General features: G+C 35.4%; 3 protein-coding genes and 1 pseudogene across 3 annotated transcripts; 3 read left to right on the top strand and 1 right to left on the bottom strand.

The window, feature by feature from the left end:
- The first annotated feature begins 35,179 nt into the window (after positions 1-35,179).
- LOC111022386 (C2 calcium/lipid-binding plant phosphoribosyltransferase family protein) lies at positions 35,180-38,635 on the top strand. Its single transcript, XM_022299552.2, has one exon. The coding sequence runs from the start codon at positions 35,470-35,472 to the stop codon at positions 38,488-38,490; it is 3,021 nt and encodes a 1,006-aa protein (XP_022155244.2). The 5' UTR covers positions 35,180-35,469; the 3' UTR covers positions 38,491-38,635.
- Positions 38,636-40,624: 1,989 nt separating this feature from the next.
- LOC111022375 (Methylthiotransferase) lies at positions 40,625-52,478 on the bottom strand. The gene is made up of 11 exons (XM_022299542.2): positions 52,186-52,478; positions 52,039-52,077; positions 50,606-50,697; positions 49,918-50,167; positions 49,674-49,793; positions 49,485-49,560; positions 48,288-48,496; positions 48,065-48,173; positions 47,423-47,515; positions 46,252-46,412; positions 40,625-41,250 (listed from the first exon to the last, which is right to left on the bottom strand). The coding sequence occupies exons 1-11, from the start codon at positions 52,390-52,392 to the stop codon at positions 40,705-40,707; spliced, it is 1,902 nt and encodes a 633-aa protein (XP_022155234.1). The 5' UTR covers positions 52,393-52,478; the 3' UTR covers positions 40,625-40,704.
- On the top strand, positions 42,218-46,245 carry LOC148208337 (uncharacterized; annotated as a pseudogene).
- Positions 52,479-65,729: 13,251 nt separating the features above from the next.
- On the top strand, positions 65,730-70,778 carry LOC111022384 (Disease resistance protein (TIR-NBS-LRR class) family). The gene is made up of 5 exons (XM_022299551.2): positions 65,730-66,385; positions 66,687-67,788; positions 67,871-68,146; positions 68,244-69,161; positions 69,574-70,778. The coding sequence occupies exons 1-5, from the start codon at positions 65,895-65,897 to the stop codon at positions 70,195-70,197; spliced, it is 3,411 nt and encodes a 1,136-aa protein (XP_022155243.1). The 5' UTR covers positions 65,730-65,894; the 3' UTR covers positions 70,198-70,778.
- The last annotated feature ends 1,311 nt before the right edge of the window (positions 70,779-72,089 follow it).

Genomic DNA, 72,089 nt, shown 5'->3' with positions numbered 1-72,089 from the left:
CACAACCAAATACTATTTAAAAAAAAACTTCCTTTAATTACAATCTGGTCCATCTTGTATACCAATGTGGGACCAAAGCGGCTTTTGTCACATATATGAGCGCAACTCAACCTTCAATGATCACCACACCAAATATACTTGATGACATAGATCAAGTGTGGAAGAGCAGCATGAGAATTACATTCATAGTGATCTGTTCATGTCTATTCTCAACTGGTCCCTATCGTACTTTATAAAGATCAACGCAATAAACACACACATATATATAAATACATATTCATTGTGAGTCCAAATAAACCATCATCTTTATTCTGCAGAAAAGTATAAAACAACATAGCTGTAATTAAAATTACTCTCACTCAATCAAGGCATTATCTACTGAAATGACACCCATACAGGCTACATGATCATGAAAGACCTTAGGTACTAAGCCTTTGGTAAGAGGATCTGCTAGCATGTTATGTGTTCCTATGTGTCCTATAGCTATCAAATTATTTTGAACTCTCTCCTTAACAACAAGATACTTTATGTCAATACGTTTTGACTTTGTCGAGCTCCTGTTGTGATTGGAATATAACACTGCTGAATTATTGTCACAGTAAATTTTTAATGGTCTTTCAATACTGTCAATTATCTTAAGTGCTGTGACAAAATTCCTAAGCCATATTCCATGATTCGACGTCTCATAGCACGCCACAAACTCTGCTGCCATTGTTGAAGGAGCTACAAGTGATTGCTTGACACTTTTCCATGAAATGGCTCCTCCTGCCATCATGTAGATATACCCAGATGTTGACCGCTTGCTATCTTGACATCCAGCAAAATCAGAGTCAGAGAAGCCAAAGATCTCTATATTATCTGATCTCCGATATGTGAGCATGTGATCTTTCGTTCTTTGCAAATATCTCATAACTCTCTTGACTGCTTTCCAGTGTTGCATACCTGGATTGCTCATATATCTGCCTAGCATTCCCACTATAAAAGCTATATCAGGCCGGGTGCAAACTTGAGCGTACATAAGACTCCCTACGACTGATGAGTACGAAATCTTTTGCATCTCACTCCTTTCATGATCACTTTTAGGGTTTTGATTCAAACTGAATTTGTCTCATTTAGCTACGGGTGTATCTCCTAGCTGACATCCATTCATGCCATACCTACTCAATACTTTATCAATGTAACTCTTTTGTGATAACCCTAAGATACCTTGAGAACGATCTCGCAGTATCTGTATACCCAAAACAAAAGAGGCATTGCCAAGATCTTTCATCTCAAAACGTTTTGTCAGAAGCTCTTGGTTTCTTGTAGCAGGTTTAAATCGCTGCAAGCCAATAAGATGTCATCTACATATAATACTAGGAAGATATATTTACTCCCACTGTTCTTGCGGTACACACATTCATCAACTACATTAGCTTCAAAACCAAAAGAAGTAATGACATTATGAAATTTGTGGTACCATTGACGGGAAGCTTGCTTGAGTCCATAGATGGATTTTTTTAGTCTACAAACCATTGACTCTGGATTTCCTGATTCAAAGTTCTCTGGTTGCTCCATGTAAATGGTTTCAACAATGTCTCCATTGAGAAAAGGTGCCTTAACATCCATCTGATGTAACTCTAAGTCAAAATGTGCTACCAGTGCCACAATAATTCTAAAAGAGTCTTTCGAGGAAACTGGAGAGAAAGTCTCTTTATAATCTATGCCTTCCTTTTGAGTGAAACCTTTTGCAACAAGACGTGCTTTATATCTTTCAATGTTTCCTTTTGAATCCCTTTTGGTTTTAAATATCCATTTACAACCAATAGGTTTCTTTCCTGCAGGCAACTCTACTAGATCCCAAACGCCATTGTCACTCATAGATTTCATCTCATCTTGCATAGCCTCAATCCACTTATCTACCTTAGAACTTTTCATTGCCTGTTGAAAATTGATAGGATCATTTTCTGTAAGGCCAATGCTATCCTCATGTTCTTGAAGAAATACAATATAATCATCTAGTATTGCACTTCTCCTTTCTCTAGTGGATCTTCTTAATGACACTTCTTGAGTATGTTGAGGTTGATCTATAGGGAAGGGTGATGTGTCATCAGTGTTGTCTTGAGAGGTAATGACATCGAGCGTTGGAACTTTATCTTGAGTGTCATTATCTAAAACTACTTTACTAACAATGGTAGGTAAAGTAACCACATCATTCATGATAGTAGCATTTTCTTCTTCAAAAACAACATCTTTACTTTTATTTCTCCCCTCAAACTCAATATTCTCAAGAAATCGAGCATTTCCCGTCTCGAAAAAAGTTCTTGAAGTGGGATTATAGAACTTAAAGCCCCGAGAGCGCTCAGCATACCCAACAAAGTAGCAACTTATGGTTCTTGAGTCCAGTTTCTTTTCATTTGGCTTATAAGGCCTTGCTTCCGCTGGACATCCCCAAATATGTAAATGCCTTAGGCTGGGTCTTTTTCCTGTCCACAGCTCATATGGGGTTTTGTTTACTGCTTTGCTAGGCACTCTGTTAAGTATGTATACTGCAGTTTTTAATGCTTCTCCCCAAAGAGACACTGGCAAAGAAGAATAAGCAATCATACTTCTTACCATATCTTTAAGAGTCCTATTTCGCCTCTCAGCAACTCCATTCATGCTAGGTTTCCCAGGCATCGTGTACTGAGGAACTATGCCACATTGTTCAAGGAAAAGCGCAAAGGGTCATCGACGTTGTTCACCTGATCCATCATATCGACCATAATATTCTCCTTCACGGTCAAATCTGAGAGTTTTAATCTTCCTGTTAAGTTGAAGTTCAACTTCTACTTTAAAAGATTTGAACATGTCCATAGCTTGAGATTTCTCATGAATTAAATATAGGTAGCAGTATCTTGAATAATCATCGATGAACGTGATAAAATACTGTTGTCCATTCCATGAAGCCGTAGGGAATGGTCTGCATATGTCAGTATGTACCAGTTCTAGGACTTCTTTAGCTCTTTCAGCACCTATATTCCTCTTGTTTGTTTCTTTTCCTTTGATACAATTAACACAAACCTGAAGATCTGTTAGGTCAAGTGAATCAAGAATTCCTTCATCCACGAGTCTCTTAATTCTAGTGTTAGAAATATATCCTAATCGCTTGTGCCATAATGTACCAGAATTTTCATTTAATTTTTGCTTTGTACCACGTGATGAAACATGCAAGCTTTCATTATCAAAAGGAACATTATCAAGCATATATAAATTATCAATCAGTGAACCAGTACCAATAATATTTGAATTATGCAAAAGACTTAGTTTGTTATTTCCAAATGAACAAGAATAACCAAATTTGTCCAATGAAGAAACAGAAATTAAATTCCGTCTAAATGACGGAACAACAAAAGTCTCAAACAAATCCAAATGAAAACCAGTTCCTAAAGATAATCTAAATGTTCCTATTGCTTCTACTTTTGCCCTATTGCCGTCAGCCACATAGATGAAAGCCTCAGCATCACTTGGCGGTCGGCTCCAAATGCAACCCTGCATGGATACACTTATGTGAGTAGTAGCACCTGAGTCTACCCACCACGTATGCATAGGTACAAAAGCTAGATTAATCTCAGAACAAACAAGGGAGAGAAACATACCCTTCTTTAATAGCCATGCAACATATTTGGCACATTGTTTTTTCATGTGCCCAGTCTTTTTACAGAAAAAACAAGCAGGTCCCGAATCCTGTTTCTTTTCCTTTTTCTGCTTAGAAGATTCCGCAGCATTATTCACTCTCTTTCTCTTTACACTCTTTGAGGTAGAAGCCATGTGAACACTTTCTGTCTTCTCTCGCTGCATCCTCTCTTCCTCTTGAACACAGTGAGAGATTAGCTCATTCAGGTACCATTTATCCTTCTGAGTGTTGTAACTCACCCTGAAGTGGCTATACTCTGCTGGAAGAGAGTTCAAAACTAAATGCACTAAAAAGTCTTCAGAAACTTCCAACTTCAGTGCCTTAAGTTTTGTTGCAACATTTGACATTTGCATTATGTATTCCCTTATGTTTCCTTTACCAACGTATCTTGAAGAGGTGAGTTTTGCCATAAGGGTACTCGCTTCTGCCTTATCGTTTTTGGTAAAGTACTGCTCCATTTCCTTTAGAAAGCCTTTGGCATTCGTTCCCTCAACAATAGAGCCTCTAAATGTTTCTGGAATTGAGCGCTTCATGATCATTAGACACATGCGATTAGACCTATCCCACTTCTTAATTTCAACCTTATTAGGATTTTCCTCAGTTGAAGTAGGACGGTCTACCCTTAATGCAAGGTCTAAATCCATACACCCAAGTACTATCTGGATGTCTTCTTTCCAGTCCTTAAAATTAGCCCCATTTAGTCTAGGAATGTTGTTGACTTGAGTGAACATATTATCAGAATTAGCAACCTTAACTGTATAAAGAACACAAACTCAATATAATAAGTAATGTCACACAGATATATATAAATATTCATGACATTCTAAGTAAACTTTACGAGGACAAGTGAGATGCCTAATGCAACATTCACATTCAGTCTTTGGACAAAAAAATGTTAATTTGCTAGTGATACTCTCAGTACAATAATAAAACATTAATAACTCATTCCTTTTAGATGATAGCCTTCCTTTGGGCCGACTAACAACTTCAAGGACACAACCTTATGTTATCCATATTTATTATTGCATGTGTATTTGTTGTCTGCCCAAATTGCAACCTTCCTTTAGGCCGATCACAATCCGCATAAGCAAGAAATACACTACATCTAAGAACTTTAAATGTTCCAATTTATAAAATAGAGACTACTTTGGTAGCATATTTCACGCATCAAAACATTTAAAGAAATTAGACAAATTGTGCTACCAATAAATTAAATATAAATTTATTCACCGTAATAGTTAACATTTAATTAGCACAATAAAAAAGTAATAAAAAACTGTCCTCCATACTTTTATGCCCAAAAATTTATTACAGATTATAAATATAAAGAATATTTATAAAAATAAATCAGGGGAAAGAAAAAGAAAAGGAGGGAAAATAATAATAATGATGATGATGATGATAATAATAATCACACTTTGTGCTAGGGTTTCACCCTAGCACAAGCAACCTCATGGTGGCATGGTGGCACTCCTCCAGTGGAGTGCCGCCGCATTCGTTTTTTTTTTTTTCTTCCCTTCTCTTTTTCTTTCTCTCTCTAATTGAATCAACCCAGGTGCCATTCTAAAAAAAATTTCTTTCTTTATTAAATTGAATCTTCACGCCCATCTCTGAATTTTTTTTTTATATAAACAGTAACTGAATTGATTATAATAGGATCGATTTGAAAAATATTGGGGAGAATGAATATATCAAACTTCATCAAATCAATAAATTCAGACGACTTTCAAATTAAATTATTCAAAATTGTCCAATAACTAATCAATCCAAATAGTTCTAATAATTCATGTTGTTTAATAATAAATTTGACTAAAGTTGGTTGTCCAATTCAAAAGGAAATTTTTTTAGAAAAATAAATAAATAAATAAGAACTCAGTATTTTTGGGTATAAAATTGAAGTTGAAATTAACTAAAGAATAAGCCATGACAAGTCTATTTTTCTAAAAATATCCAAATATTAAAATATTAACTAAGCTTTTAAAAGTAAAGAAAAATGGCTTAAAATTCGAAAGTATCTTTAGAAAGTTAGAAAAGCAATCTTATTTTTCTAAAAATATCCAATTATTACACCAAATTTGATAAACAGAATTAATTTATTTTGCAAAGGGAAACCGAATTAAATTTTACAAGTGTTATTAAATTAGACTTTAAACCTAATTAAGTGTAGGAATGTACATTAAAACTTCAATAGATATAAAAAAAAAAAGCTTAAATTTCGAAAGTATTTTTTAGAAAGTTAGAAAACCAATCTTTTTTTTCTTTTTAGAAATATCTAATTATTATCGTAAATTTGATAGGCCGAATTAATTTTTGCACTATAATTTTAGTGTTATTAAATTAGACTCTAAACTTAATTAATATCCAAATTTGTAGTACTAAAAAGTGTTTGAATGTGTTAACCTTCCATTAAACTTCAATAGATGTAAATTTTAGTAGCTGTAAAAAAAAAAAATTGTATGAAAGACTTGGAAAGTTCAAAATTGAAACTACCATTACTTATCTTTCATTATTTTATTTTCATTGGAAATAACCCCCAAAAAATAAATCTCTATTTCTTTTATTTAATTTAAGGTTGCATTATTGTTTTCCTCCTCTGTAGGGTTCTATTGTAATCAGATTACAAACTGTAGAAACAAAAGTTAAAGAAACCACAATTTTTAACCTTTATGCTATAAACCAACATAGCTTTAAATTTTTATTTTTTTTATACATATGTAAATTTTTATTGTTATTTTCATTTTATTATTGTCAAAATATGTATAGGTAAAATTTAAAATGGAAGTGATCTTAAAAGTTGTATTGAAAAATGTGGTTTATATTCTTTTGATGTGAGGTTATACAAAAGTTGATAAGTTTGGCTGAAATGTCTATATCATGATACAACTTTTATCTCCTATATTTCACACAATATCTGATTTTAACGTTATATTACAAATAAAATCCTTAAAGATTTAAATTAGGTTCTAGGTTTTGAAAATTTTAAAATATTCTTTTGTGGTTTTTTAAATTTTCAAAATCTCTATTTTCATCCTTAAACTTTCACACTTCTTGGGTCCTAAACTTTAAAACAAATAATTGTTTTGGTTTTTCTTTTCATACTTGTTCTAACATCAATTTGTTAAACAATTGATGACTTTAGTTTTGATTATGTGTATTAACGTACATGCTAGCTTGAATATATATTAGAGCTAATGATGTTGACTTGATATATATTAGAGCTACTGAGATTGAGGGCGGGTTTGGGAGGAGTTTTGGCATTAACATGGTAAAAATGATCATGATCACTCTTGCTTTGTCAAAATCACTCTCATTTCTATTGATCATGTTTGTCAAATTAAAAAATCACTTTAAATTGATTGTAAGGTTTGACTTAGATGGTGATTTTGGAAAATCAATTATAATCAAACATATCTGAACACGCAGACATATACTAGAGAACAAAATATTAATAATGATAAAAATAATTGCTTTTACCAAAAATAGAAAGTTTAAAGCATTTTAAAGTGAGAGACAAAAATTGGGAGCATTTGTTGCATGCATGGGAATGGGGAATATTAAAAGAGTTGTTGGATTCCAAAGTTGTTTAGACTTTAGAGAAGAAAAACAAACAAAACAAAAAGCAAAGCTTCATTGAAGTATCTGTTGTGTGCTGCCAAAGAGAGAAGAATATTGTAAAGTAAGCAAAAGAAAAGGAAGGGCATGCAATTGCATTGCTGCTTGAAACTTCATGATAAAAATCAGATGGCTAAGATAAGGGACCTGATCAGTGTTAATCCTTTCATAGTCAATTGGTTTTGAGATGAAGGGACGTCGAGTTGATAAAAGTAAATTAAAAAGAAAAAATTTCTTTTAATGAAATAAAATTAGATTAGTTTAAATTTGTGGCAAGGTAAGTCCATGAAATAAAAACAAAAGCAGTTGCAAAGGTAAAGGGATATGCATAAAAATAAAAATAGTTATTGAATGAAATTATATGGAAAGGGAGAATCTGTAAAAATATAAAAAGTAATAATAAAAGTAATTAACATTGTTGAAGTCAAAGAATGAACCTCTGCTTTGCATATTCTCCGATAACTGTTTTGGACCATCCTGACGAAATTACCAAATCACCCTTCGTCACGCGGGGTGGGGCCCACGGATTTGGTTGCCGCCTGGAGTGCGACAGACGAAAACTGGAACACTCAAAATTGTCTGCCTTCGATCTTCTGTACTACGGTCGGCTTCATCGTACCATATTTTCTTTGTTTGCATTATATCGGTAAATATGGGATTCACAATGCTTTCTGATTTAGAAATTTTCACAACGTTGGACGGGTAAAAATCAGTATAAACAGAGAAGGAATCATCAATTAATTCAAAAACTTAAACGGATAGGTTAGATAAATTTAATTTATTAGGGACTTTTTTTTAATAAATAATAAATTTAAGAGATGATCGTACCACTTCAACATTTGGTCGTCTTTCACGTGGTACAAGCACCACGTCTAAATTTTTTTTAAAAAAATCAAAATATGGTTATATCCGAAGTATTTAACAAAAATATGAATTATATTATATATATTAAATAATAGCGTAATATTAACGAAATTATCTTTTGAAGAAGTGGATTTAACCCCTGATCACTATCTTCGTGTCCCGCGCGCTTTTGTTTGAGACGTATGTTGAACATTTTTTTAAAGTGTAAAAGACGTAGAAAGTTGACTAAACAAAAGAGAAAAAAAATGCGTATAAGACACCTTGTACATAGCCGAGGAGGAAGAATGTTGGACACCAAGTCCATTGTGCTATTGTTTAATATATAATGTAATTAATGACCCCCAACTGGCCCAACCAATTTTTAACACATTGATATGAACCAAGATGTCGTCTTGCCGTCAGGACCAATCACTCGTTCAAGGGCCAAACAGTTACAGCTAGTATTTGATTCTCACATTCAAACAGTAGTGAGCTCCACTCATGGACATCAAGAGGATAAAGATGGAAAAAAACTTTATTCATTGCACCAAATGAAGATACTAGAAGAAGATGAAGAAACTTTGTATTAACAAAGTTAATTATTTTTAAATTGTTATTTATCTTATTTTAGGCCTTTATATTTTTAGCCAATGATGTGGCATTGAATTTATTAATTTGTCACTTTAATTGGGGTAGTATAGTCTTTTAGCCTCCTTTGAGATTAGAGATTTAATTTTGTGAACAGAACAATCAGGTTAACACACAAGCCTTGAATGAATGACAAGCTCGGATAATAGATAAGGAATTCGCAGAAACTAATGAACAGGTAGTTGCAACCATCATGTTGTGTTTATCGATGAACGTGGCAAGTCTCGTTGCGAGTGAGACAACGACGATAGGTCTGATGGAGGCACTGACGAACATATATGAAAAACCTTATGTCAAATTGTCGCAACGTCATTGCGACGCGGAGCGGCCGACGTCATCCCTTGAAGGGTCTCTTTCGAGTTAAGAGTTTGGAGTCGCCACCAATCATCTACGAGGTGTGATTGGTCACCTAAAAATAAAGACAAGGTCTGCGGAAACAGATTGTTGGTTCGGGAGTCGACTGAACGTAGGAAGGTGTTAGCACCCTACGACACCCGTTCGAAAACGGTACCACATTTTGTCAAAAATTATCCTATTATTTTATTTGGTCCAAAAAAAATGTTTTTATTTTATTTTAAATATCTCATATTATATTAATTCACATTTTGTAATAAGATATGAATTAATAGGTATGAGTGGCACAAAGGCCATTAGAAAAGTTTATCACCTTCAGAATATTGGAAGGTTCCAATTTTCGTCATTGGAGTTTTCGAAATAATTATTTAGTAAAAAAAACAATGATAAATTAAAAAAAATGAAATAATGGCACACATAAATACTCGAACTTTTATTGTGATTATCAATATCCTAAGCTCTTGCCACTACACCGAGACCTTAGGATACAATTTAATTGCTTTTTAAAAGGTGTGATTGGTCACCTAAAAATAAAGACAAGGTCTGCGGAAACAGATTGTTGGTTCGGGAGTCGACTGAGCGTAGGGAAGGTGTTAGCACCCTACGACACCCGTTCGAAAACGGTACCACATTTTGTCAAAAATTATCCTATTATTTTATTTGGTCCAAAAAGGCCATTAGAAAAATTTATCACCTTGAGAATATTGGAAGGTTCCAAATTTCGTCATTGGAGTTTTCGAAATAATTATTTAGTGAAAAAAAAAACAATGATAAATTAAAAAAATGAAATAATGGCACACATAAATACTCGAACTTTTATTGTGATTATCAATACCCTAAGCTCTTGCCACTAGACCAAGACTTTAGGATACAATTTAATTGCTTTTTAAAATACAAACGTTTTATTTTTGAATTTTGTTAAAAAAATGAGAAAAAAAATTCATTTAAAAAGGAAAAAAAACCTTTTATGTAAAATAATTTTTTAGTAAAAACAATGTTTAAAAAAACAAACATTTTTTGAAACATTCAAGGATTCGAACTTGGATCTTATATATTAAGAACCAAACATCTTACCACTATACCAACATCATAAGATGTGAATATAATATTCTTTTAAACAATAAAGTTTTTAATTTATTTTTAAAAACTAAAAAAACGAATTTTATTAAATTAAAACAAAAAAAATAAAAACAAAAATTTTATTTAATTCGAAATTAAAGAGATTTTTGAAAGAAAACTTTATTTCTTAATTCAACAAAATGTTTTATTTAAAGTAGATTTTTATTTGTTGAGATTTCCCACAGAATAATTAACAAATTTAAAAAGATTTCAATCATGTATTTTTAAAAACTAAAAGATTATCTTGAATTCTTTTTACTTCCTCCTCTTAAATCTCTGCAGAAGATAATTCTTTTTTAAAGAAATTTTAATAAATAAATAAAATCTTTATTAAAAAGAAGTACCATGGATTTCACTATACCATTGGGTTTGGCCACCATAAGCAAGCCTATGGTCTTTACTCGCGCTGATCAAGCACACTGCCGTCTTTAGGAAAGAGAAGAATGATCGAGATCGATCGACCGACCAAACACGGAGACGTTACGTAGCTATCCCGCATATAGAATCGCCAATTCCGACGACGATGATGAAATTGAGGCGTGGAGGAGGAGTAGGCTAGAACACAATAATTGGTAAATTTGAGCGCGTCAAACTTTTGTGGTCCAGAATGGTAAAGAAAATGGATTGAGAAGTATAGGGGAGTAGTGTATGAAGGAATTATGAAGAAGATGAGAGAAGGAGAAAGGTAGGGGAGGGATGAAAGCCTCAAATTTCCTCTTGCTTTCTGTGTGGCTCTATGTGTCCCTTAAATACACAAATAAAATAACAGTAACATGCGTGAGTTAAGTAAAACTAGAGAGAAAAAAAAGAAGGGAAAATGTAAAGCATGACACCTGTAAAACCTTGACCAAGAAAAAATCAAAGGGAGGGAAAAAAAACTGTTAATATCAAAAATAAAATCTTTATTTTTTAATTTGTAATTTTATTAATAAAATCAAAATTTTTAAAAGAAAACTTTTTTTAAAAAAATTTAAATTAAAACTTTAGCTTATAAACAATAATAAAGTAATCTTTTTTAATGAAGATATTTAAAAAATAATAATAAATAAAAAAAATTAGCCGGACCAATAACGGTGTCTACATAAATAACAAGGTATATTTTGTCACGAGATATTTCAACATTCAAATGGATGAGAAGGAGTCAGTCAACTGCCATATAAATGAGATCACTAATCTAATCTCAATTGGCGTCTGTGGAGATTACGTTTAGTGATGAGGTAAATGCTATAGCACTGTTGACTTATTTGTCAGATAGATGGGAAACGATGAAGACGATTATGTCAAATTCTTTAAGGGACAAAAACTTGAAATTTTATGAGATCTGTGACACTACGCTTGCTGAGGAGATTCATAAGAAAGGAAGTGGAAAGAATTCCACATCTAATTTAGGTATAGAGAATTTTATGGAATCAACATTGGCAGTTTAGAGTAGAGGCAAAGGAAATATGGAATATGGAATATGGAAGTAGACAGTAGAAACGTATCCAGAAAAGTGGGAGTGACATTGTTGAATGTTTTTATTGTCATAAGAAGAGTCACTTCAAGAAACACTGTAGGAAGCTTAAGGATGATCAAGAAAAGGAAGTCACTACAAACTTCATGTTAGAGGAGGTGTTGCTAGCTTGTGTTGAGAGTAACACAACATTTGTAGACCAGTCATCAGAGTGGGTAGTGGAGTGCAGCCTCACTACACGCATCTTTAGACAATAGTTGGTTCACGTCCCTCACTGAAGGAAACATGGCATGTTAAGGATGAGAAATGGTAAACTTTCCATGACCAGAGGAATTAGGGATGTTCATCTGAGGTCTGACAGTGGAACCGAGCTAGTTCTGTGTGATGTCAGATATATACCCAATTTCAGGATGAATTTGATATCACCAGGGAAACTGAATAACGAAGGTTACATAAGTGAGTTTGCAAAGAACATGTGGAAACTCATAAGAGGATTCGAGGTAGTGGTTGTTGACCACAGAAAAGCTTTAGTGTATGTGTCAAGATTTGACGTTGTGAAAGGATCAGAAAGATGGATTATGCACAAAGTTGTCGATGATTTAGGGGGAGACATGATAAAACCAACAACAATAACGGTCAGGACAAACGAGAAGAATCTGCCATTAGTTCAAGTCCAACAGTTGGGAGGTCGAGAAAAGAAAAAAAAAAGAATAGTTCAATGAGCTGGTTAGTAGACTGTCAGTTTATAGCCTCAGATGTCAGACGGTTTGGCAAGCTGATGAAACCGCATAAGCAAAAGAGTGCATCGAGGAGAATGACTATACTTGGTGCTGAAGTTGAGGGTGAAGTCTCTAGCTTGGCAACATACTTGGGTGGGTTGGCCAAGTCATCAATAAATAAGTCTTTCTTTAGGAGTCATTGGGCACAATCGAAGAAGGAAGCGTCGGGGACCATTTAGTTCGTGTGGAAGCACATGACTGTGTCTCTTACATCTTGTAGACGACACCATGTAGGATTTTCCAGTCCTATCGCAATCATAGATGGAACATTGGTTGTCGCCAAAAAGATGTTAGAAGTTGTTGTTGCAGTGGGAATAGAACCTTGGAGGATTGACAAGAAGATCGACACTATTGTTGTAGTTGGGGGCCAGATAGGTGTTTCATCTCCAAGTGGGATATTGTTAGGATCGTGGAGCCAAAACAATGGAAGAAGAAGAGAAGATGAATGAAAAATGTTGTAGGAGCCATCTGACTAAGGGAACAACATTGAGACGCTATGAAGAGTGTCTCGATACTATCACAAAGATGAGAAAAAACGGAGAGGTGCGCAGGTAGGCGATTGATGCTACAATGTCATAGCGTTGAGACGTCGTGGATAGTGTCTCAATGATGCTACAATATTCTTTAAATACTTGATTTCTTTTTAGGTTTTTGTGTGTGGCACAAAATTTGAGATAAAGGTGGCATTGTGTTGGTAGCACAAAATTTAAATACTTCGGTGAACCAGTATAAATCTCTTGTGTCAGTTTTCTACTTTCTCATATTTCTTTAATTGTACATCCATTAAACTGTGATTTTGCTGATCATAACTGTGGAATGAGAAAAGGAATTCTAATTAGACTTTTCATTAAGATGCTCGTGTTGAGAACTAGGCCAGTTAGCTATTTTTTGTGCACATAGCAACGGTTTTTTTCTATGAAAGGATGATTATTTTGAAAATAGATTTTAAATAAAACATTATTTTAAAAAATCCAATAAAAAAGAGTATTCATGTTGTGGTATAAAAAAATATTTGAGCTATACGTGTACCTTTCAACTCATTTTTTTCCAATGGTGGGCCCTAAGGCAGGGCCGAACCAGATCAAATCTACTGTTTTATTTATTTATTTTTTTTAGCCAATGATGTGGCATTGAATTTATTAATTTTAGGTTTTTTTTTAAATTCAATGTCACTTTAATTGGGGGTAGTATAGTCTTTTAGCCTCCTTTGAGATTAAAAATTTAATTTTGTGAACAGAACAATCAGGTTATAAAATGAATTTGAGTGTTTTAGCGTGATGACTAAAGGTTCATCAATTTTGCAATTCTTGATCTAGGTTGCAAACTCGGAACATTCAAGCTAGGTTTTATCAACATTCTTGTGAAGTGTTCAACATTGAGTAGGGAACCAGTTCTCCTTATCTCAAGTAATCATTCATCTAATATTTCCTTGGGATTGTGCTTTTTGATTTGGGGTTTTAGGAATTGACAGTTAGGGGTCCTCCTTAAGTGGAAGAGTTTTTATCTACGATTTTCTAGGGTTTCATATCACGTATTATTTATTGAATAAGTTTGAGAGGAACGTATTATTTTTTTAATATGTTAGAAATGTTAGGATTGTGGAGCCAAAACAATGGAAGAAGAAGAGAAGATGAAAGAAAAAAGTTGTAGGAGCCATCTGATCTGAGGGGACAACATTTAGACGATGTCGCAAAGAGGAGAAAAGGTGGAAAAGCGCGAGGCAGGTGTTTGACACTACAGTGTCGTAGCATTGAGACTTCGTGGATAGCGTTTCAATGCTGCGACAATACTTTTTTTCAAACTCGTTTTTTTTTGTTTTAGGTCTTTGTGTGTGGTACAAAATTTGAGATAGAGGCGACATTGTGTTGGTAGTAGTGAGGAGATCAAGATCCCGAGTTGTAGTGCGTCATTGCCAACCTGTTCTCGAGTCTATTGGTGAGGTTTTTCATTATTGTATTCCTAGTTTCGTATTGTTGTAGTGGCTAGAAGCTGCTAGGTAACATTTGTTGAGGCATCTAGGGAGAGTTGTTAGATATTGTATGCCTATTGTAAGTTCACAATCATAGTAGAACCCGTATATCGTGGAAGACTGGACGTAGCCTGTGCTTGGTTGAACCAGTATAAATCCTTGTGTCAGTTTTCTGCTTTCTCGTATATTTTTCTTTTTTATTGTGCATTGATTAAACTGTGACTTGTTGATCATCACTGTGGAATGGGAAAATGGATTCTAGTTTGGCTCTTGATTTAGGTGCTTGTATTGAGAACTAGGACTGTTAACTATTTTATTGTGCATTATAGCAATTTTTTTCTCATTAAGTGGTATTAAAACTGTGAGGTTAAGAGTAATGGGATTCGGTGAGAAGTCCAGTTTCGAAGGGATTATGAGATTCGACAGACATAACTTTTGGTTTTGGATGATACGGATGAAAGACTACTTCGCCTGCAAGAAGATACACACAAGCCTTGAATGAACGAAAGTTGGGATAATAGATAAGGAATTCGTAGAAACTAATGAATAGGCAGTTGCAACTATCATTTTGTATTTGTCGATGAACGTGGCAAGTCTCGTTGCGAGTGAGACAACGACGATAGGTCTGATGGAGGCCGTGATGAACATATATGAAAAACTTTATGCCAATAACAAGGTATATCTTGTTAGGATATATTTCAACAGTCAAATGGATGAGGAGGATTTAGTCAAGTGCCATATAAATGAGATCACTAATCTAATCTATACTTGATTTTTTATACGTTTTTGTGTGTGGCACAAAATTTGAGATAAAGGCGGCATTGTGTTGGCAGTAGTGACGAGATCGAGATCTCGAGTTGTAGTGCATCGTTAGCAACCTATTCTCGAGTCTATTGGTGAAGTTTTTCATTCTTGTATTCCTAAGTTCGTATTGTTATACTGCCTAGAAGCTAAGTGACATTTGTTGAGACATCTAACTAGAAAGAGTTGTGAGATATTGTATGCTCATTGTAAGTTCACAATCATAGTAGAAACAACATATTGAGGAAGACCAGACGTAGCACGTACTTGGGTGAACCAGTATAAATCTCTCGTGTCAGTTTTCTGCTTTCTCATATTCCTTTTATTGCACGTTGATTAAAACTGTGACTTACCGATCATAACTGTGGAATGGAAAAAGAGATTCTAGTTAGACTTTTGATTGAGATTCTCGTATTGAGAACTAGGACTATTAGCTATTTTTGTACGCATAGCAACAATATTTTTTCCCATTATGAAAGTATGATTATTTTGAAAATAAAATTTAAATAAAACATTATTTAAAAAAAATCCAATAAAAAAGAGCATTCATGTTGTAGTATAAAAATTTTTCAATCGGTACGTGTACCTCTCAACTCATTTTTTTGCACTTGTGGACCCTAAGGCAGGGCCGAACCAGACCAAATCTACTATTTTATTTATTTATTTAATATTGATTTGGTTTGAGAGGTAGCTGAAGTGGGACCTGTTGAATCATGATCATTTCTTAATATTTAGTCTTTGCATTCTCTTTTATTCTAACACCAACGCTACTCATATTTTCTCTCTCTATCCTAACATCACTTCCCATGTTCCAAAATTTACTCATACTCCTTCTCACCCACGTGTTATTATTTTAAAATAATATAGAGGAGTTTTTTCATATTAAATAATTATTTATAAAATTAATAAAGTATAAACAAAGAGAACAAGTAGCACTACAAAATTTCTCGACAAGAAATGAGAAATCATTCTCGACTCTTGGTCCGAGTATGTCTAAGAGGATAACATGTTAATTAATTCAATCCTTCGTCCTACATTTGTTTTCCTCAATAATAAAAGAAATCATAAAAAGATGATATCTATCCATTAATATGAGATATTTTAGTTAAGTTAATAATATTTAATTAATCAAAGATATTCTAGAATATCATATAAAGTTTAAAATTTTACAAAAATATAGTATAATTCAAATCAAATTTAAATTTAATGTGAGTTTAAACATAAAAAAAAACATCAAACTTATGATATATTTGAAAAAATTTAATAGTTATGACATTTTTAAAAATATGTATTAAAAGAGTAAAATTTATCTAGATTGGATTACCAATTTGGCCTCTAAGATTTTATTTTTAGAGCATATGATTTTAAAAGTTTCTATGAAGGTTTGTTTCAAAAGTTTTAATTTGGTTGGTATGATAGGGTCAAAGTTTTCACAATTCATCATTGTCATTACAAAGTAATTAATAAGTGACCTATTTTCTATTTATATAAAATAATTATTTAACTAACCATTTGAGTGGTTTGAGATGAGTAAGAAAATAGGGTTTGTAGGTCGAGGAAAAATAGTTTGAGGGAGCTTTATGTCATAAATTTGAACTAAATTTTATAGAAATTGACTAAATTGAAACTTTTTTTGAAACCTATAAAAATCAAATTAGAATTAAGCTCTAGATATAGAGACCAAATTATTAATTTAATATATTTACTTTCAACCGATTTTATACCATTTATATTCTTTTATACGTCTATTTTGGTAGAATTATAAAATTTGTCGGGATATTATAAAAGATGGTAAGTTCCCTTTTCTTTTCTATGATCCTTAACAGGTTTAATTTTGGATTATATATATTCTTCCATCTAATCTTATTTTACTAACACTATTAACGAAATAGTAACGTAGTCTACTCTAACATTTTCCAAACTTTGACCAAAATTACTCTAATCAATGATATGCCACCTTAGTGATCTATTAATGATATTAACGACAATTCATTATATATTTGCATACAGTTTATGATTATACTCCTTTAATTTGTCTTATATTAAAGAAATGTATATTATAATTTAAATTAGGACAAATGGTAAAAACCACTCATGAAGTATGGTGGTCGTTACAATTACACCCTTGAACTTTCAACTGTAAAAATTAAATCCTCGAACTTTTATAAATGAAAAAATTAAACCTTCAAACCTTTAATAGTAAAAATTAAATTCCTAAACTTTCACATATGATAAAATTGCACCCTCTAATTCAAAAATTGTAAAATCTACACCCTAAAATTTTGAAAATTTGTATCTATTTGACAATGGTAAAATTAAAATTTTTTTTCTGTTCGTGGATATTCGATTTTGCAGACAAACAGTAGTTCACAAATGGGAATATGTTCCATCATTCATTAAATTGTGAGGGATTTAACAGAACAGAGGACATTATTTTCCATTTCAATTTTCAATATCACATCTTGAAAAGTATCAGATTTATTAATTACCTATGCGTACAAATCTATGCCCCAAAACTTGGCGAGGTGTTTGATATTTCCTGTCAATTCCACCTGATAGAATTATTATTCATATATTCTTTTGTAAGCTTAAACTTAAAAACTTAGAGCAATCTCTCGGATTTCGATGTCCCTAAGAGCAATTTGAGCAACACTTTTCCCATATTTATTGGCAAGTCTCGAGGAAAAGGCTTTATAAAAATTGTCTACAAAATCGGATATTGAAGAGCAAAAAAAACTTCATTGAATTCAAAATTAATGAATATGAGAACATTTTCGGTACATAATATGGACGGAATTGTAAAAAAATACCATTTTAAAAAAATTTAGGGTTTAATTTTAATTTTGAGGGCACAATTTTATAATATGTGAAGTTTAGGGATTTAATTTTCACTGTTGAAAGTTTGAGAGTTTAATTTTTTCATTTATAGAAGTTGGTTTAATTTTTACAATTGAAAGTTTAAGGGTGTAATTTTAACAACCACCATATGGTTTTTACAATTTGTCCTTTAAATTAAAATTTTTATCTCAAAAGTTTTTTTTAATAGTTTATTGTTAGAAAAATAGAACCGATACAGGCATGGAGAGGAGCTGCAGCAGCCATGGGCCAGAGGCACAGTGCCGTAGCTACTTCAACGGCCATCCAGAACCGTCATTAATTAAATATAATTGTCATTATATATATATATATATATATATATATATATATAATTGTCATTAATTAAGGTATTAAGAAAAAGGAGAAGATTACCGTTTTTGAAAATTTGTATTTACAACTACAGTTATAATTTATCACACATAGATGTTCCATCACAATTAAAAGATATCACAAAAACTCATTTGTTGACACGTTAAAATAATCAAAGATTTTATTCTTCTGTCAACAAAAACTTAACAACAACAGTTTATAATTGTTATGAAATATTTTTTAACAACCGTTCATAATTGACACAAAATATTTTTTAACGACGGTTTATAAACATTAAGAAAAACGTAATAATGACTATTTATAACTATCACGAGAATGATAGTTTTAACGGTTAATATTGGCAATTTTAATTGTCATGAAAATCTTTATATTGACAATTTTTATCGTTATAAATACCTTTATATTTACAATTTTAAATATCACAAAAATCTTGTATATGACATTTTTTTGTTACAATTTGTTTTTATTAAAGGTTTGCAATGTCAAAAAAAAGTTTATATATGACAATTTCATGACAGTCGCGAAATAGATTTAATAACATTGTACACCTTTCGAAGAAATTTTTTATACTTGTAAAATTCTAAAATGTAGTAAGTTGTATATAATAAGATCAATTTTTTTATCCATATACAAAATAAGTATGATCAAATTTGTACGTTACGATATTTTAACCGAATACTATACTATAACTACAATGAGAGAATGAAATATATGTTTCACACACTAACCCAACAAAAAAACTTAATAATCAATTTGTTGCAATCGTAGTTCTTGTATTCAAGTTCGTGCATGACCTAATCGAGAAACACTGTTTAGTTAGCTAAATGAAGAAAATAAATTGACCAAATAAACTACAAATAGAGGTAGCGTTCCAGCGTGACGACTAGATTCTATAAAAGATCGTCTTAAGTTTTTTGCATAATCATAAAATAGATGGATTGAAGAGGATGTAGAGTTTTGTCGGCCCCTCGTTCTCGGAGGATATTTACATATAAATCCGAAGTAACCATTATCGCGGTACTTAGAAATTAAACTAGGTAGCCATTGTCATATGGTACCTTGAGAGAATTGCAGTGTTAGAGACTATTTATTATACTCCTCATATCATAATAGAATTAGTTGTTGCAAAGACCGGATGGTCTTGAATTTGGGACAAAAACCAGTATAAACTATGGTGTTGGGCTTTTTTTTTTATCCTTAATTTTTGGGTAGCAAATTTTTTTTTTATTTAAAAATATGTTACCTGTTTTTAAAATTTTCAAATATAAAATAAAATTCACTTAAATAAGTAGTATATCAAATACTCATATCAATAGTATATTAAATGTATATCACACACATATTGCACAGACACTCATATCAATATTATATAAGATGTATATCACATACATATATCGGTGGTCAGATATATTATAGATATATTACAGATATATCACATGTATATGATTTGAGTAAAGTTGTCATTTAAAAATTAAACCTTCATTTAAAAAAAAAATAGTGCTATATTTGAAAAAATTAAATGCGATTAGTATTTTGCTAACTTTATTAAATGCTTTTGTCCCTTCTTTCTACCATTAATAATTATCTGTGATTTGTTTAGTCATGTGGAAGGGGAATTAGGTCGTATTTAGATAATTCAATTTCGGAAGATTAATTTTCTAACCTTTACTACTTTACACTTTTAGATTAAAAAATATACACAGAGAGTTAGAATTTAGAATACTCACATAAATTGACAAATAATAATATATGCAAATACATTTGGAAATAGTCGAATTCTATGACAAAGTTACTCTATTTAAATCAAGAGTAGCAAAATTATTGAGTCGGTTGAGACGTATATATCGTACTCTAAGAAATGAAGAACCAATAATGATGTAGCCTATAACCTTTATATCAATAGCATGTCATTTTCTTGGAAGAGAAATAGTTTTTCTTTTTTTTTTTCCTTTTAATAAAAATAGTTTTTTTTTTTTTTTTTTTTTTGTTGCCCTTAGATGTTGGTGTAGATTTTAGGTTATTGGGTAGTTGTTGAAATTTAATTTTGGGATGACTTGTATGTAAAGTTTTTTGTGTGGTTCATAAATTATCTTGTTCTTTTTATATCTATTTTTCTTTATTATTTTGTTTTGATTTTCAATATTCGGAATTGTGACAATGCATTCTATAGAGGAAATTAATGTGTCGTCGCCAACTGTCTTGGGTATTTGAACACAAGTCAAAATCAGTAATCCATGTGATCATCACTTTGGTTTAAAAAAGAAAGAGGAAAATAAAAATCCAACCGACACAAATAAAAAAGTTTTAGAAATTAAATTTGTATAGAAGAAGGAAAAAAAAAAAGATGGGACGGTGGGGGACTGAACTCACATCCTCTGGAGTTTGAGATATATGTTAATTACCATTCAACTATACTCGCTTTGGGTCCAAAGAAAAAAGTTTAATTATAGTATTTGATTTTAAACAAATAAAATTATTATTGTAACGTTTAAGGAAATTTTTTTTTTCAATACACGTGGGAACGAGAGTTCGAGCTCATAAATTTTTGTTTGAACTACGTCCCTTAATAATTGGCTAATGGCTTAAGGAAATTGCTTTTGAAATATTGATCAAAGTTAAATTTTAAAATAATTATATATTTGTGAACAATAATAATAATAAGGCAAAATAAATAATTTAGTACCTAATATTCTAGTATTTTTCCAATTTGGTCTACATTCTTTTAAAAGTTTCAACTTCATTTTATTGAATTTTCTAAAATTAATTCTTTAAATCATTAAATATTAAAAAATGATACCTACATTTGTTTTTAAAGATAAAATGATACCTACATTTAAAAATAGTAATTTTCGTTAAGTTATAAATTGTTAGTGTACCAATATTTTCATAGGTCAATTTTTTATAACAACAAATAAGTTTGGTTCACTAATTTATTATGTGCTTGGTGGTATGAAATGAGTATTTTATGAATGGAATGGTAAGTCTAGTTAATTAAATTAAAACAAAGAGTATTTTCAACTCAATTAATAAAAGTGCATTTTAATTCTACATGATTCGTTTCATTTTTTATAATACAACGGCATGTGGGAGTAAGAATTCGAACTGATCATGATCTTTGGATCAAAGATAAGTGTCAGAACTAGTTGAGTTGAGCTCATATTGTTCTTATACTTTTAAAATGTTAATTTCGATCCATGAACTTTTAACTTTTGTTTTAAAGTCTATATATTTTTAAAACATCCATTTTTGTCATTGTACTTTAAAAGTTGATTATTTTAGTCCATATTTGTAAAATTATAATATAAACTCTATACGTAACGAAAATCCTTTAATACAAATTTATGATTATATTTCAAGAAATTTATTGAACAAAGTGCTATACTAAAACTATGATAGAAAAAAATGAGATAAAAAAAAGAAAATAAATTGACCAAATAGTCACATTTTCAAAGCACATTAATAAAAATAGTATTTAAAATATATATATATATATATATCATTACTAAGATGTAAACTTATAAATGGAAGGAATATGTGGCCCTCGTACTAGAAATGGGATAGGAGTAGAGTTTAGGAGAAAATTTATAGCATTACGAGAGTATGATATTCTTTTCATTCATTATTTTGCTTTTTCATTCATTATTTTGTACAGCAATGACGTATTAGAAAAATAACGTGGAATCTATCAACATTAAAAAATTATCTACAAATATAAAATTATAGTGTAAATAAGAAAAATATGATATTCGGTATTCTAGAGTTTAGTTACCACGTCAGCAAATCTATCCTACAAAGTGACAACGAGGGGTAACTTTTGGAAGAGTGTTGGGAGAAACTTCCCATTCCAACACCTCATCAAAAGCTGGCTTTAGATTAATGCAAGTAATGATGAGAGAGAGTCTGAAACTTGGCCACAAGGATTGAAAAATAGTGATAATAATAAAATAATTTTTTTTTTTTTTATCGGAAGAAAAAGGAAAATTCTTTTGGATATATTAATATAGTAAGAAATGTGATCTTCTTTTTAGTTGCATCCTTTAAGCCTTCACCAATAGGTGTGGACGTACAGTAGTACTTTACAGGATTTGATGTATAAAACCATTTTTTAATAAGTTTATTTTAGTTTTTTAATAAATTTTTATTTATGTTTGTTGATTTTAAATTGTGATTGATTCTATGTATTTTTTATCCTTTGTATAAAAAATTAAATGATGACCTGGCATGTTTTTTTTATAAACTATAGTTGATTTAGCCCGATGCGATAAGAAATGATTGGAAGAAATGAATAATTAGGCAAGTGTCCATTTATGAAAAATCATTTTTATAGATTATGTCATTCTATTTTGTCTAAATGTCCATTTATTTTTGTTACATCGTATTAATTTAGTCAATGTTTGTCTAAAAAAATATGTCGCGTTATCATTTAATTGATAGTGTGAATAATAAAAAACTACGTATGAATTACATTTTGAAGCTCGGAGTGTCATTAATTAAAAGTTTTTTAAAATTTGAAGACAAACTTTAATTTAGCATTTTAAATTTTAACCTTTGTTGTTTTTTATGAAAAATTAAACTGAGTTGAGATTGTGTATATAATTTTATATCTTATTATTATTTAAGACAATAATAATAATAATTATAGTGTGAATCGAATTGAAAATGTATAATGAGCGCTGGGGGTGGTTTTATTCCTCTTGCACGGCATATCTTGATTGGAAGAGAAGATTACAGAGAAGGCAAGACCCAGTTCTTCGGTATTTCGATGAAATACCGAGCTGACGCCTAACATGACCGAGCCAAATCTATCCTCTTTGAGTCTTGTTCCCATTTGTTGGTCGAACCGACCTAGATACACTAAGCTCAATCTGCCATCCGACAACTAAAGAGTCGTTGAAGTCCTGTCTGGAAAGATGTCGAGAACCTCGCTTATAAATAGAAGTCATTTGCCTTCCTTTCAGGTATGCGAACACTGTATTATTCTCTGAATACACCTCGGATTCTTCCTAACTTGAGCGTCGAAGTATTTTCTGTCTTCCAGGTCTCCTGTCTAGCACGTACCAGCTCGTCCGCCAAGTCAGTCTTGTTGGGGTTTATGTCCTAAACTCGTGGTTTGTAAATGTAGTTACAAATTTATTTACTTCAATTGATGTTTATTTTAGACTTGTATTAATCAAAATCCAATAAACTATCATCCGATGTTATTTCATGTAGCCGGGACAGTATATATACCAGGTATATAATTGATATACTCTCAATATACAAGTGGATAATGTCCCGGTAAAAACCTAAAGGGTCTATAGTATATGAGTACCTTATCCTGGTAACACTATGGATACGACTCACTTTGTAATAGTTACAAATGACTTGATCTAGGTCATTTGTGTGGAGACATGCGAGTTGAGGTATCCTATATAATGAGTTTGTTTAAGACTGGAGCGCAAAATAATTAATCTTTAGTTGTAACACCGTTAGCTGATAGATTAATATTTCAGTATGATAACTAGGTAACTTGATCTTAATTCTGAATGAGTTATAAACTTCTACCTGTAAGGACTCGTCCTTTGATTTGTATGGGTGAGAGTGGCTCGAGTTGCCACTCAACATTCCTACCATTTTCGGGACGAGATCTAGTGGAGAGCTGGAAACATAACTTCACAAGATGAAATTCACTCTTCCCCGACTTTAGGGGAGTAGATGAGTGTTCCCTTTAATGCTGACTCCGTGACTTGAACAAAGGGCTCCACCCTTTCACTGACCCGAAAGGGATTTTCGGTTATTGGTCGGACCATAACTGGGTTGTTCATTAAAGGATCAGCAGTACTTAAGGTACAAGATATAACATAAGGGTAAAACGATAATTTGATTCAATTGTGGTTACGAACGCTCGTGAAGGATTGACTTGCCATTAATGGTCGATATCCGTTGACATAGAAATATTCTATAATGAGAATAATGCAGCTGCGAGTTTTTAGTGAAGTAACCCACAGTATGTTAATTAAGATGGTTAATGAGTTTAACTAATTAATATCGCAACGTTGGAGCTTCTGATCTATAGATCCATTGGGTCCCTCTGCTAGCTCACAACAGGTAAAACAAGGATCAAGATTTTTTGAAAGAATTTGAGTTTGTTCAATTTAAATGAGGGATTACATGTTGATTGCATAAGATACAATTAATATAATGTACATAGATAAATTATAATATAAAGTTAATTATGAATGACATTCATAATTAACCATGATAGTTATATTTGAATAAGATTAAAATAATAATTAATATGAATTGGATTCATATTAAAACTATAGGTTAAAATTAATGTGAATGAGATTCACATTAAAACTATAGGTTATGAGAAAGATATACATTTGATTCAAATAAAGCTTTAACTAATTATATGATATTTCTCTAAAAAAAACTAAATATATGATAATTAATTATAATTAATAACTAATTAATTGATTAATTAAATTGAAATTAAGTTAATTAACAACCCTGAAGGGATGTGAATCCCGCAGCGGAAGCGGACCGTTGTTCGTGATATTTGGGAAACAAAATCAAAACGGTTAAGAAGAAAATACAAGGGAAAGTCTTTACCTTTGAAGAACGTTTCTTCAACGGTTTCCACCGAACACCACCACCGTGTCTTCCTCGCTATCCTCTTGGGTCTCGAGACCGTGCTTGTGGGAGCACCTCGTTTGGAATGAGAGTGAGTGTTGAGAGAGGGCTTGAGAGAGATTGGCAGTTCAGCTTTTTTTTTTTGTATTGTTCTCCTGTATTTTGCAGAACTGCAAAAGGAAGAATAAAAAGCAGTGACATGGGGAGTTACCCCACGTCACTTAACTGCCCACCCCCTGCAATTTTCAGGGGAGTTAATTATTAATTTATATATTAATATTATTAATTAATAATAATAATTAATATATATATATAACTTATTAATTAATAAATATAATTAATTATTAATCTAATTAATAATTAATTAATATATATATATATATATAAATCAAATAAATAATTAACACTTAATTATTTATTATAAAATTAGAATCATATTCTAAAACATTTCTCTCGCATAACCTATAGTTGTAATGTACATCTTATGCACATTATTTTTAACCTATAGTTTTAATATGAATCATATTCATATTAATTTATTTGAATCTCATTCAAATAATCTCATAATATATAGTTTTAATTTATAATTAACTATATATTATAATGTATCAATATACATATAATCCCTTAAGTAATTTAAACAATTCAAATTCTTCCAAAAACTTGATCCTCGTTTTACCCGTTATGAGCTAGCAAGGGGACCTAATGGACCTACAGATCAGAAACTCCAACGATGCAAGATTAATCGGTCAAACTCATTGACCGAGTTGATCAAGATTCGTTAACTACGGGTCATTCTACTAAAGACCCGCAGTTGCACTCTTCTCATTACATAATGTTTTCGTGTCCATGGATATACGACCATTAATGACGAGTCAATCCTTCACGAGGGCTCGTAACTCAAGTTGGGTCAAATTACCGTTTTACCCCTGAGTTACATCTTACTCCTTAAATACCACTGCTCCTCTAATGAACAACCCAGTTATGGTCCGACCAATAATCGGAAGCCCCTTTCGGGGCAATGAGAGGGTGCGCCCCTTGTTCAAGTCCCGGAGTCAGCATTTAAGGGAACACTCATCTACTCCCCTAAAGTCGGAGAGGAGTGAATTCCATCTTGTGAAGTTATGTTCCTAGCTCCTCACTCGATCTCGTCCCCAAAATGGTAGGAATGTTGAGTCGGCAACTTGGGCCACTCTCACCCATACAGATCAAAGGACAAGCCCTCACGGGCAGGAGTCCATAACTCACTCAGGATTGAGAATGAGTTGCCTGGTTATCCTAAGAAACAGCAATCTATTAGTTAACGGTGTTACATCTAAAGATTGGCTATTTCGTGGTCCGGTCTTATACAAACTCATTGTATAGGATACCCCCACTCGCATGTCTCCACACGAACGACCTGGATCGAGTCGTCTGTAACCTTTACAGAGTGAACCGTATCCATAGTGTTGCCAGGATAAGGTACCTAGCCTTATCCATATACTATAGACCCTTTAAGTTATTCACGGGACATTATCCACTTGTATATCAGGGTATATCAAATATATACCTCGTATATCAGGGGTATATCAAATATATACCCAGTATATATACAGTCCCGGTTACACTAAAATAACCTCGGATGTTTAGTTTATTGGATTTTGGACAACGCAATGCGATGAATTCAACAACAAATTTATTGAATATACATTTGTTTTTACACAAAATACAAACTACGAGTTTAAGGCAACACCCAACAAACTCCCAGTTGAACTAAACTCGAGTGGGGTTTACATTATCATAAAGCAAAGGGAAAATACAATAAACTAAGGCATACACTATACCCATTACATTTCTCCCACTTGCCCTAGACTAACTGTACAATGCTCGTAGACCTAGACTTTCTAGATGGCCCTCGAACACTTTAGCCATGAGAGCCTTCGTAAAAGGATCAGCAATGTTGTGCTCCGAAGCTATCTTTGTGACGATCACATCTCCTTGTTGCACTATCTCCCGTATGAGCTGGTACTTCCTTTCGATGTGTTTGCCTTTCTTGTGGCTTCGAGGTTCTTTAGAATTTGCCACAACACCACTGTTATCACAATAAAGTGTGATGGGCAAGTTCATGTTTGGAACGACTTCCAAATCTGTCAGGAACTTTCTAAGCCAAACCGCCTCTTTTGCTGCTTCACAAGCTGCAACATACTCAGTCTCCATGGTGGAGTCTGCGATGCATCCTTGTTTGATGCTTTGCCAAACTACCGTTCCTCCGTTAAGAGTGAATACTGACCCCGACGTGGATTTCTTTGAATCTTTGTCTGTTTGGAAGTCAGAGTCAGTGTATCCTGTAAGGATCAAATCCTTAGCGCTAAACACAAGTTTGTAGTCCCTCGTTCTCCTAAGATACTTGAGGATTTCCTTAACAACAGTCCAGTGATCATATCCTGGGTTGGATTGGTACCTACTGACCATCCTTACTGCATAGCAAATGTCAGGCCTAGTGCACAGCATAGCGTACATCAGGCTGCCCACTGCTAAAGCATAGGGTATACGTCTCATATCCTCAACTTCTTGAGGTGTCTTAGGACATTGTTCCTTAGACAGATGAATTCCATGTCTGAAGGGTAACAAACCTTTCTTGGAATTCTGAATCGAATATCGAATAAGCATCTTGTCGATATAAGTTGTTTGAGACAGGGCTAACGTTCTGTTCTTGCGATCCCTTAGAATTTGGATGCCAATGACATACTGAGCTTCTCCCAAATCCTTCATTTGGAACTCAGTTGCTAGCCACTTCTTTATGTCAGTGAGGTATCCTACATCATTCCCAATGAGTAGGATATCATCCACGTACAACACTAAGAATGCTACAGTGTTGTTGACGACCTTCTTGTATACACAAAGCTCATCAACGTTTTGATCAAAACCATAAGATTTGATCGCAGTATCAAATCTTATGTTCCAAGATCGAGATGCTTGTTTCAGTCCATATATGGACTGTTTAAGCTTGCAAACTTTTTGCTCTTGACCTTGAGCTATGAACCCTTCGGGTTGAGACATATAAATACTTTCTTCAAGATTTTCATTCAGAAAATCAGTCTTGACGTCCATTTCCATATCTCATAGTCATAATATGTGGCAATAGACAAAAGTATTCTAATGGATTTGAGCATAGCTACAGGGGAGAAGGTTTCTTCATAGTCCACCCCTTCCCTTTGTGTGTAGCCTTTTGCCACAAGTCTCACCTTATAGGTATGTACCTTTCCTTCGGCGTCTCGTTTTCGCTTATAGATCCATTTGCACCCTATGGGTTTTACCCCGTCAGGTTAATCTACAAGTTCCCAAACGGAATTGAAGTACATCGACTCCATTTCCAGGTCCATTGCTTTGACCCATTTGTCCTTGTATCTTCCATTGCCTTTTTGTAGGTCAATGGATCTTCGACGTCGTCATCAGGTATGACAACTTGGATTTCAGTTAAACTCACGTAGCGGTCAGGTTGTGACACAACCCTCCCACTACTTCGAGGCACCCTCAACACTTGAGGTGGATGTGACTAACGTGATGTACTGGCTTCATCAACAACTCTTGTTGTAGTGCCAGTTTGATCAACAACCCTTGTTGACGTGTTTGTAGCCTCTTCGGAAATCTCGTTAATCACTACCTTACTTCGTGGTTTATGATCTCGAAAATGGTCTTCTTCCAAGTTAGTAGCATTTATCGATACAAACACTCTGTTTTCTTGAGGATCGAAGAATAGACCACCTCTCGTCTCTTTAGGGTAACCTACGAATAGACATACTTTTGAATGAGGTTTCAACTTCTTTGGGTTAGTCATGAGCACATGTGTCGGGCATCCCCAAATACGGAAGTGACGTAAACTAGCTTTACGACCCTTCCATAGCTCAAAGGGTGTTTCAGAAACACTTTTTGATGGAAGTACATTCAAAATATAAACCGCCGTCTCCACTGCGTAACCCCAAAACGAGTTAGGCAACTGAGCATAGCTCATCATTGATCGAACCATGTCCAACAAGGTTCTGTTTCTCCTTTGTGATACACCGTTTTGTTGAGGTGTACTAGGGGCTGAGAGTTGGAATGTGATTCCATGTTCTATCATATAGTCCTGGAATCTCAAGTCCATATACTCTCCACCCCGATCATATCGAAGTGTTTTAATGGTTTTACCTAATTGATTTTCAACTTCAGTCTTGTACTCCTTGAACTTTTCAAGGGCTTCAGACTTATGTTGCATTAGATATAAATAATCATACCTTGAATAATCATCTATAAAAGAGTTGAAGTATTCATATCCTCCTCGAGCTTTAACATTCATCGGACCACAAAGGTCTGAATCTATAAGTTCTAAGGGCTCTTTGGCTCTATAACCTTTTCCAGTAAAAGATCTTTTAGTCATCTTGCCTTCAAGACAAGACTCACATGGTGGTAAAGAATCGTCTTCTAACTCACTTAGAATGCCATTCTTAACCAACCTCCCAATCCTATTGAGATTAATGTGACCTAATCTTAAGTGCCAAAGATAGATATTTTCTTTTTGAGAAACTTTTTGCCTTTTATTTTGAGTTCTAGCATTTTTAAACAACTCGGTATTTAAAACTGCTTTAGTTATGGTTGGTCTTAGCACATACAAGTTGTTTTCAAGCAAAGTAGAACAAATATTAACATCATTTCTCCAAATGAATACTTCATTCAAATTAAATGAAATGGAATACAAATGTTCTAACAAACAAGAAACTAAATTAAGTTCATTTTAATTTTAGGAACCACGTACACATTATCTAATAATATATACATATTATTGTTTGTAAACAACTTGGGCTCCCCTACCGCCACAGTTGAGACGACCTCTCCCGTTCCGACCTTGAGAGTCATCTCTCTGGCGTCAAGCTGCCTCCAGGAACTAATTCCCTGAAATGAAGAACAAATGTGATTAGTGGCTCCTAAATCCATGATCCAGGCAGAGTCATCGTTCTCCACTAAACATGTTTCCAAAAAAGGTAAATCATATTTACCTTCGTTGGCTTTCTTCTTTTCGGCCAAGTACTTTGGGCAGTTGCGCTTCCAATGCCCGTCCATATTGCAGTGGAAACATTTTCCTTTCTTTGCAACCTTGGCCTTGCCTTTCTTGGCAGCGGCAGCAGCGGAGTTAGGTTTAGACCCCTTACCAGCAGCTTTCTTCTTCTTAAAAGTCTTACTTCCAGAAGAAAAGGGCGCAGACTTGGTTCCAAAAGACGAACCTCGGTTGAACCTTTTTGAGGTGCAACGTTTGCCTCCCCTTCTTGTCCCTTACTTTTCATAAGAGACTGGTAGGTCTGCAACTCGTTTAAGAGCGTGGTAAGAGTGTACTCCAGCTTATTCATAACCGCATTGCTGCGGAATGGCAGGAAACTCTTCCGAAGAGATTCCAGAATAAAGCTGACCTGACTCTGCTGGTCTATGACGGCCCCGTTCGACTCAGCCACGTTGAAGTGGACCATCAGGTTGAGAACGTGTTCTCGCACTGAGGAACTCTCCTTCATGCGGGAGTTGTAAACGAACTTAAGGGCTTCATGTCGAGCCTGTGAGGACGGTTGTCCAAACATGCTCTGCAGCGAGTCCATGATCTCTTTAGCGGTGACCGTGTTCTCGTGCTTCTTGGCAAGCACATCAGATATGCTTGCCAAGATGTAGACTTTGGCCTTGTCATTGGCGTTGATCCACCTGTCATAGGCGTTGCGCACCGCCACAGTGGCGTTAGGCGCAGGAGCTTGAGGACAATCCTCTTGCAAGACGAACCTAAGATCATCTATCACGAGAATAGTGTTTAGATTCGATTTCCATTGTTTGTAATTCTCGCCGTTAAGTTTTTGAGCGGCTAGGAGTGTAATAATGGAAGTAGACATGCTGAAAGTAAAAACAACCTATATCAATTTCATGCATTAGCCTTTAAATCCAATCAAATTTTAACAAAAGTAATTAAGCACCCTAAACAAATTGTTTTGCAACGACGCTTCAGTGATTTAGAGCAACAGCTACCGTAGGGTAGACAAGTACTCCTTCACTGAATTGAGACGTTCTCAACTAAATTTTACACCAGAATAACTCTTATTCCTATAAACTTTAGTCATCGTTTATTTGGTCAGGAAATTGTTAACTAACTTAACAACTCCCCGTAAGTGTGACCTGTCATTTTCGGACCTCAGAGATCCACCCCAATAATCCCGCCGTAGGGAAGGAAAATATTGGAGCAAAACCGAAGAGACCCTTATCCATCTCTAGAGTTTGCCTTGGTTTTGATTCCATACAATGAACCCTTCGTAGGGATGGTCGCTCCAGGACGACACGCAGGTCATGTATGAAACCTCACGGTGCAAACCAATGGCGGAGACCGCAGGATGTGTTGTTACACGTCCTTCTCGCACTTACTATGAATACTATCTCCATTCACCTCGATATTGAACCATGCAAACACCTTCCGTAGGGAGGCCGCGCCCAGGGCGACAAGAGGCCGAGTATGTAACTCACAGTGTGAATATAAAGGAGAACGATTAATCAGTCAAACTCATTGACCAAGTTGATCAAGATTCGTTAACTACGGGTCATTCCACTAAAGACCCGCAATTGTACTCTTCTCACTGCAGAATGTTTTCATGTCCATGGATATACGACCATTAATGGCGAGTCAATCCTTCATGAGTGCTCGTAACTCAAGTTTGGTCAAATTACTGTTTTACCCCTGAGTTACATCTTACTCCTTAAATACCACTGCTCCTCTAATGAACAATCCGGTTATGGTCCGAACAATAACCGGAAGTCCCTCTCGGGCCAATGAGAGGGTGGGGCCCCTTGTTCAAGTCCCAGAGTCAGCATTTAAGGGAATACTCATCTACTCCCCTAAAGTCGGAGAGGAGTGAATTCCATCTTGTGAAGTTATGTTCCCAGCTCCCCACTCGGTCTCGTCCCCAAAATGGTAGGAATGTTAAGTCGACAACTTGGGCCACTCTCACCCATACTGATCAAAGGACGAGCCCTCACGGGCAGGAGTCCATAACTCACTCAGGATTGAGAATGAGTTGCTTGGTCATCCTAAGAAACAGCAATCTATTAGTTAACACTGTTACATCTAAGGATTGGCTATTTCGTGGTCCGGTCTTATACAAACTCATTGTATAGGATACCTCCACTCGCATGTCTCCACACGAACGACTTGGATCGAGTCGTCTGTAACCTTTACAGAGTGGGCCGTATCCATAGTGTTGCTAGGATAAGGTACTCTGCCTTATCCATATACTATAGACCCTTTAGGTTATTCACGGGACATTATCCACTTGTATATCAGGGTATATCGAATATATACCCAGTACATATACTGTCTCGGTTACACTAAAATAACCTCAGATGTTTAGTTTATTGGATTTTGGACAACGCAATGCTATGAATTCAACAACAAATTTATTGAATAAAAGTTTATTGAATATACATTTGTTTTTACACAAAATACAAACTACGAGTTTAGGGCAACACATCCAACAAACCCACCCCTTGCATTTTGGAACAAATTGAAAATTAAAATCAGAAACAAGAAACTTGTTTTTATTATTATCAAAATTTCTATACCATTTTGAGAACTATTTATGTTTCTTATTTCTCATTTTTTTATAAATAATCTCAAAATGGTATAGAAATCTTTGTAAATAATGATAACAAGTTTCTTATTTCTTGTTTTAATTTTCTATTTGTTCCAAAATATATATGCTTTTATCATTCTTGAATCCATTAGCATTGAGGCTATGAAAGGAAACAAAAATAAAAAATGAGAATGTTACAAAACAGACCTTTGGTCAGTATTGTCCAAAACATAAATAAAAGCATCACTTTATTGCATAATAAGTACTTAAAAATTACATATAACATAAAATTTGAATATTTAATTAAAACAATGGATTCTCACATAAAATTTTTTATTTACTTTTATAATTTTAAATTTTAAATAACAATAAATGAAAAAAAAATTACTAAATATATTTTGTTTTTCAATTAAAAATTTAACAAGAACCGAGATAAACAGTTACTAAACAAAAGGAAAATAAGATATATTATTTAAAAAACAGTTGCACTGATTTTTTCTCCCCTTCTAGAAACGGCTCCCAAACAGTTGTAAAAGATTATATGACATGTTTTCTAAAACAATTATTTGGGTAAAAAAGTAATTTCCTAACCATGTACTGTTTGGTTGATTTTGGATTTTATTAAGTTAAAACTTTAAACTCGAATAATCGATGAGTTAAATTTCTATTAGAAAAAGAGGATTTGAAGCTAACTATGAACATTTTTTTAAAGTTTAGATGTTTTTTAGCTAAGACTTGAGCCTTTTAATTTGTTACTAATTTTGAGTACATATTATTATTATTATTTTTTATATATAAAATACTTTTATCAGTACAGGCTTAATTTAGTAATAGACGTGTATACATTCGATGAAAGTGAAAATTCAGAGTTAAAATTGAATCATTGGCAAAGTTAATAAGGAGGTAAAAATGAGTTTTTCCAATATTTTTTCAAGGATAAGTCCTTTTTTTTCTTTTTAAATGATAACTGTTTATTCTGTTTACAAAAAGTTAGGACATTATTTTGAAGTGCAATATAACATTAAATTTTATACTATTGATTGGAATAGTTTTAAAAACAAAAATAAAAAAAACAATAAACTAATCTCAAGGGAGTCTTCTAACAACATCATAACATATTGAGAAATCAAATGAGAAAATAATTAAACTTTAATACCTTCTTGTTGCTTCTCTCTACTTTATAAAAGGAAAGACCATCTGGAAAAGGATTTTTTTTTTTTTTTTTTTGAAAATTATGGAAAAGGAATTTGATGCAAAGCAAACCAAAAAAGAAAACTTAGGATATTCTTTTTTTTTTTTCTCATTTGTCTTTTGGCTAAAAGGATGAATCTTTAATGAATATTTTCTAAAGGCCTATTTTCTTTTAATTTTCCCTTTCCTGCTGGGCAAAAGCATAATTATAATAGTGCTGACCTTTATGGGAAATAAATTAATGATCTCACTACTTAAATTAATATTTATTTACTTATCAGCCTAATTCTTTGAATTAATTAAAATGAAATACCTTTTTTTTCCAAAGGAAAAAATGCAGAAAAAGAAAGCAAAAAAGAGAAGAAAAAGATGACGGGATATACCCATATTCTATATATAAAGTTATGTTCTTATTTTAAAGCATCTTCCTTCTCTTAGATTTTGTGTGAATTTATTGTTAATAATTTAAAAATAAAAATATATGATCACTAATAAAAATATTTATTATTATTTTTTTAATATGAATGACACTAAAATCATTCCTTGAATATCCTTATTTCTAGTTAAACAATATTTGGGCGAAGATTTCAACTCTTATTTTGTCAAATGAATTATTTTAACACTATTTATTAAAAAAAAATAATAATGTTTTAAAATATAATTATTTAACTTCTTTTTTAACCTATTATTTTAGACTACTTTTTTTTAGTTATATATATATATATATATATATTTTTGCCTTCAGTTAAAAAAAAGTAACTTTTAGTTTAAATTACAAATTCAGTTATTAACCTATGAGATTTATATTTAACAGTTCTCTAATAGATTACTCTAACGTTCAATTTTGTATTTGATAGATATCTTACTAATCAATATTTTTAGGATTCACAGAGTTATTAGATATAAAATTGAAAGTTTAGGGTCTTGTAATATAAGATAAAAAAAAATTAATTTGATATCTAATACATTCATTAATTTCAAATATGTCGGATATGTAACAACATGTTAGATACACAAGTTCAAGTATCTATTAGACATAAAATTGGATACTTTTAAAGTTTAAAAATATATCAGACATAAATCTCAAAGTTCAGGGACTCAATTTAATTTTTAACCTATCATGAAAATAATCATTTTTTGAAAAAAAAAGATTAGATTAATTGTTTAATTTTAATGATTTTACTTAAATTTTGTATCTAGTAGGCTTGTTGTCGTGCAACACTCACATTAACGTTGTAATAGACTAATTTTAGAGCGATCAAACACAAAAAAATTTAAAAGTAGGTATAGAAAGTTCCGGAACAAAACTAAAAAGATAAAAGAGAATTTGTGTAAAATAATAATGGGGTTCCACCTGTAGCAAGATCATTATTTAACCCAACCCTAACCCACTAGCGCTAATCAAATAACCATTTGTTCGTGTGACAAAGAGGAAATGTGCCCACAACAATCTCTCTCAATCTGACTTAAAGAAAGAGCAAAGAGTGGCCACAAACAAACAAACAAACGAACGAAACACAACTCTCTCCTCTCTCTCTAAAATCAAATTATATCTTCATCTTCTCATTCTCATCATCACCACCGCCTCTTCTTCTTCCCTTTAGTCTGTCTCCGCCATGGCCAAGCTCGTCGCTGAAATCGTCGACGCCAGCGATCTCATGCCCAAAGATGCCGACTCTGCAAACCCCTTTGTGGAGGTCGATTTTGACGACCAGAAACAGAGGACTCAGACCAAGTACAGAGACCTCAATCCTTACTGGAACCAGAAGCTCGTCTTCAACATCACAAACCCCAAAGATTTTCCCAACAAGACCATCGACCTCGTGGTTTACAACGACAGGAAATCCGGCCATCGACGCGATTTCCTCGGCCGGGTCAGAATCTCCGGCATGTCTGTCCCCTTCTCTGAGCCCGAAGCCAATATCCAGAGATACCCACTTGACAAGCGTGGCCTTTTCTCTCATATAAAAGGCGATATTGGGTTCCGAATGTATGTGATTCACGACCACGATTCCTCTTCTTTCTCTTCTCCGCCGCCGCCGCAGGCTGCCGACTTCGACACCCCCCTGCGAGAAATCAACCCCAACAGATTTGATCACGAGGGATTTCAACTCCCCAAAAAGGTGAAGAAGAAGAAGAACAGGGACGTGAGGACCTTCCACTCCATAGGAACAGCGGGAGGAGCTCCGGCTGCGGCTGCGGCTGCGGCCGCGGCGGCTCCTCCACCGGCAGAATTCAAGCGGCCACCGCCAGAGACCCGGATGGACTTCGCCCAAGCAGGTCCAGCCATGGCCACGTTAATGCAGTTGCCAATGCCAAAGCAGAATCCGGAGTACGCATTGGTGGAGACCAACCCCCCATTGGCGGCCAGATTGCGCTACGGCTACAGAGGAAAAGACAAGATCACCAGCACCTACGACATGGTGGAGCAGATGTATTTTCTCTATGTAAACGTGGTTAAAGCCAGAGATCTCCCTGTCATGGATGTGTCGGGGAGTCTAGACCCTTATGTGGAAGTGAAGGTGGGGAACTACAAAGGGGTCACAAAGCACTTGGAGAAGAACCAGAACCCAGTCTGGAAACAGATTTTTGCCTTCCCAAAAGAGAGATTGCAATCCAGCCAACTGGAAGTGACTGTGAAGGACAAGGATTTCGGGAAGGATGATTTTGTGGGGAGGGCTTTCTTTGACATCCCTGAGGTTCCATTGAGAGTCCCTCCAGACAGTCCATTGGCTCCTCAATGGTACAAATTGGTGGACAAGAAAGGGGACAAAACCAAAGGGGAAGTGATGCTTGCTGTTTGGATGGGGACTCAGGCTGATGAGTGTTTCCCTGAGGCTTGGCATTCTGATGCTCACAGCATCAGCCATGGCAACCTTGCAAACACAAGATCAAAGGTCTATTTCTCTCCTAAACTCTATTATCTAAGAGCCCAAGTGATCGAAGCTCAAGACCTGGTCCCTTCAGACAAATCCAAACCTCCAGACACATTCGTCAGAGTTCTGTTTGCCAATCAGGGGAAAGTAACCAAACCTTCACAGATGCGTGTGATCAACCCGGTTTGGAACGAGGAGCTGATGTTCGTAGCACCCGAGCCTTTTGAAGATTTCATCGTCATCTCTGTTGAGGACAGAGGAACAGGGGAGATTCTAGGGAGAGTGATCATCCCATCGAGAGAAGTCCCGCAGCGAATCGAGTCCACAAAACTCCCAGACGCCCGCTGGTTCAATCTCCACCGCCCCTTCATCGCTCAGCTAGAAGAAACGGAGAAGAAGAAGGAGAAATTCTCCAGCAAGATCCATGTCCGTCTCTGGATCGACTCAGGGTACCATGTTCTTGATGAATCCGCCCACTTCAGCAGCGATCTCCAACCATCCTCCAAAGTTCTCAGAAAAGACAGCATCGGAGTTCTCGAACTTGGGATTCTGAGTGCTCGGAATTTGGTTCCGATGAAGATCAAAGAGGGAAGAACCACAGACGCTTACTGCGTGGCCAAATACGGCAATAAATGGGTTCGAACAAGAACACTTTTAGATACACTGGCTCCTCGATGGAACGAACAGTATACTTGGCAAGTCTACGATCCTTGCACTGTAATTACAATTGGGGTTTTCGACAATGCTCATACAAATGGAAGCAAAGAAGACGCAAAAGACCAAAGAATCGGAAAAGTGAGGATTCGATTATCGACATTAGAGACAGACAAAGTATATACCCATTACTATCCCTTATTGGTTCTTCAGCCCTCTGGTCTGAAAAAGTACGGGGAGCTCCAATTGGCTCTGCGATTCACCTGCACGGCCTGGGCCAATATGCTGACACAGTACGGGAAGCCGCTGCTGCCCAAAATGCACTATCTCCAGCCGATTCCTGTACGGCACATCGATTTGCTCCGATTCCACGCGATGAACATTGTGGCGGCGAGGCTTGCCAGGGCGGAGCCCCCGCTCCGGCGCGAGGCGGTGGAGTACATGCTCGATGTGGACATCCATATGTTCAGTCTCAGAAGAAGCAAGGCGAATTTCAACCGAATAATGTCACTTCTCTCGGGAATCACCGCGATTTTCCGATGGTTCAACGATGTGTGCGTTTGGAAAAACCCTATAACGACCTGCCTCGTCCACGTCCTGTTCTTGATTCTCGTCTGCTACCCGGAATTGATCCTCCCGACGATCTTCCTCTACCTATTCGTGATCGGAATCTGGAATTACCGGTTCCGGCCGAGGGACCCGCCGCACATGGACACGAGATTGTCGCAGGCGGAGCACGCGCACCCGGACGAGCTGGACGAGGAGTTCGACAACTTTCCGACGACGAAGCACATCGACACGGTGAGGATGAGGTACGACCGGCTGAGGAGCGTGGCCGGAAAAGTGCAGACGGTGGTCGGAGATCTGGCGACGCAGGGGGAGAGGGCTCAGGCGATTCTGGGGTGGAGGGATCCGAGGGCGACGGCGCTGTTCATAATCTTCTCGTTGATTTGGGCGGTGTTCATCTACGTGACGCCGTTCCAGGTGGTGGCGATTCTGATCGGACTGTATATGCTCCGGCACCCGCGGCTGAGGAGGAAGCTGCCGTCGGTTCCCGTGAATTTCTTCAAGCGGCTGCCATCAAAAGCAGATATGATGTTGCTATGACTTATGAGAGAGAGAAGCTCAGTTAACAGAATTCTGAGTTTTGTTTATTTTCTATTTGTTTAATTTTTATGAACCAAATATGTTCCAATAAGTTTGAAAGACCACCAAAATCATATACATACCGAAACATATAATATTATGTCCATACCTACACATGCTCTAATTTTGACCATCAATTATTCCACCTTTACCATATAAACCTGAACCTAGTGTAACTAGTTAAAACACTTATGTTCGACTATATGTGAGTTTGAATTCTCATCTTCACATGTGTATTAACAAGAAAAAAATACATAATTTCTAATATATTTGACGTTTGGTTATCTTAGTTGAAGAGATCTTCCAAGTGAGTTGAAGTTAGGATCCTTCAAAATATTGTTGTCATGATTAAAAGAAATATGTATAGAGGAATGATTAAAAGAAATATGCATAGGGGAATAATTAACGTATTAAATGTTTGTCAACATTTTTCTACATACATAGGTTCGACGCCGACATATGAGATGAATTGACATTTATATAGTATTATTATTATTATTATCATATATACACATACCTATATCACTAACATGATGCATATATTATTGCTAACATAGATATAATATTAATAATATGAATAAGTTTTTTCATATTTGGAAATGGTGAAATGTTTATTTGTTAATTTAAATATTTGTTATGAATTTTTCTTTTTTGTTTTATTATTTTCGATATTTTTATAAAATTGAGATCTCTACATTTTCATTAACATCAATTTTTAAAACCCGAGGGCGGAAGTATTACCAACATGATTAATAACTTGAGTCGTAGAGAACTAACAGACAATGGCATACCAGAAGAAGATGAACTAGAAATCTGAGGATGCTAAGGTAAATTAGGAGAAAAGAAAAAAAGAAAGGATTCCCCCAAGATATCAGGAATAAATGAAGAAGGAAATTAACTAAATAATCATTTAACTCGAATCATGTTTGGGATGTTTGGAATAAGACTTTAAATTGCTTGAGATGATAAACATTTATGAAGGTGAAAGTGGCTACACTAATAGGATTTGATTAAGCTTTAAATACTATTTTCGTATTTATATTTTTTGGTTTTGGTTGGTTTTAGTTCTTATAGTACTTTTTAAGCTTTCATTTTGGTTCTTGTACTTTCAATTTTTTTTCCATTTTAGTCCAGTACTTTTGAAAAGCGGTTATTTTGGTTCATTCTCATTTCTTTCTATCATAATTTAGTATGTGCTTCACTCACTAAATATATTGAAATATAGCCATAAATTTGTATGGAATGGTCTTCTTTGTATATAAAATTTGTATTAAAATTTTTCAAATAGAAATCAAATTAGTCACTTAATGATAAAAGCAAAAGTTTTGAAAATATAGAGACCAAATTAAATCTTTTGAAAATACAATGACTAAAATGAATCAAACTCAAAAATACAAGCACCAAAATAGTATTATGTTCTTGATTAACTACTATCACCTCATATATTAGTAAAGGACGTACAAAAAAATTATAAATATGTATATTCGTTCTATTCTTAACTACCATTGCCCATTGAGTATGAGCCATGGTAAAAGAGTCTTAATATGTTTAAATTACTTTTTCATAAATACACTTTATGTTTGAATATAATTTAGAAACATTTCAAAATCAAAGGTTACGAGTAAATCAAAGGTTCCAATTGAGCCATGTGGACAAGGTCAATAAGAATCGAGCGAACCGGGACAAGGTTGAACGCACCAAACCTAATTCCGATCACATCGATTCAAGGACTCTGATACCCTGTGCCCAAATCGCTCAAGACGTTGTCGCACCTCCTCCTACAGTTCACAGAATGGAGGAGAATGTCGATGGTCCCCATAATCCCCAAACACGACATTCTACCCTATGTGACTACCTCTCACTATTTGAGCATCCTTCCCTTTAACATATAAAAGGTGGGTTTTCGAGTCTCAAAACACACCAAAAACAAAACTTTCTTGATTGGTGGTGAATGTGATCAGATTGATCAAAGTCATAGCACTAGAGAGAACTGTTGGAAAAGAAAATCACTAATCTCAAATTAAATTACACTCGCAATTTCGACTACCCAAAAATTCTACTTGTACAAAAGAAAGCTGAAAAAGGAATTGGGAAAGGAGCGAGGAAATAGAAACTCTTGTTACAAACTTTCTTCAAAATGGTCCCATACAAATTGGCATCGTATAATATCATCAATTAGAGTAGGAGAAGAGTGGTGGATCCAAGATGAAACAGTACACCAACAATTGCAAAGATACTGATTAGTATTCCACCAACAAGAATCCTATCAACAAAGCCCCACTCACCCGATGCCTGCTTTCTCTCAGATGCTATGCCACTACTTTCTCTCTCCTCTCTCTTGGCCACATGCCTCTTCCGTCTCCTCGGTAGCCATTCTATCACATTTTTCCGTTTTGGCTCTTCAGCCAATGAAATATTACTTGAAGAATCATCTTTATTATCCAGAGTTACTGGTGCTTTGCAGCTTTCTGGCCCACAAGCACAGGGTTCGGGTTCTGTGGAACTTGAACACTTCTCGTGGGTGTTACAGCAAGGAACTTTGTCTTGGATCGGCATCTCTTCGAGAGTAGTTGTTTTATGATGTCTGGTGCTGATGGTTTCGATCACGTCCCCAAAAACGGACCACCTTCCAACGGATGTTACCTTTACCATGGCTGAAGTTCCCAGCATGGTTTCTGGGGCAATTACGAGCACCTGTATGTATCCCTTGGTGTGGCCAACCTGGGGAAGCAAATAAACCGGGTTAATTGAAAGATAGAGCAGTTCTTTGAAACATTAGAATCACAGAGTACAGAAACAGCAGTTTTATGAGATATGGATCACAGAATGAAGCTCCCTCTTCCATTCCCGTTGCAACTAAAATGCATGTGGGAATTGATTAAGAAAAAGTTTAATAACAATGGTTCCATTTTTCAAAGAGGAACGAAAAACAGAAAGGAGAGGATATAGGGGGATTATTGCAAAAAGAATTTCATAAGATAGGCCCATGACACCTATTTTGTAATTTTCAGCCCTGTTCAGTCCTTCAAAAGCTAATGTGCACATAAGAACCTTCACCTTTCGGTCCCTTTCCTTTCCAAATTGCTTCAACTAGATTCTGTTTCAAAGTTTCCTTCATAGCAGCCAACTTACACAATAATAGACGGAAAACTTATAGAAGAATGGAGAAGCCAAACTTCTGAGCCTGCATTCCTAGTCACCAATAGGACAAGGAAAACAAACAAATCCTAGGCCTAAATGGAAGAATAGTTGGATAGTTCTCTAACAGTCTGAGAATAGTTATACTATCATGCTGTTTAGCAAATTGGAGAAGTTGTCTAAGAGTGTAGAGCATACTCACTACTCAGGACAGGCACCTCATAGCCAAGACCTAAGGTTATGTATGGTCCAATCTAATATAACTAGTATAATTTATATAAATATATGAAAGAATGAATAAAATTTAACTCACTCACAAACAAGCCAATTATAAGCAATATCTTATAAGTAGACATGTTTGAAGAAAATGCCTTGTGTTGTAGAACCCTTAGAATTAATTAAGAGTCTAAGACCATACAGCCTAGTTCTTATATGTTATATAAACAGCCATGCAAGAAGTCCTCTAGTGTCTTGAAATCCTAATTTTGGTTAGGTTATCTAATTATAATTCACTTCAAGGCCAAAAGATGGTTACAGTTGAGCTGGGGCTTTTTCCTCCGTCCAAACACAATTCCTGTAACTTAAGTGGAACCAGTGTTTTCGAGGCGCACTCGGGCGCTCGCCTCAGGCAAGAGGCGAGGCGTTTTCGCCCAGGTGCGCCTCGCAAGGTGCCCAATTGGGCGCTCGCCTTTGGGCGACTTGGTGCGCCAGTCGTCTGAGGCAAGGCGATCGCCTCCTTCAAGGAGGCAATGCGTCTTTTTTTCTTTTTTTAATTTTTAAAGTTTTTTCTTTTTAAAAACCCTTCCCTGCGTGCGACAACGATGAACCTTTTCTGCCTCCCCTCCCTCTCGACATTCATCTTCAGCCTTCACCACCGTCGTCTCCGCCGGTCGTCGCCCGCTTCCCCGTCTCCGACCATCACCATCGTCGTCTGCTACCGTCGCAGCCGCCCCCACTGCCTCCGTTGCCGCTCACTCCGATAGTCCGACTTTCGTAGGGTTTTTTTTTTTTTTTTTTATTTCTTATATCTCATTTACTCCTTTTCGTTTCCTCTCTTTTATTCCACACAAAAGTTTTCTAAATCTTTGGCTTTCTTCACACTTCACAGTGGCTCTTTAGTCTTCCCTTTACATTTTTTTTTAATCTTCCAAATTTGAATTATATTAGGATGGAAGAAGGTGGAAACAAACGCAAACATCCTTGTTGGCAATACATCATATTGGATGATCCAAAAGATACAAACACTTGCAAATGCATGTTTTGTGGAAAAATTACCAAAGGTGGAGTTTGCCGAGCAACAAACCATTTGGTTGGGGGAAATAGAAATGTAGAGGCATGTTTGAAATGCCCAACTAATGTGAGAGAAGAATTGAAGGAGTATCAAACAAGAACAAAAGCAAGAAGGGAAGAGAGTAATGCCCTCCCAACGTATGAAGATTTAACTTTGATTGAAGAAGATGAGATGGAAGTAGTTGGTGGTAGTGGTAGTGGATCTGGATCAACATCAACCCCAATGAACAAGCGAACAAGAATAAACACAGGTGATAATGTGAGTAGTATGGGTGGGAGAGGGAGAGGAAGTGGAAGTGGAAGTAGTGACTCTTGTAGTCCATCAGTGTTAAAACCACCACGACCAAAGGGGCCAATAGATAAATTTGTTTATTAACATCTTGGAAAAGTTGATGATAGAAATCGATTGAAGAGGTTGAAGCAATCAACTATTACTGAAAAATATGATAAAGAGGGGAGAGATGCTACAGTGCAATTCATCATGCGTTGGATATATCAAGCAGGTATTCCTCTAAATACTATTCGCTTGAGAAGTTTTGAAGTGATGCTAGAAGCTGTGGGGCAATTTGGCCCTGGTTTGATACCTCCTCCTTATCATGAAGCTCGAGTAACGTACTTGAAAAAAGAAGTACAGTACACAAAAAATCTTATGGGCGATCCTGAGGTAGAATGGAAGAGAAATGGCTGTTCGCTGATGTCAGATGGGTGGACTGATAGGAGGGATAGGACACTAATCAACTTTTTAGTTCATTGATCTTTTGGAACGTTGTTTATGGAATCCATCGATGCATCTTCATGCATCAAAACTGGAGAAAAGATTTTTCAACTCTTAGATGGAATGGTGGAGAAGATTGGAGAAGAAAACGTTGTCCAAGTTGTGACGGATAATGCCTCAAACTATGTCCTAGCTGGAAAACTTTTAGAAGCCAAGCGACCTCATCTATATTGGACACCATGCGCTGCTCATTGTCTGGAATTAATTTTGGAGGATATTGGAAAGATTGAGCAGGTGAAAAGGTGTCTTAGGAAGGCTGTGGCACTTAGTGGTTTTATTTACAACCACTTGTACGTGCTAATGATGAGAGAATTTACTAACCAACATGAATTGGTAAGACCAGTAGTGCCTCGCTTCGCAACTTCATTTTTAACCCTAGCCAGTATTCGCAGAAATAAAGCCAATTTGAGGAAGATGTTTATTTCTGAGAAATGGACCACCTCTAAATGGGCGAAGGACCCAAAGGGGAAGAGAGCAGCTGAAACCGTTATGATGCCATCTTTTTGGAATTCAGTTGTGTATACTTTGAAAGCATCGGGCCCTTTAGTTCGTATGTTGAGGCTAGTAGATGGTGATAAACCGACTATGGGTTATATTTACGAAGCTATGGATAGGGCAAAGGAGGCTATTAAGAGTGGTTTTAATGGAAATGAGGCGAAGTATAGACCGATTTGGGAGATTGTTGATAAAAGGTGGGATTGTCAACTTCATCGGCCTTTACATGCAGCCGGATATTATTTGAATCCATCTCTTTTCTATGACAACAAAGAGAGAATAATGCAAGATCCTGAGGTCATGGATGGTCTGATCAAAGTTATAGAACGATTAATACTATCTATCGATGATCAAGTTCAATGTTCAATCGAATTAGAATTGTACAATGAAGCAAAAGGCATGTTTTCGAGTAATGTAGCAATAAGGACGAGGGGTGTTAAAACACCAGGTAATGACATTATTTATTACTTTTAGTTTTAAATTTTTAATAGACATATTTAAGTTTGAACTACTAAAATTCTAAATCATTTGTTTAATATGTGCACGGCTGCATGGTGGTCTCTTTATGGTGTTAATGCTCCGATTTTACGAAAGTTAACCATGAGAGTCCTTAGTCTAACGTGCAACGCTTCTGGCTGTGAGCGCAATTGGAGTGTTTTTGAACACGTAAGTGAGAATAATTTGGTCTTTCCCTTATTAGTTGAAGATTGAAAAATCCACTTTTGACTCTACATCGTTAATAATTCTATAGATTCATTCCATGAAGAAGAACAGGTTAGAGCAAAAGCGTCTTAATGACTTGGTTTATATAAAATATAACCAAGCACTTAAAGAGCGCTACACTCTACAAGACCAACTTGATCCAATTACTTTGGATCATAATGATGAAAGTAATGAATGGTTGATCGGAACACTCGAAGAAGAAGATGGTCAAGAAGAAAATGAGTTGGTCTTTGATGATGACGACCTCACATGGGGAGATGTAGCCGAGACCAGTGGTGTTAGAGAGCCCATAAGGCAAACTAGAACATATGCAAGATCTAAAGGAAAGTCGCTTGCTACTCCCGCTCTTACAACTTCAAGACTTCGAAAATCAGTGCAAGTTGTGGTTAGTGATGATGATGATGACACCGAAGAAGAAGAAGAAGAATTGGAAAAGGAAGATTGTGAGGACATCCAAGATAAAGAGAATTTAGATTTAGATGAGGATGATGAGCTTTGATTACTTATATTTACTTTTTGTTCTATTTCAGACTCTAGAATTTCTTAATGTTGCTTGTCTTTATTTGGAACTAAATTTATAGAATTTGGTTGTTTTATGCATCTTGTTGACATTTACTATTTTGGTATTGATTTTTTTAAGGTAATTTATGCACTATATATATAATTTTTACTTATTCATTAAGGTGCGCCTCGCTTCAATCGGGTGTCGAGGCGATACAAAGGACTCGTCGCCTTGCAGTCCGCCTTGCGCCTCGAAAACACTGAGTTGAACACATTGAATTATAATGTTTAAATTTTAATTACCCATCTAGTAGATTTTTTCTAACGATAATTTGTTAAAGCAAGCTGCCCACCTACCTAAGATTTAATATCCTACGAGGTACCTTGGCAACCAAATATCGTAGGGTCAAACAGTCGTCTCGTGAGATTAGTCGAAGTTCACGCAAGTTGGCCCAAACACTCACGCATATTAACAAAAAAAAATATTGTTAAAGCACGCAGACAACAGACTCAAGTCCAAAATTATATATCGATTCCCAAACTGTGGCAATGGGTTGTCTATTCTATTTCCTATGTTCTTGTTTCACTGTAGACACACTTTCAATTCACTAGCTAAAAGACCTATTTAAACAACCTCCTAGATGTCTCAAATTTTGTCCCAAAGCTGATCGAAACAAATTTTTTACCATTGTCCAATAATTCGTGTAATAGCAGTCACCTGAAACCAACCCCTAAACTGCAGCAAATTACAACATGATAGAATTAGGAAAAATAGACATTAGACAGCGAAGCTCTCTTACCAAGTGAATGCCATCTGCTGCAATTTCTGTTATCCAAATTCTTTCCACTCTGCCCTCCATTCCATTATACGGTGTAAAAGCTTCGAAAACAGAAGTCAACTCACGGCTTCGTTTCTTGACAATAGCACTTGGAACTTTCTTCATCCTAGCAGCAGGTGTCCCTGAAGGACAATAGAAGGATAATGTATTTTCATTTTAAATGTTTGGCTGTTGGAAATATAAAACATATGATCACATTCACCTTACTTAAGGTCAAAATGAGAAGTTCCAAACACAAATCAAGCATAGTCTAGACAGATATATCCTAGACAATCAATTTAATGAAGATACAGCTACAGACAGGGTTTCTTCAGAGGTAACATAGGCAAACTCTTTAGCTGCTGGATTGTGTACATGCATGAATAATTAATCTTGCTACAATTCATTCATTGTTGTGGCTATTATTACACTTCTTTATCTGAATTAAGTAAAAAATATGTTGTTTGCATAATAGAGAAATCCATAATTAGCAAATGCTCTTTAAAATTGAAAAAAGAAATGTGGAATTTATACCATCCTAACAGGAAACCTTTTAAATTAAATGAAACTTGATTCCTGGTACAATGTCTCTCTTTGGGCATCCGTAACTAGATTTCTGTAATGAAACTTTAGGCATTATTATTTTTAATTGGACCCCTTTTATGTTTTGTTAGATCTTGTTTTTGTCAGGCCATCTTTCTAGGCTGTTGTTTTTGTGGGCACTTTTGCATACTTCTATTTTTCTCAATGAAGCTTAGGTTTTCCATTGAAAAGATAATTATACGAAGGAAAAAAAAGGGGAAAAAACAAATCAATAAAGGAATGTACCTTTTTCCTCACTTCATTAAATAAGTTGCAAGCAATAAATATGAAAACTAAATGGGAAGAGATGTATAAACTGTTTGAATAAACAAAAAAATTTATGCTTCCTAAGCAATTGTATAACAATATCCTGGGAAAATAAACCTCTCCATCTTAAGACCGTGATGTCTCCTGAATAATACACACGGAATAGCTCAAGGTTCCTTCTCCTTTGTGACAAACGATTCTTAAGCATGCAATAGCATTGAAGTCAAATTGTTCCCTTATTTTAAAGTCTATGTAGGATTATCCAATGAAATAAGGAGGCTTGAACATGATGTCATTTGCATACCTGGTCGAGGATAGAACTGTGAGATATGAACTTGAGGTAATTTGTACTCCTTAATAAGGTTGATAGTTTGACAAAAATCTTCATCCGTTTCCCCTGAAAAGCCCCATAATTGACAATAAATTTGGCAATCATTTACATAAAATAAAATTGTTAGTCATGAAGGTTAGGACTACCAAATATTATACGCTTCCCAAAATGTGAATCTACACTATATGCATCGTTGAAGGAGAAACAAAGACTCAAGAGGGTGCAAAGCAACAAAAGGGGAAAAAAGGTCCTGACAAACCTTAAAGAAATGATCTTCACACTGCTGTACAGAGGCTAAAACAAATCATTCATGCTTGAACTTTTTGCAACCAAGGGCTACAACGAATTTTTCAATTGGTTTCATAATAATCAATAAAGTTTCACAATTAAGACATATCTATATTTTAAAATATTTGTAAGTTCATTGCTCAAATATTGCACCTTTGAAGATGAAACAATAATTTATAGTTGCAACATAAAATCGATTAATGTTAAGTGTTATTTCGTATTTCCAATCCAATACGGCATGCAAGCAATAAGAAACCATGCACACCCACAGAGAGACAACAATAGAAGTATAGGAATCAATACGTGGCCTTAAGCCCATTTACTAACCAGGAAATCCACATATTATATCAGTTGCAATCTGCATCCCAGGAACAAGCTCAGTTAAGGTATCTACTACAGTCCTGAATTCATCGACTGTATATTCTCGATTCATTGCCTGAGAGAAATAGCAACCATTAGGATTATAAGCATTTTCATTCCCCAAAACAGCACAGGGATCAAGAAATTACAAAAGAAATTCTAAGAAAATTTAGGTACAGTCAACACTTACACTCAAGATTGCGTCACTTCCAGATTGAACTGGCACATGCAAAAAGGAGTATACGCATGGATGACACAAGACATTAGCTATCTCTTTCAAGTGCTCAAGAATAAAAGGAGGATTTGTCATCCCAATCCGAAGCATTGTGCTTGCATCCGGTGGAAGCTCAGCAACAATTGCATTTAATAAACTTGGAAGATTGACCCCAATGTCACGGCCTGAAATTTCATCATATGACATTAGCAAGGAAAAATATTATACAATCCTGATATTCCTAGGATAATATGCATTATTTCAACGCTCAATTTTGATATAATCAGAAAAAAATTATCATCTAACATCTAAAAAATTACCGAAGAAGTTATGATACAAACCAATCATTGGTTTATTTTTAACCTACACAGGCTACCTTGTCCATTTCTTTGCTAATCTTATAAGCGACCACCTAACCAACCGACAAGATAAAGACCTGAGATGGATGGTTGACGGTTGGATATGACTTTAATTGTATCTAGATTTATAGCTTTCCTTCAAAGAGGTGTGGGAAATTGTTAGGTTAATATCTCTTTATGGGCTCTGGTTACTAAGTTGTTTTGTAATTATCAATTATATTTTATTCTTTCGGAATGGAGTACATTTGTTAGTTTGGATTCCTTTTGTAAGGCTGGTTTTTTGTAAGCGTATTTTCTTTCTTGTTTCTTCATGAAAGCTCGGTTTCCCATAATAAAAATAAAGAAAGAAAGAAAGAAAAAGAAAAACATAATAACGCAAGAAGAGTCCCAAACACTCCTCTACAAGACTAGTAAAACTTCTCACGCTTTTGGAAGGAATCTTATCATACTTGATAGAAGAATCAAATTTCTCAAGCTCTGCAATTTTGATGCTAGTAATTTTTGAAAATTTTTAAACTATTTTTTAAATACGTAACCTATTAGAAAAATTGATAATTGGAAGAACTTAGATGTTCACATGATGAAGAATATAATCTTCATTCCAAATTTCAATAGTTTAGACCATAATTGTCATAATAGCAACATTTTCCATCAACATTTTTAGAAATTCCAACTCTGTATATTTCTGTGGATACAATACACCATCTTCTGATAAAATAACTCAATCAGCACTATATAAAGTATAAGAAACTACCAGCTTGTCATATACTACAAAATTGAAAAAAAATCTCAGATGGAAGTAATGTAAATATACCATACGCTCCAGTATCTTCACTGCTCAACCATACTTCCTTGACTCCTTCGTTGATGACAGTTCTTACACGCTTCACCTGCAATACAGTTTTAGCAAATCTTTTTAATAAAAAACAACATAAAGTTTTCTAACTAAAAAAATGGAGGATATACGTTTAACAAAAATCATACATGAGTATAAAGTCCTTACAAGGCTATCTACAGTGTAACTTCCCAAGTGACCACGAGCATGTTTTGTCTTACAATAAGTGCAAGCACCTAAACAACCAACATTGATTGGAAGAATTTCAATGAACTTGTTCTTCCTTACCTGTTCAAAATTAAATTAAAATTTTTTAAAAGTTAGCAAAAGGGTAAAAAATAAAAACAAGCTAAAGAATTAAATCAAACTCAAATAGAACACTCAAAAAGCTAGAATGGGAATCAATTCGCACTTTTGGGAGGTCAAGCGCTGGCAGTGTCTTGCGATTTAACAGCCTTACTTCATGACCTTTCAGTGTCTCTTCCACAACTTCTACCACACGGTCAATCTGCTGGACTCCTACTATACTGACCCCCTCTAGCTCCTTTAAATCTCTACTACCTTGTGGTACACACCCAGCTACCACAAGAGGCTTTTTCGCATTCTTGCATTTTGTTATTAGAGTGTCCATAGCAGACTGGCTAGGGGATTTAACTGTGCAACTGCATAAATATTTATCAGGCTATTAGTAAAAAATTCCAAATTTGAATGTTCTATACATGGACAGAAAAAATCCATGATAGTATGAGCAAAAATATAGATCTGTGCTTTCTAAGCCAAAGCACATATACGCAGGGCTAACACTATGCAGAGGAAGTTGAAGGTTCATGTCCTCAAGAAGACGTAATGTAATTACCAACCTGGAAGAGACAACTATGTACTAAATGAACGATGCGAATAGTATGCTAAGGCCCACAACCAAGTAATAATGCATGTAACAGGCACATAAAATTCTTTGATTACTGAACAGTTTGAAGCATTTGAAAGCATTCACAGGCAACTTATGCTTTTGTGCAACTAAGAAAGAAATTTTCATTGAACATTTCCTATAAAATTCAGACTAAATAAGGAAGAGTAAAATTTGAAGGAACAGATCATACGTATTTATAAGCCACAAGTCTGCCTCTTCAGGATTGTCACTTAACAAATAACCAAATGCTGAAAGCTGACCAGCCATGTATTCACTGTCGCTCTGTCAATGAGGAAGACAATGAAGAAAATTGTATCCAATTTTTTAGCAATAATGGCACAACTAACACAGTTAATACAAAGAACCTCACATATTAGAGTATTGTTAAGATTACTCATAGAAAACAAATTGGCATATTAACACCAAACATTTACAACTCAAGAAATGATATTAGAGAATAAATATATAGCCACTTAAGCAGATTTTTTAAAAAGCAATGTCCAGTGTTTCGCATTGTTCACATTTGAGAAAGTTGCTATATCTAAGAAGAAACTTGATAGTTTCTCCAAAAGAGATTTAGGATAAAGAAAAAAACAGATAATGAATGACAGTTCACAGGTTAGGGAATCATTATTTTGTAAGTTTCTTCTCCAATCCGAAATACTAATCTCCTAATTTCATAATTTGACTTGGTTTATGGAATTCACACTAAGATCCATGTATTTAATTGAATTATTTAAAATTAATCACCAATAATGCTAGAGAAGACCTCATTATTACGTTTACCTCCCTGATGACTGATGCATTCTACGTAAAAGTGATAACATGACATGAATCATCTACTAAATGTGTGTGTTTTTGCAAATAAATGGGGTATAGTCTTCTATGGAATAAAAATTTTCTTGGGTTCGTCCAAAACAGGTGAAACATATCTCACATTAAGATTTTTTTTGCAGACCATGATGAAAGAAGAGAAAGTTGGTTCAGGAAGAGTGCAATTTGGACACTGCTGTTTCTTTGATGCTTTGAATGCTGTCAAAGAGCTTTCTATGAAGAACATCTAGTCAGTGTGCGTGGAGTGTCTTACTTACGCAAAAAAATAATATAACATGGTGATTCCAACTTTTTTACATTCAGCTTGTGGCACTCCTTGTTATTTGGACTTGTCCTCTTGAAATTTTGAATCACAGTTTGATTAATGATAGTTTTTAAGTTCTTTATTAGGAAAAGAGAAAAAAATAATAGATTTAATATATGATATGTCTGTGTTACGCACTCTGTCTGCTCGAAAAAAGTTGTAGTTTTACATTTACCACATTGCACTGAAAGCTTTAATTCCAAATGAATCTACATCAATTGGAAGCCTTAGGTAAAACCCATAAAAGATAAAAAGATTGATGGAACGTAAATGAAAATAGTAAAATCCAGATTCAGAACTCCACAAATTGCCAGCATAAAAACTAAAAATCATTTTTATCGACCTATATTTGGATTAAGTGTTCCTCAGACCAATTATCTGAATAAAGAAACTCGAACAGAATTAAAGCCTTAGCCCTGCAATCAAGTCAGGGTAATAATACGACGATATGTGATCAATTTAATAAGTAGAGGTGAAGGACTTGCCTGGTTGTGAGAACATCCAAAAGTTTTAACGTAAATTGTCTGCCAAATTATATCAAACAAAAACTTATTAGCATCCGCAATTGAAACGGGAAAATGAAGCGGAGAAGATAGATTCTACGTGATATAAGGAGACATGAAGAGAGAGACCTGGGTGCCTGGAATCTTAGGAACAAGTGGATTTTGGGTCGGAGAGAGCTGGTTGCTGGAATCATCGGCATCAGGATTGGATTTGAGCTTATTCTTCTTCTTCGGCTTTAAACCCACTGCGGTTAACGGAAGCCGGTAACCAGGGGGAGCGCCGCCTCCTCCACCGCCGCCGATCAGCAGGTCTTCTATGTCTTCCATGGCTTGCATTCACACTCGGCAGCTCCCTGCGCTGGAAGGACGAGAAGGGCAGCCGCGGAGCTTCAGCCTTCACTGCTGCAGTGCTGTTGCTGCTTCTTCTATGGGTTGGGCTTACTTCTGAAACTTCTCAGCCCAAGCCCATGTTCCTTTAATATATTATTCTTGTGGCCTCAAATCATTTGTTGTCCTAATTTTCTCATTAATATATTCTACCAAGTAATTCAATTTATTAAAAAATTGTATTTCCCTTTTTCAGTGACTATTATTTATTTTGTACGGGAAATTCCATCTAGCAACTCAAGTTTTAGATAATAAAAATTTTGTTTCACCACAAATTCGACGTCTCATATTTTTGTCACTAATTTTCTTTTTTTACAACATGTAGGTGGGAGATCAAACTCACAACCTAGAATCTCTTGGTTGTAGATATACGTCAATTACCACTATGCTCATTTAGGCACATATCATGTATTACTATAAAATATATATAATAATTTGTTATATGAATATGTACAATATTTTAATTTTAGTTTATCTAAATATATGTTTCTCATTATGCCAATCAATTATGTTCATGTTTTTTTCATTAGTATCATTTTATGATAATGTTGTATACACATACTTATTGTATGTTATAACATATATACTATACTTTTGAAATCAACTATTATTAAGAATCTAATGAATATATTGTATATATCTATGTATACTAGGTTATAACTTATAGTCATGGAGGTAGCCAGAGATTTTGTCGGATTCATCAATGTTGTGCCACCGCTTGCTCTCGTGGGAGGACGGAGGAAGAGGAAGACAAATTTTTGTGGGAGAGAAGGAGAGAGATTAGAGTTTCATGGACTGAAGGGGAGAGAGAGAGAAATAGGGAGGGAGATTTAATTTTTGAGAGAGGGAGATTTGAAGTTGAAAAATCACGGATTTTTCCATATTTGAATTTTTCTTAATTGTTTATTTAATATATATTTAAGATGACAACTTTGTAAAATTCTGGAGGAGTTCTATCTCATAAGACAAAAATGTAAAATCTTTAATGTTGATGCGTGGATTTCGGTTCTCCGGTTCTCCTCCTCGCACACACCAAACTTGTTGATTCGGGACTAGTACCTGCAAAACCAAATCGAGCTAAACCGGTGTGACTCTAGTCACACGGGCTACGATGCCTAAGTTAGCAAGAGAATAATGTAAATGTAGTCAACTTTTAGATGCCCTTACCTCTAAGGCTGGATCGCTACTTATAGCCGTGAAGTTGTTCTAGAACTTTCCGTAGCTAACCCTAATTCACCGTTGCAGGGCCTGGGCGAAATCGTCGATCGAAGATGGGGACTTGTTGGCTGGGCCGTGGGCCGAGCCCGGCTCAAGGCCGAGCACGGGTCGGGACCGAGCCCTTCGTGGCCCAGTGGGCTCCCATCCGATCGTGACCTGTAGCTCGACTATCGATTCTCGTTGCATAACATTTAACATTAATTTATTTATGTAAATTGAATCTCCCTGTAGTCTAGCAGTGTAGCTATCTTTCTTTCTACCACAATGAATTAGCAAATTAGTGCAGATGATTTAACCAATGAGTTAAGGTTTTAGATATTCCATAAATAGTTATCCAAAAACTCTTTTATGGGCTAAGAATTTGACAAGACACGTGGACAACTTTCCAAGCATCACGAGGGTTTTGGGCCCAGTTGTGCCCGATAAGCAAAAGAGAAAAAGCACGCGTGCCCCAAAGACGAGCAACCCAACTTTTTATCGGACAGAGTTCACTCAACGATAGTACAACCTCAGGTGTTAGAGTATCTTTAAAGGCGACTAACAACTCTCTGTTTGACGCTACAACAAAAATTTAATGGAGCATGTTCCCCCAATTGTTCCCTTATAAAAGGAGAGTCAAACCCTCTTCAAAAGCTATGCAATATCGTGCACCAGACTATTGCTCTCCTCTTACTTATTTCGAAGTAAGTCCTAACTTAAGCTTTTTGAAGTACATTTGGTAGAGCATCAGACCGTTGTTGAGTGTTCGGTCTTGTAGGTTATAATCGCGAGAAGAAGACGATTACATCACCTTTTGTCGGCCACGAAAGCAGACTAGATTTCGGCACCAACAAATCTAACCACTTAGGACTCCTTTGTAATGTTCTAATTTCTTTCTTTCTTTTTTTCCCTTTTTTAATAAAGAAAAATAGAATTGTATAACATATGGACTAAAAAATGATCAACAATAAATTTATGTTTCCAAAAAAAAATCATGATTTTGAGAATTTTTCTAAGAATATGAAAACGAGAAATACAAATAGTTGTCAAATGCTTAAGTTTTTAATTAATAGAATTGAAAATGAGAAACAGGAAACGAAAGGTTATCAAACAAGTACTTAACTATTATTATTTACTACTTCTAGAATACAATTCCTTGACTATTATTATTTACTACTTCTAGAATACAATTTATTATGAATTCTTTACCAAGTCTATTTACTCTTACTTTTATTCCCTACTAGTAAGAAACACGTGCGATGCACGTGGAACTCGAAAGTTTTATTTTTAAGTACAAAAAAATTAATTAAAAAAAGTGATAAATTATAACGTAATCTAATTTTATAAAATTGAAGATGTTGGTTTCAGTATTTTATTATTATTATATGAATATTTTAGGTATTCGTATTATATTATATTAATTTTAATTAATACAAAATATTGATTTGAACATATTTTCTGTTCATTTATTTATGATACCTTTTACGATTCCTAATTATTTATTTATGTGAATATTTTAGATAATTCTTTTTTTTATATGAATATTTTTTTATTGGAATTTAAATCAACACATACGATGTTGCATGAATGATGTACTACGTATTATATTTTATCATGAGTTTTTATAAAAATATTTTATCGGGATTAATTACAATTCTTCATTTATCGTCAAAAAATATCACAATATATTATTTACTTACAATTTTTTTTTGTAATTATAATTTAAAAATAAAGGATAATTAATTATTCAACAAAACTGAAACTGAATTTAAACATGTTAATGAAATTAATAAATATTTTATATAATACAATACATTATTTATTGGACTTGACTTCTAAATTAGAAGTGGGAAAGTTACTTAATGATTAGCTACTATAGTTCTCACCTATTTTTACCTATACCGAACCAATAACAAAGCCCGACTACAAGGATTTTGTATTTCTAAACATAAATGCACAAATTATAGAAACCTATTTTTCTCTCCTCTCCCTTCACGCGTGTATCGCCTTTCACTATATGTCGTCTTATGTCGTCTTCTTCTGTCCAATGCCGCTACTGTCTCAACAGCTTTCTCCTTCTGGCTCGCCACTACCGTTCCCTCTCTCGATCGCGCCCCTAGCATACAAGTTTAAAGCAACAACATTTTGCGACCTCGACTACAACTGGTATGCCCTCTGTCTTCCCTGTAACGACTTCTACTATGCCCTTTGGTTTAAGTATAGTGAGAACGAAAATCTCACTTTCTCGCAAGTTTTTTAGTGCTCTCCCCTTTGCATTTCGTATTTATCTCACCCACTATGTATATATATATATATCTCGAAAAGATGAAGAAGATGAAAGAGTTTTTAGAAGTTAAATGGAATAAAGATAATGAAGCATTAATGATCTTCTAATTATAGTCTTGCTTCATAGTATATGACAAAATTGAAATAGGAAGATGAAACACTAAAAGGTATTATGGCATAAATGAAGGGAGACCAATTTAGAGGGGTGGGATCGTGAGGGAGAGAAGAGAGAAATGGAGAGAGAGAAAATTTGTATTTAAATTACGCAATTACAATCAAAAGAATAGTGAAAAGAGTTAAAATGAGAGGGTAAAAATGGAACACAAAGTTCCTCCTAATAGTGGCTTTTATATATACTATAGATATATACTATAGATATAGATTCTTAACATCAAACTTTTATCTCTAGTTACTAGGGATTATTGTAGCCACATGATTTATATGGATTGACTAACTTATCTTGATTAGATTAATATGATTGTTTTCTGACTTTCTCACAAATAAATAAAAAATAAAAAAACATTCTGCAATAGCCATAACATATCCTCTACTGTTTCAAATAATTATTCCCAGATCTACATTTAAATCAGAGGAGGAAAAAGGAAGCATATGTGTTAATTTTGTAAACTCCTTATGGTGGTTGCCACCACCATATTGATTTCGCTAGACAGTCGACTCCAAAGAATGGGATTTTGAGTTTGCTTCTTGTTAGGATCGAACGAGGAGAAGAGATAGGGCTTAACGAAATTCCTTCTAGGTCAAAACAAATCTGACCCAATTGTAAGCAGAAATCAATAAAGAAGAAAGAGAAGAAGAGATATGCACAGAGGTTTAAGTGGTTCAGTCACTCAAGGACCTACATCCACGGTAGAGGGCATCAAATCTTTCACTATTCATGTAAGAGATTTCAAGTACAAAAGACGTAGCTATTCCTTTGGGCTATTTATACATTGTTACAATGAAGTATCTGTTAGGTAAAATTTACCCAATTTACACTGTTTTCACACCGTAAAAAATACCACAAATCTCCACCTTTGAAAACGTTATGTAAGTGATCTATCCTTGATTTTGATTTTTTTTTCATTTTATGGTGCGAGAACTCCAGCCAGTTGCAAGCATTGAACAAATTTCACTTGAGCTACTGGTTTTGTTAGCATGTCTGTTGTATTGTCAGAAGTATTAATTTTCTCTATCTTGATTTGCCATTTCTCAATTTGTTCTTTTATAAAGTGAAATTATGCTTGGTTCTATTGTGAAATTGTTGGTTTTTGAAGAGATAGACTGTGCTCTGATTGTCACAATATATTGTGACATCTTTTTGTTCATACCCAAAGTATTTTAGCAACCCCTTTAGCCATAGGGCTTTCTTTTACTGCCTCTGCTAAGACAATGAATTATGATTCTGTAGTTGATAGGGCCACCACAGGTTGAAGTGTAGACTTCCAGCTCACAACATTTTCCCTGATAAGGAACAAATATCCAGTCAGAGATTTTCTTTGATCAATGTCCCCAGCGAAATCTGCATCTACATAGCCTTGAAATTTATTCTGATTTCTTTTACTCCTTTTGAATGTTAAACTTGTAGAGCTAGAGCCTTTTAGATATAAGAGGACCTATTTTACAGCCTCCAAATGTCTTTTGTTGAGGTTTGACATAAAGCGACTTATCATATTTGTAGCATAAGCTATGTCAGGTTTGGTGCAGATCATTAGGTACATGATGCTGCCAACTACACTAGAATATGGAATGACCTCCATATAACTGACATGATCATTATCTCCTGTTGTGGGATAGTCTGCATTCAAGAGTTTAAAGTGTTGAGCAAGTGAGATTTTGACCGGTTTGGCCTCTGTCATTTTAAACTTTGAGATAATTCTATTACAGTAGGGAGCTTGGTAAGATGTAATTCTCCTTTTTGCAAGTTTCTAGAGATATCTATCCCTAGTATCCTTCTAGCTTCTCCAAGATCCTTAATCTCAAACTCTGTTTTTAATAACTACTTCACTTCATCAAGGTCTTCCTTCCTCTTTCCAGCTAGAAGCATATCATCTACATATAATAGTAGATAAATTTTGTCTAGCTTAGTAGTGAGTTTGATGTAGAAGCAACTGTCATAAGAGCTTCTTTTAAAGCCACTATTGACCTCAAATTCATCAAATCGTTGGTACCAGCATCTAGAGGATTGTTTAAGCCCATATAGAGACTTATTTAGCAAACATACTTGATCTTCCTTGCCTTTCTCGATATAGCCTTCGGGTTGCTTTAAGAAAATTGTTTCTTTTAGATAACCATAGAGGAATGTTGTCTTTACATCAAGCTGGTTTAATTCTAAGTCTTCTGGAGTTACTATTGTAAGAAGCATTCTAATTGAAGTGTGCTTCACAATAGGTGAGAAGACTTCCGAGTAGTCAATTCCTTCTCTTTGTGAGAATCCTTTAGCAACAAATCTAGCTTTAAACCTTGGTTTTTGGACTTCTGGTATTCCTCCCTTAAATTTGTATATCCATCTTGAGGATATAGCCTTTTCCCGTTTTGGTAAAGGTACTACTGTCCAAGTCTTGTTCACCTCTAGAGACGACATTTCTTCGTTCATTGCACTTATCCATTCTTGGGCATTAGGGCTAGAGATAGCTTCTTTAAAGCTTGTTGGTTCAACATCATTGAGTGAGTGAGCCACACTTAAGGCTACAGCAACCAAATTAGTCTCATCATATCTTTTTGGAGGTACAATTTGTCTCCTCTGCCTATCCCGAGCTAGAGTATAATCAGAAAGGTCTTCTGATTGTTGAGGTAGTTCCTCTAGGTTTTCAGATTCTCCTACCTCAACTTCTTGAGGTATTTATTCTATAGTGTTTTGGTTTGGTACCAAAATAGGTAGCTCCACCTCAAGTGTAGTACTCTCATTATCACTATTTTCATTTGTGGGCTGCTGTAGCATGAACATTTCCTCCTTACGAAACACCACATCCCTATTGTTTATACATTTGTTTTCTGTAGGTTGCCATAATCTGAAACCTTTAACACCTTCTGTAAAGCCTACAAACATGCACTTAATAGCTCGTGGTTTCAATTTTCCTTGGTTTATATGAGCATACCCAACACAACCAAACACCTTTAGGTTTATTAGTTTAGGAGGATGTTTGGTCCATTTTTCTTTAGGTGTGAGAAAATTATTTGCTGTATGAGAACATCTATTCACTGTATACGCTGCATAAGAGGTAGCTTTTGCCCAGAATTTTTCAGGGAGGTTGGCATCTATTAAGAAACACCTCACTCATTCCATAATTGTGCGGTTTAGTCTCCCTACCACTCTATTTTGTTGAGGAGTGTGTCTTACAGTCTTATGTGGGATATTCCAGCCTATTTGCAGTAGAAATTAAATTCTTCTCCACAAAATTCTAACCCATTATCAGTTCTTAAGTATTTTACTGATCTATTGGTTTGATTCTCTACCATCTTCCTCCATTCTTTAAATTTTTCAAGTGCTTGATCCTTTAGAAAATAAATCCAAGATTTCCTTGAAAAATCATCTATGAAGGTTAGAAAATACCTCAAATGACTTAGAGAAGGTGTTTGTGTCGGTCCCCATAGGTCAGAATGTATGTATTCCAAGATGCCTTTAGTTATATGTTCTGACTTTTGGAAGCTCTGTCTCTTGGATTTACGAAGGAAACATTGTTCACAGAAACTGACATCTTTGTGTAGACCTTGAGGTAGAGCTCCTTGTTTTTCAAGTTCTTGTAGCCCTTTTGTGCTGATGTAAGACAACCGTTTATGCCACAAGTCTCCTTGAGATAGTTTCTTTGTAGTTGTCTTAAGTGCTAAACCTGATGAAGCAATGTCTTTCACCACATAAAGACCATTGTTTTTCTCTCCAACAAGAACAATCTTTGAGTCCTTTTTAACTTTTAGAGTTCCTCCTTGGTCATTATAGGTGCAGTCTATTGCATCTAGCATTCCAAGAGAGATTAAGTTTCTCTTGAGATTAGGAATATGTCTAACATTTTGTAATAATTTTGATGTTTCATCCTTAATTTTTAAGACAATTGATCCAATGCCTACAACCTCACCGATGTTATTGTTTCCATATACACTGATCCACCGTCCCATCTTTTGTAGGTCTAGAACCATTCTTTTAATGGAGTCATGTGATATGAGCAGCCGGAGTCTAGCACCCATTCTTGATTGTCCCGAGAGCTTCCAATACAGCAACTGTGTTCTATGGCTGCTAAGACATCAGAGTAAGTACAAGTCATTTCTCCCAGTGATGCTTCTACTTGTTTTGACTTTTTATTCTTCCAATTTTGCTTCTTTTTTAGAAAGAAGTAATCTTTCTTGAGGTGTCCTGTCTTGTGACGGTAACTACACCTTACTTTGGCTTTTCTTTATCCTCTGGTTGAAGTCTCCATCTTTTTTACTATTCTTAAACTTCCCTTTTACAAAGTGACCTTTTACATTAGTACTCTCCCTTTTTGTTGCCAACCGCTCTAGTTCTTTAGTTTTTATAGCTAAAATGATAGCATCTGTTGTAAGAGATGTTCTTCCATATTTAAGAGTTGTTTTTACATCTTTATAGACTTTTGGTAAAGAGTTTAGAATGATAAAGGCCTCGTTTTCATCACCAATTTTGTCTCCTAAGTTCTTGAATTCAGAAGTCATTTTCTTGAATTCATCAAGATTGTCATTTAGAGGTTTCGAGCTGTCCATTTTATATGTAAAGAACCTTTCTCTCATATATGCTTTGTTTGGCAGATCTTTTCTTAAGAAAATTGTGTCCAATTTTGTCCAAATCTCATATGTAGTCTTTAGATCAACTACTTGCCGTATGACATTGTCAGCTAATTCAAAATGATAGTTCCATAGGCAATTTCTTCCATCGTCTCTTTTTCTTCTGCTGTGATCGATTGGGGTAACTATTTAGGATCTAGAATTACTTTTGAAGCATTTTGCTGTCCAAGACAACTTTGATTTTGGCCTTCCACAACTCAAAGTCACCCTTTCCATCGAATTTTTCAATTTCGAATCTTGCAACTGTCATGCTCTGTTTCTTGAATCTTGCAGGCGTCTTTCTTCTCACTGCTAGGCTCTGATACCGCTTTTGTTAGGACCGAACGAGGAGAAGAGATAATGCTAAACGAAATTCCTTCTAGAGTAAAACAAATCTGACCCAATTGCAAGCAGAAATCAATGAAGAAGAAAGGGAATAAGAGATATGCATAGAGATTTAAGTGGTTTAGTCATTCAAGGACCTACATCCACTATAGAGGGCAACAAATTTTTCACCATTCAGGCAAGGGTTTTCAAGTGCAAAAGACATAGTTATTCCTTTGGACTATTTCGAACTATTTCATTACTTGATTCTCTTATTGATTCTAAATTTTAATTGTTGAACTTAAAGTGCCAGAAATCCAATCTAGAGAATGACATTCTTTTCGAAAAATCACTATATTAAAATTTGACTCGTCTACTAACCGTTGATTATTATTGCTACACTCATTTAAGTTACCTTTTCTTGTTAAAAAATACGTTTCTTTCTAAGTTTTCTCTCTTTATATAATTTTTATTTTTTCACCCTAACATTTTTTTCTCTTATTTATGCTTCTCTATCAAACATTTTTATCTTCTAAACGTTTTTCTATCTATCTCTTATCTATAAAATTTATGGCGATGTAGAAATTTGGTCTCCTGAAATATCACCAAATTTACACCAATATTCAAAGTATGAAAGGGATCGGCGTGACCTGCAAAACATAATAGCACTAGGATCGGTGTGGTTTTTGCCATACGGGCTCGATGCTTAAGTTAGTATCGGAGAAGTCGAATGTCGAGAGTAGGGTGTTTAGGCGTACCTTTTGGGTGTGGCTTACTTGCCTATTTATAGAAGTCCTAATCTCCCTAGGGTTTACAGAAGTCGAACCCTAGCACCTTTAGAAGATCTGGACTTCTGGACTCATGTGTTCCGTTATGGGCCTAACGTCGGATTGAGGGTCGAGATCAGGCGGGGGTTCGGATCGGGCTGCATAGGAATTGAGGAGAACCGAATGAGAGTTCTCGGCCATATGGCTGAGAACACCTCGGAGCCGAGGCCTGGTCGCCCGGGCCTATAGTCTTCGGTATTTACCTGCGCGGTTCTTTGCTGTCATCTACTCCGTCTTTGTCGTTTCCTCCGTTCTATCTATTTCTTCCCACAACAATAGCCCCACTCTCAAATAGAAGCCAATAAGCGTAGGTAAAATGTTAAGGCTTCTATATTGAGAGTACTTGTCGCTCAGTCATTCCATGGGTGATTGTTTTTGTGGAACATACCCTCTCATCGTGGTCGGCTGTTATTTCACGGGTTGACCCTTTTAGTCCTCATATCTCTTTGTCGCTATGGTCAAGTCTCTTGGGCTCTGCCATACAGTTAATTTGAACTGTTTAGTTTTTTTTAGCTGAGCCAGCGGTACCACACCCTTGGGTTTCTAACTATTTGGCTTTTGCCCATGATTTTATACCCAGGGTTTACTCTTTGGTTTCTAACCTAATTGGTTTTCGCCAATGGTTTTATACCCTGAGTTTAGTCGACACCATTGGGTTTCTAACATATTTTGGCTTTTGCCAAATAGTTTTATACCCTGGGTTTTATTGACTGGTTTGGCTTGTCTACTTTCTATTTTTAACCTTGCTGCGGTTGTATACATATCTTTTATAGCACATTTGAGATTCTCTTCCCTGGTTTCACTGAATGACTTATAGCTTATCGGTCTGCTTCTAGGTCTATTACCGTTTGAGTTCTTTGACCAGCTGTTGATTAACTTACATGTGCCCCCACTTGAGGAGTTTTTTGTTTAGAATAAAAATAAATGCTCAAGTAGTAAAAGCTAATTAAACCTTATATGCTAGGACTGATCAGAAGCAAGTAATCGTTCTTGGAAACATAAAGTCATATGCAATCTGAAATAAACGATATATACTACCTAATATGTAAGCAATAAAAATGTAGCCTTAAATATATTCAATCATTAAAGAAAAAAAAAGATATTATCTTGTGGTTTCTCAAGATGACGTAGTAGTATCCCCGCAATACTCATTACTATCCTTTGACTCTTGTTCGAGCGGGACTGTCGTTGGAGTATATTTTGTTAGGGGATCTGGTTGATCTGATTGGTCTTAAGTTTTGTCGAGATCCCATTTTGAATGAAGTAGCTCTTTTGCGCTCATATACTTTTGGGCTGAGTTAATGCTTCTGAGAAATTTGTCGGGGCCCTTTTTCTAAAAGAGAATAGTATCTTTTTTTCTCACACCAGATATGAAAGCAAGTAGTGATATTTCGTTGGTAAGATCTTTAACTAGTAATCTTTCCTCGTTGAAGCGAGCCACATATTCTCCAAGGCTCTCCGTTGATTTTTGTTTTATAGTAAGGAGGTAGGTCACATGTCGACTTCTATTATGCCCTCCAATGAATTGCGTGATAAACGACCTGGCCAGTTCCTTGAAGGAGAAGAATGACTTTCTTCTCAATTGTTGGAACCATATACGAGCTGTGCCGGTTAACGTGAAAGAGAATACTTTGCACCTGATTGCCTCTATTATTCTGTAGAGATCCATCCATTCCTTATACGTGCACAGATGGTCGACAGGATCTGTTGAGCCGTCGTATTGCTTTATAGTAGGAGTCTAAATTTTGGAGGGATCTTTCCTCTCATTATCTCCTCCACGAATGACGAATCTGCCTGATCAATAGTTTCTTCGAGCCCGCATTCCCTATTCTTCTGTTTTCCATTATGCTTCTGTGATTCTTCTGCATGTTGGTTGAGTGGTTTTTCTCTATCGATCATGGTGTTCCTGAGACCTGGTCGGGTTTCTGTGTCGTTAGCTTCTACGGTTGTATAATTTTCAAATCCTGTAGGCGAAGAGCTTTGTTTTGTTGTTTGTCATTGCCTCCTATTATCAATTTACTCTGTGCGAATGGGCTATTCGTGGATTCCTTCACATCTTCAGTTGCGGGAGCTTTGCCATTCCATGGATCCCAGATAAGTGTAGGTGGTCTCTTTTCTGGTTACTTAAACCTTTTGAGAATGAGGGATATGCTCTAGTCCATCCCTGCGGCCTTCTCTTCTAAAGCGACAAACCTGCTCTTGTGCTGTTCAGGAATTTCCGTCAGTTGCTCTTCTTGTCCTGGAATATGTTGTCTTATGTCGTTCAGAACCTGCTCAAAAAGTTGTCAATATGCTTCACCCTCTGTCGTCTCGGGCAAAAACAGCCCCCGAGTCGTATGGCATTCATCGTCGAAATGTTGTGGTTTATCTCCAGAATTCATGTTGATTTGTTTCTCTTTTGGATTCTGTCTTACACCTTGTTGATTTGCTTTTCCCCCTGATCTCCTCGGACCCGAGCAATTCTCGGTCAATTTGATCGTTCTGACTTTTAGATCTTAGTCACCCCTACAAACGGCGCCAATTGTTGATGCAAAAATTTGGTCTCCTGAGATCTCGCCAAATTTGCACCAATCTTCAAAGTATGAAAGAGATCGACATGACCTGCAAAGCATAATAGCACTAGGACCGGTGTGGCTTTTGCCACACGGGCTCCGATGCTTAAGTTAGCATCGGAGAAGTCAAATGTGGAGAGTAGGGTGTTTAGGTGTACCTTTAAGGTGTGACTTACTTCCCTATTTATAGACGTCGAATCCTAATCTCCCTAGGGTTTACAGAAGTTGAACCCTAGCAACTTTATGAGATCTGGACTTCTGGACTCATGTGTTTCGTTATGGGCCAAACGTCAGATCGAGAATCGAGATCAGTCGGGGTTCGGATCGGGCTGCACAGGAATTAAGGAGAATCGAATGAGAGTTCTCGACCATCTGGCCGAGAACACCTCGGTGCCGAGGAGGCCTCTGCATCGAGGTCCCCCGGGTCGACGGTCTCTGATGTTTACCTACGCGCTTCTCTCCCATCCTCTACTCCCTCTCTATCGTTTTCTCCGTTCTATCTATTTCTTCCCACAACAATTTATATTGATAAAATTTTCTTTCCCTCTCTCTAACATAAAAATTTTAAAATCCGTTAAGCAGGACTTTTATTAAGAATTCTATATTTTTACTCTATTTGCTCCTGTTTGCTCCCTACTTTTAGAATGCATTTGACAGAGCACTATATCAGTAAGATTTATATGGGCGGTTGATATTTTGAGATAAAAAAATAGAGACGTATGTGACACCGACGATATTAGTTTGTAAATCAGCATGGACAAATTCAAAATTTTTATTTTTTTCTTGAAACAAGCAACTAAAGCAAAAATTAAAAAGAAAAAAGGGAAAAAGATGAAGTAAAATGGGCGACGCGTTTCTCTCCTCTAGAAAGGGACACATCTTTCCAACTTGAAGAAAAGAAGACAAAGAGAAAGGACAATGGAAGTCAACTCTGACAGAACTGATTGGAGACAATGAGAATTAAATTTTCCCCACATCACCATTTAAGAACTAATTCTTTTTTCCTTTTTCTCTTTAAGTCTATATTTTTAGATTTTCTAGTCCATCCAACACACATTTCCGTTTCTAATTTTTCATTTTCAAATTTTTACAACTTTTTCGGTAACATCATCCAAACTTTCAACTAAAATTTGTTTTTTCTTTTCTATTTCTATTTTCAATTTGTTTTTAAATATAAATCAAAAAATTATTTTGAAATTTTATAATTCATTTTTCTTTATTAAAATTGGAGAAACATAAATGAAATTTGGGCGTATTTTCTTATAATTTGGTCCCCGAATTGGAGTCTTAAAATAAATACAGACAAAATTTTAAAATGAAATAGCAAAGCAAAGATGAAGACAGAACATGCATTAGAAAATTAAGAAGCAGGCAGTATTCTTCCACTGGCAGAGAAGACTTTGTGCAATGCAAGTTGAATATCAGTGCAGCGCGTTCCCATTCCAATTTTCTCCAAAACTTTCTCGCACTCGCAGAGAAGACTTCGCGTGCAGCAGCCATGGCCGATAAGCTCGGAGCTCAACACCGCGGTTGGATCTACGATGTTTTCTTGAGTTTTAGAGGCGAGGACACGCGCAAGAACTTCACCGATCACCTCTACTACGCACTCAAAGATTCCGGCATCAACGTCTTCCGAGACGACGAAGAGCTCCGGCGAGGCGAAGACATAAGTTCGGAGCTGAAGCAGGCGATCCAAGGATCCAAGGTGGCGGTTATTGTTTTCTCGCATAACTACGCGGATTCGCGGTGGTGCTTGGAGGAGCTGGTCAAGATTATGGAGTGCAGGAGAACTTTGAGGCAATTGGTTCTCCCCGTTTTCTACGATGTCGATCCCTCCACTGTGAGGAAACAGACGGATGGATTTGAACACGCCTTTCTTCGTCACGAGGAGCGTTTCTTCTTCGACATTGATAGAGTTCTTCGCTGGAGAATGGCTCTCACTGAAGCTGCAAATTTATCTGGTTGGGATTTGAGAAATGTCGCAGATGGGTACTTATTTCTTCCGCCAAAATCCTCATATTTCACTTTAATCGTTAACTAATTTTGGTTGAATATACGTTTTAGTCCTATTCTCTATGTTCTGGTTGGTTGGCGGATAGGCCATTAGTTTTAGTTCACACAACAGAATTTGTTTTTTTCTTTATGCAGCCATAGTATTTGAGAAAATGTGCATGATAAACACAGTGATATATAGACCATACAAACATTGAAATTTTGTATATCTTCAATGATTGTAGGGAATTTAATCCTTTATTTTGACTTTTGAGTAAATTTGAATGCTTCGTGGCAGACATGAAGCAAAGTTTATCAGATTAATAGTTGACAAGATATCGAGGGAACTCAACAGCACATACTTATATGTAGCACTCTATCCTGTGGGAATTGAATCTCGTACAAAAGTTATCACATCACAGCTAGAAAAAGGATCAGATGGTGTGCGAATGGTGGGAATTTGGGGCATGGGAGGAACGGGCAAAACAACCATTGCAAAAGCAGTTTACAATCAACTTTATCACAACTTTGAAGGCAGATGTTTTCTTGCCAATATCAAAGAAATCTCCAATCAGCCTGATGGTCAGGTTCGCTTACAAGAACAACTTCTCTGTTCTATCTCAAAATCTAGCAAGACTAAGTTGGAAAATGTTGATCGAGGAATTGTACTGCTGCAAGAAAGATTTCGTCGGAAAAAGGTGCTTTTGATACTAGACGATGTAGATCAAATAGGCCAACTAAATGCAATAGCAAGAAGTCGTGAGTGGTTCGGTTCGGGAAGTAGAATTGTTATCACAACTAGGGATAAGCATTTGCTAGAGCAACTTCGAGTAGATGCAATATGTTCAGTAGATGAAATGAATGACACTGAAGCACTTGAACTCTTTAGTTGGCATGCCTTTCGTAATAGTTATCCTGATGAAGACTTTCATGAACTTTCAAAATGTGTTGTTGATTATTCTGGAGGATTGCCACTGGCCCTTGAAGTCTTGGGCTCTTTCCTTTTTGGTAGAAGCATACCCGAATGGAAAGACGCATTGAACAAATTGAAGACAATTCCGGATGATCAGATTCAAAGAAAGCTTAGAATAAGTTTTGATGGCCTCAGTGATCACACGTATAAGGATATATTCCTTGATGTGTCATGTTTTTTTATTGGTATGGATAGAAACTATGTTGAACAAGTACTGGATGGTTGTGGATTTTTTCCAAAAATTGGAATTAGTGTCCTCCTCCAGAGATGCCTTCTAACAATCGGTGATCGAAACAAACTAATGATGCATGATTTACTTAGAGATATGGGACGAGAAATCGTTCGAGAGAAGCACCCGAAAGAGCCTGAAAGACATAGCAGACTCTTGCTTCACGATGAAGTACTTTCTGTACTCACAAGACAAAAGGTAAGAGATTTTTTTTTTCTTTTTTTGTATTAATTTTCTTATTTTTAGGTTCTTCTGATATTTGGAAATTTTGGTTCAACAGGGAACCGATGCAATTGAAGGCCTAGCTTTAAAGTTGCCAAGATTTAGCAAGGAAAAGTTAAGTACTGAAGCATTTAATGAAATGCAAAATTTGAGGTTACTACAACTTAATTTTGTCAATTTGAATGGAGACTTCAAGCATCTTTCCCAAGAGTTAAGATGGCTTTGTTGGCATGGATTCCCTTTGAAGTTCTTACCAAAAGACTTTCACATTGAAAAATTAGTTGCTATTGACTTGAGATATAGCCACATCAGATTCTTTTGGAAGGAGTCCAAGGTACACATTTTTTTTTTATACTTAGCGTATAAAATATTGAAAATTGATATTTTGCATTTCTTCCTCTGAATTATTTTTCTCTGGTCTTTGTACACAGTTTCTTGAGAAGTTGAAAATTCTTAATCTTAGTCATTCTCATGACTTGACGCATACTCCAGATTTCTTGAAGCTCCCTAGTCTCGAGAAACTAAAACTCAAAGATTGCAAGAATTTGGTTGAGCTGCACCATTCTATTGGAGAACTCAAAGGGCTTGTTTTCATAAATTTGAAAGACTGCAAACGCCTCAAATCGCTTCCAGAGAGTTTCTCCAAGTTGAAATCTCTTGAAACTCTCACTATTTCTGGCTGCTCGAAGATTAATACTTTACCCGAGGATTTAGGAGAATTGAAATCCTTGATAACTCTAATCGCAGATGACACTGCCATTCAACAAGTTCCTTCTACAATTGTAAAGTTGAAGAATCTCAAGTATTTATCTCTATGTGGATGTAAAGGACCTCCATCAAAATCACTCCCTTCACTCTTCTGGTCTTGGATTTCACCTAAGAAACAACATCCAAATTCTATTGTTCTCCCTGCTTCTTTACAAGGTCTGAACTCACTTAGAACACTGCGTCTTAACAACTGCAACTTGTCAAATAACACAATTCCAAAAGATATAGGGAGTTTGGTTTCTTTGATGGAATTGGATTTGCGGGACAATTCATTTCATAGCTTACCATCAAGCATCAGTGGCCTTTCAAAACTTCAAACTCTTTTGTTGGACTATTGCACAGAGCTGGAATGCATCCCAGATTTGCCACCACGTTTGAAATCGTTGTATGCCTCAAATTGCACTTCATTAGAAAGCACGTCAGATCTATCAGAAGTCAAGAATATGGAAACTTTGTCTGTCAGTAACTGCCCCAAACTTGTAGAGATTCCTGGCTTGGAAAAACTGTTGGATTCTATTCGAGTGATTCACATGGAAGGGTGTAGCAAGATGACAGATTCATTCAAAGAAACTATTCTGCAGGTCTCTCTATCTCTATCTCGATAAACTTAAACATCATTTAACGATTATAGATTTAAATTATATCTTGTTTGTCAACTTTTTCATATCTACTTCAGTCCTTACTATTGAAACCTTTTACTTATAATTAAACAAGAGTCTAAAATCTTTTTGGGAATCTGAAATCTAACTTACTATTTGTGACCCTAAATACTCTTGTCGATCAAGTTATGTACTTATATCAAGTCTCTATTCATAAAAAATTTAACGATAAGAACTAAAATAATTTTGATGCTCATTGTAGGTCTAAATTAGAGTGTTTAAAAGTTTATAGACCAAATTAGAACCAACACGAAAGTTCAAGGACCATGGTATTAAGGTTTAGAGCATGATTATATTGCTCTTATTTTATCACATTTTATTTGATTTTGAACAGGGATGGACCGTCGTCAGTGGATTTGGAGGTGTTTGTCTTCCAGGCGATGAAATTCCGGATTGGTTTGCGTACAAGGACGAGGGAAACTCAGTATTTTTTGACATGCCTCAGTTTAGTGATTGTAGTTTAGAAGGCTTCATTGTGTGCATTGTTTACTCTTCTTGTGTTGACAACACTATGACAACAGACCTCTCTAGCCTATCAGTCATAAACTACACAAAAAGTGTCATTAAAACCAACAAGCCTCTTACAAATGAGGTTATAATGTCAACTAAAGATCATCTATGGCAAGGCCACTTATCAAACCAGGCCTTCAAGATGGAAGCAGGAGATGAAGTTGAGATCATTGTTGACTTTGGAGCTGAAATCACTGTCAAGAAGATCGGCATCTCACTGGTATTCGACAAATATATCGGCACAAAAATGTTAGAGTATACTTCGGCCTCAACCAATGACGCTATTGTCGTAAATGAAGACAAAGATGAGACTGAAGGTGAAGGAGGAGCAGGGATTAAGAGAGGTTGTAATGATGATGATGTAGGACAAAGTAATTCATACCAGCAACCCAAAAGGTTGAAGTATGAGCATGACACTAGTACTGAGATGAAAATTGATGAGAAGTAGAAGAAAAGGAAAATTTTTGAGTCCAAGAAGTAAGAATTCTTGTGCTTCAATTCTTAATACCAAACAGAATTTGATACACACAGAATGCTGAATGCTAGTCTAGGTAGTATGGAAATCTAGCAAAAGAGATAGAAGGCAAAGTTCAAAAGTAAAAACAAAATATTGGTTCGAGTGAGTGGATGGGCAAAGATAGAGTTTAACATCGGATGGTGATTCCATTTGATAAGTAAATGGTGCGGCCGTTAGAGGCGAAGCAGCAGTAGCAAGGTGGAGATAGGCGGTGGTCGTCGGAGGCAAGGCAGGTCATGTAGGAGGCATCCATGCAGAAAAGTGGGCACCCTCTAGCGGGTCTTTCACACTTGGTTCGCCCACCATAAGTACTACACAAATACGAAAATTTAGCATATAGCTCTAACTAATTAAGACACCTACGGTACTAAACAAAATCATATAAATTTGTTTGATTATGTGTTTCTTTGAGGATGTTATCTATTCTTGGTACATTAACCTTTATAAAGGTTGTTTTTACGGCAGTTGGTCATTTTAGATTGTATAAATTACTACGAGTTAGGTTAAATCAAGATGTCTATTTTATCAAATTAAAGTATAAAACAATTCTGAATCAATGAATAAAATGAATTTGTTAATAAATTTTAACATATGTTGAGGGTAAAACTGAGTTAGGACACGTGTCAACATTTGCGAGGCATGAGATTACAGATGGCTACACATCGTATGCTATGATGGCAGGAGGGTGCGCCTCTACCCCTGCGGTACGGGAAGCACGCCAAGTACTACGACCGGATAGCCGTAGGCGAGATGTTTAAGACCTGCAGGCAGATGCGCCACCCACTGATTGTCAGGGGCGTATACTCCCCGTCAGGCGCTGTGCAGCCCAACACGTCCCTGCCATCCCAATTGTCATTCTTCCTAGTCGGCCACCCGAACCTATATAAGAAAAGGACCCCACCTTTGCAAGTTAGTGAAAAATCTGTCCCCCAAAAATATATTTTCCTATTTCCTACTTTGATTTTTAACTTAGGTGTCAGAGTGTATTGGGCGGGACACCGTACCAGCGTCGGGTTGCAGGCTCATTTGATCCTTGGCGAAGTTGCTCGTTCGAGAGATCCATGGACCTCTCCAAAATTCGCCGTCAACAATCCATGGACCTCTCCAAAATTCGCCGTCAACAATCCATGGACCTCTCCAAAATTCGCCGTCAACAATCCATGGACCTCTCCAAAATTCGCCGTCAACAATACATATAAACCAAACTAATTTGAGACCTTTCATACAATTTTTTATTTTAAATTATTTTATTAATAAGAGTAGTTAATTCTAATCTTATATTATTTTATTAATTATAAATAATAAAATATATTTAACGAATTTACGATATTTTTATAAATTTAAAGCATATACTAATTTAGTTAAATAAATTATATTTTAATAAATAAAATCAAAATTTATGCACTAGTTAATAAAAAGATGGTTGGTTGGTTTAGATGAGATAAAATTTCTTATTTTTAATTGACTGGATTGAAATTTTGTTAGTTTGGGATAGTTTTGTTTTGATTTGATTTAAAAAAGATTAAAAATCAAATATATGTGTTCGACATGTCGAGGTGTCGAGGGTTTCGACATCGACACAGGGAAAAAAAACCTCTTTTCCCCTTGTCGTCGACATATCGACCTGTCGGCCACATGTCGAGGTGTCGACGATATGTCGACGACTCTGTTTTTTTTTCGTTTTTTTCCATTTCTTAGACCGCACCAAAGAGTCTCTATCAAAGAATCATCCCTCTTCTTCCTAGCACACCCACGAACTTGTAACGAAAAACGAAAACGAACAATAGAAAGGAAGCAAGATAAATATTTACGAAGGAAGGATT

The sequence above is a fragment of the Momordica charantia genome (genome assembly GCF_013281855.1).
Source record: "Momordica charantia cultivar OHB3-1 chromosome 11 unlocalized genomic scaffold, Mcharantia_2.0 BLBB01000011.1, whole genome shotgun sequence".
NCBI classification, from domain to species: Eukaryota; Viridiplantae; Streptophyta; class Magnoliopsida; order Cucurbitales; family Cucurbitaceae; genus Momordica; species Momordica charantia.
The sequence above is the reverse complement of the archived record's forward strand: the minus strand, read 5'-3'. Positions and strand labels throughout refer to the sequence as shown.

What these genes read in the sequence shown, in the direction of transcription:
- LOC111022386 (XM_022299552.2), top strand. Translation starts at nt 35,470, where the DNA reads ATGGCCAAGCTCGTCGCTGAAATCGTCGACGCCAGCGATCTCATGCCC.
- LOC111022375 (XM_022299542.2), bottom strand. Translation starts at nt 52,392, where the DNA reads ATGCAAGCCATGGAAGACATAGAAGACCTGCTGATCGGCGGCGGTGGA. An exon ending in CTAAGATTCCAGGCACCCAG is followed by an intron (nt 52,078 to 52,185) that starts GTCTCTCTCTTC and finishes ATAATTTGGCAG; the next exon opens with ACAATTTACGTTAAAACTTT. An exon ending in TGAAGATACTGGAGCGTATG is followed by an intron (nt 48,497 to 49,484) that starts GTATATTTACAT and finishes ATGAAATTTCAG; the next exon opens with GCCGTGACATTGGGGTCAAT.
- LOC111022384 (XM_022299551.2), top strand. Translation starts at nt 65,895, where the DNA reads ATGGCCGATAAGCTCGGAGCTCAACACCGCGGTTGGATCTACGATGTT. An exon ending in TTGAGAAATGTCGCAGATGG is followed by an intron (nt 66,386 to 66,686) that starts GTACTTATTTCT and finishes GCTTCGTGGCAG; the next exon opens with ACATGAAGCAAAGTTTATCA. An exon ending in CTGTACTCACAAGACAAAAG is followed by an intron (nt 67,789 to 67,870) that starts GTAAGAGATTTT and finishes TTGGTTCAACAG; the next exon opens with GGAACCGATGCAATTGAAGG.